Genomic DNA, 71,512 nt, shown 5'->3' on the forward strand with positions numbered 1-71,512 from the left:
TTGATTTCTTGGCCTATGATAAAAAGCCTTCTGTTTCCACCGCCAAACCTTTCAGGGGAGAATTTACAACAGTTTAGCACCATTTTTGAGTGAATTGGAGAATTTCAGATTTTTGCTGAAGTTGTGACCCCGGGGCTTAGAAATTTTTTCCCCCACAGGTTAAGTTGTCGAGGGCTGATTTCATGTCCTATGAAAAAAAGCCTTCTGTTTCCACCGCCAAACCTTTCAGGGGAGAATTTACAACAGTTTAGCACCATTTTTGAGTGAATTGGAGAATTTCAGATTTTTGCTGACGTTGTGACCCCGGGGCTTAGAAATTTTTTTTTTCACAGGTTAAGTTGTCGAGGGTTGATTTCTTGGCCTATGAAAAAAAGACTTCTGTTTCCACCGCCAAACCTTTCAGGGGAGAATTTACAACAGTTTGGCACCATCTTTGAGTGAATTGGAGAATTTCAGATTTTTGCTGAAGTTGTGACCCCGGGGCTTAGAAATTTTTTTTTTCACAGGTTAAGTTGTCGAGGGCTGATTTCATGTCCTATGATAAAAAGCCTTCTGTTTCCACCGCCAAACCTTTCAGGGGAGAATTTGCAAGAGTTTAGCACCATTTTTGAGTGAATTGGAGAATTTCAGATTTTTGCTGACGTTGTGACCCCGGGGCTTAGAAATTTTTTTTTCCACAGGTTAAGTTGTCGAGGGTTGATTTCTTGGCCTATGATAAAAAGCCTTCTGTTTCCACCGCCAAACCTTTCAGGGGAGAATTTACAACAGTTTGGCACCATCTTTGAGTGAATTGGAGAATTTCAGATTTTTGCTGAAGTTGTGACCCCGGGGCTTAGAAATTTTTTTTTTCACAGGTTAAGTTGTCGAGGGCTGATTTCATGTCCTATGATAAAAAGCCTTCTGTTTCCACCGCCAAACCTTTCAGGGGAGAATTTGCAAAACTTTGGCACCATCTTTGAATGAATTGGAGAATTTCAGATTTTTGCTGAAGTTGTGACCCCGGGGCTTAGAATTTTTTTTTTCCACAGGTTAAGTTGTCGACGGCTGATTTCTTGGCCTATGATAAAAAGCCTTCTGTTTCCACCGCCAAACCTTTCAGGGGAGAATTTGCAAGAGTTTAGCACCATTTTTGAGTGAATTGGAGAATTTCAGATTTTTGCTGACATTGTGACCCCGGGGCTTAGAATTTTTTTTTTTCACAGGTTAAGTTGTCGAGGGTTGATTTCTTGGCCTATGATAAAAAGCCTTCTGTTTCCACCGCCAAACCTTTCAGGGGAGTATTTGCAAAACTTTGGCACCATTTTTGAGTAAATTGGAGAATTTCAGATTTTTGCTGAAGTTGTGACCCCGGGGCTTAGAAATATTTTTTTTAACAGGTTAAGTTGTCGAGGGTTGATTTCTTGGCCTATGATAAAAAGCCTTCTGTTTCCACCGCCAAACCTTTCAGGGTAGAATTTACAACAATTTAGCACCATTTTTGAGTAAATTGGAGAATTTCAGATTTTTGCTGAAGTGGTGACCCCACGGCCTAGAAATTTTTTTTTTCACAGGTTAAGTTGTCGAGGGTTGATTTCTTGGCCTATGATAAAAAGCCTTCTGTTTCCACCGCCAAACCTTTCAGGGGAGAATTTACAACAGTTTAGCACCATTTTTGAGTGAATTGGAGAATTTCAGATTTTTGCTGAAGTTGTGACCCCGGGGCTTAGAATTTTTTTTTTCCACAGGTTAAGTTGTCGAGAGTTGATTTCTTGGCCTATGATAAAAAGCCTTCTGTTTCCACCGCCAAACCTTTCAGGGGAGTATTTGCAAAACTTTGGCACCATCTTTGAGTGAATTGGAGAATTTCAGATTTTTGCTGAAGTTGTGACCCCGGGGCTTAGAAATATTTTTTTAACAGGTTAAGTTGTCGAGGGTTGATTTCTTGGCCTATGATAAAAAGCCTTCTGTTTCCACCGCCAAACCTTTCAGGGGAGAATTTACAACAGTTTAGCACCATTTTTGAGTGAATTGGAGAATTTCAGATTTTTGCTGAAGTTGTGACCCCGGGGCTTAGAAATATTTTTTTTAACAGGTTAAGTTGTCGAGGGTTGATTTCTTGGCCTATGATAAAAAGCCTTCTGTTTCCACCGCCAAACCTTTCAGGGGAGAATTTACAACAGTTTAGCACCATTTTTGAGTGAATTGGAGAATTTCAGATTTTTGCTGAAGTTGTGACCCCGGGGCTTAGAAATTTTTTCCCCCACAGGTTAAGTTGTCGAGGGCTGATTTCATGTCCTATGAAAAAAAGCCTTCTGTTTCCACCGCCAAACCTTTCAGGGGAGAATTTACAACAGTTTAGCACCATTTTTGAGTGAATTGGAGAATTTCAGATTTTTGCTGACGTTGTGACCCCGGGGCTTAGAAATTTTTTTTTTCACAGGTTAAGTTGTCGAGGGTTGATTTCTTGGCCTATGAAAAAAAGACTTCTGTTTCCACCGCCAAACCTTTCAGGGGAGAATTTACAACAGTTTGGCACCATCTTTGAGTGAATTGGAGAATTTCAGATTTTTGCTGAAGTTGTGACCCCGGGGCTTAGAAATTTTTTTTTTCACAGGTTAAGTTGTCGAGGGCTGATTTCATGTCCTATGATAAAAAGCCTTCTGTTTCCACCGCCAAACCTTTCAGGGGAGAATTTGCAAGAGTTTAGCACCATTTTTGAGTGAATTGGAGAATTTCAGATTTTTGCTGACGTTGTGACCCCGGGGCTTAGAAATTTTTTTTTCCACAGGTTAAGTTGTCGAGGGTTGATTTCTTGGCCTATGATAAAAAGCCTTCTGTTTCCACCGCCAAACCTTTCAGGGGAGAATTTACAACAGTTTGGCACCATCTTTGAGTGAATTGGAGAATTTCAGATTTTTGCTGAAGTTGTGACCCCGGGGCTTAGAAATTTTTTTTTTCACAGGTTAAGTTGTCGAGGGCTGATTTCATGTCCTATGATAAAAAGCCTTCTGTTTCCACCGCCAAACCTTTCAGGGGAGAATTTGCAAAACTTTGGCACCATCTTTGAATGAATTGGAGAATTTCAGATTTTTGCTGAAGTTGTGACCCCGGGGCTTAGAATTTTTTTTTTCCACAGGTTAAGTTGTCGAGGGCTGATTTCTTGGCCTATGATAAAAAGCCTTCTGTTTCCACCGCCAAACCTTTCAGGGGAGAATTTGCAAGAGTTTAGCACCATTTTTGAGTGAATTGGAGAATTTCAGATTTTTGCTGACATTGTGACCCCGGGGCTTAGAATTTTTTTTTTTCACAGGTTAAGTTGTCGAGGGTTGATTTCTTGGCCTATGATAAAAAGCCTTCTGTTTCCACCGCCAAACCTTTCAGGGGAGTATTTGCAAAACTTTGGCACCATTTTTGAGTAAATTGGAGAATTTCAGATTTTTGCTGAAGTTGTGACCCCGGGGCTTAGAAATATTTTTTTTAACAGGTTAAGTTGTCGAGGGTTGATTTCTTGGCCTATGATAAAAAGCCTTCTGTTTCCACCGCCAAACCTTTCAGGGTAGAATTTACAACAATTTAGCACCATTTTTGAGTAAATTGGAGAATTTCAGATTTTTGCTGAAGTGGTGACCCCACGGCCTAGAAATTTTTTTTTTCACAGGTTAAGTTGTCGAGGGTTGATTTCTTGGCCTATGATAAAAAGCCTTCTGTTTCCACCGCCAAACCTTTCAGGGGAGAATTTACAACAGTTTAGCACCATTTTTGAGTGAATTGGAGAATTTCAGATTTTTGCTGAAGTTGTGACCCCGGGGCTTAGAAATATTTTTTTTCACAGGTTAAGTTGTCGAGGGTTGATTTCTTGGCCTATGATAGAAAGCCTTCTGTTTCCACCGCCAAACCTTTCAGGGGAGTATTTGCAAAACTTTGGCACCATTTTTGAGTAAATTGGAGAATTTCAGATTTTTGCTGAAGTTGTGACCCCGGGGCTTAGAAATATTTTTTTTAACAGGTTAAGTTGTCGAGGGTTGATTTCTTGGCCTATGGTAAAAAGCCTTCTGTTTCCACCGCCAAACCTTTCAGGGGAGAATTTACAACAGTTTAGCACCATTTTTGAGTAAATTGGAGAATTTCAGATTTTTGCTGAAGTGGTGACCCCGGGGCCTAGAAATTTTTTTTTTCACAGGTTAAGTTGTCGAGGGTTGATTTCTTGGCCTATGATAAAAAGCCTTCTGTTTCCACCGCCAAACCTTTCAGGGGAGAATTTACAACAGTTTAGCACCATTTTTGAGTGAATTGGAGAATTTCAGATTTTTGCTGAAGTTGTGACCCCGGGGCTTAGAATTTTTTTTCCCCACAGGTTAAGTTGTCGAGGGCTGATTTCATGTCCTATGAAAAAAAGCCTTCTGTTTCCACCGCCAAACCTTTCAGGGGAGAATTTACAACAGTTTAGCACCATTTTTGAGTGAATTGGAGAATTTCAGATTTTTGCTGACGTTGTGACCCCGGGGCTTAGAAATTTTTTTTTCCACAGTTTAAGTTGTCGAGGGTTGATTTCTTGGCCTATGATAAAAAGCCTTCTGTTTCCACCGCCAAACCTTTCAGGGGAGAATTTACAACAGTTTGGCACCATCTTTGAGTGAATTGGAGAATTTCAGATTTTTGCTGAAGTTGTGACCCCGGGGCTTAGAAATTTTTTTTTTCACAGGTTAAGTTGTCGAGGGCTGATTTCATGTCCTATGATAAAAAGCCTTCTGTTTCCACCGCCAAACCTTTCAGGGGAGAATTTGCAAAACTTTGGCACCATCTTTGAGTGAATTGGAGAATTTCAGATTTTTGCTGAAGTTGTGACCCCGGGGCTTAGAATTTTTTTTTTTTCCACAGGTTAAGTTGTCGAGGGCTGATTTCTTGGCCTATGATAAAAAGCCTTCTGTTTCCACCGCCAAACCTTTCAGGGGAGTATTTGCAAAACTTTGGCACCATTTTTGAGTAAATTGGAGAATTTCATATTTTTGCTGACGTTGTGACCCCGGGGCTTAGAATTTTTTTTTTTCACAGGTTAAGTTGTCGAGAGTTGATTTCTTGGCCTATGATAAAAAGCCTTCTGTTTCCACCGCCAAACGTTTCAGGGGAGAATTTGCAACAGTTTAGCACCATTTTTGAGTGAATTGGAGAATTTCAGATTTTTGCTGAAGTTGTGACCCCGGGGCTTAGAAATATTTTTTTTCACAGGTTAAGTTGTCGAGGGTTGATTTCTTGGCCTATGATAAAAAGCCTTCTGTTTCCACCGCCAAACCTTTCAGGGGAGTATTTGCAAAACTTTGGCACCATTTTTGAGTAAATTGGAGAATTTCAGATTTTTGCTGAAGTTGTGACCCCGGGGCTTAGAAATATTTTTTTTAACAGGTTAAGTTGTCGAGGGTTGATTTCTTGGCCTATGATAAAAAGCCTTCTGTTTCCACCGCCAAACCTTTCAGGGGAGAATTTACAACAGTTTAGCACCATTTTTGAGTAAATTGGAGAATTTCAGATTTTTGCTGAAGTGGTGACCCCGGGGCCTAGAAATTTTTTTTTTCACAGGTTAAGTTGTCGAGGGTTGATTTCTTGGCCTATGATAAAAAGCCTTCTGTTTCCACCGCCAAACCTTTCAGGGGAGAATTTACAACAGTTTAGCACCATTTTTGAGTGAATTGGAGAATTTCAGATTTTTGCTGAAGTTGTGACCCCGGGGCTTAGAATTTTTTTTCCCCACAGGTTAAGTTGTCGAGGGCTGATTTCATGTCCTATGAAAAAAAGCCTTCTGTTTCCACCGCCAAACCTTTCAGGGGAGAATTTACAACAGTTTAGCACCATTTTTGAGTGAATTGTTGAATTTCAGATTTTTGCTGACGTTGTGACCCCGGGGCTTAGAAATTTTTTTTTCCACAGTTTACGTTGTCGAGGGTTGATTTCTTGGCCTATGATAAAAAGCCTTCTGTTTCCACCGCCAAACCTTTCAGGGGAGAATTTACAACAGTTTGGCACCATCTTTGAGTGAATTGGAGAATTTCAGATTTTTGCTGAAGTTGTGACCCCGGGGCTTAGAAATTTTTTTTTTCACAGGTTAAGTTGTCAAGGGCTGATTTCATGTCCTATGATAAAAAGCCTTCTGTTTCCACCGCCAAACCTTTCAGGGGAGAATTTGCAAGAGTTTAGCACTATTTTTGAGTGAATTGGAGAATTTCAGATTTTTGCTGACGTTGTGACCCCGGGGCTTAGAATTTTTTTTTTTCACAGGTTAAGTTGTCGAGAGTTGATTTCTTGGCCTATGATAAAAAGCCTTCTGTTTCCACCGCCAAACCTTGCAGGGAAGTATTTGCAAAACTTTGGCACCATCTTTGAGTGAATTGGAGAATTTCAGATTTTTGCTGAAGTTGTGACCCCGGGGCTTAGAAATATTTTTTTTTCACAGGTTAAGTTGTCGAGGGTTGATTTCTTGGCCTATGATAAAAAGCCTTCTGTTTCCACCGCCAAACCTTTCAGGGGAGTATTTGCAAAACTTTGGCACCATTTTTGAGTAAATTGGAGAATTTCAGATTTTTGCTGAAGTTGTGACCCCGGGGCTTAGAAATATTTTTTTTAACAGGTTAAGTTGTCGAGGGTTGATTTCTTGGCCTATGATAAAAAGCCTTCTGTTTCCACCGTCAAACCTTTCAGGGGAGAATTTACAACAATTTAGCACCATTTTTGAGTAAATTGGAGAATTTCAGATTTTTGCTGAAGTGGTGACCCCGGGGCCTAGAAATTTTTTTTTTTCACAGGTTAAGTTGTCGAGGGTTGATTTCTTGGCCTATGATAAAAAGCCTTCTGTTTCCACCGCCAAACCTTTCAGGGGAGAATTTACAACAGTTTAGCACCATTTTTGAGTGAATTGGAGAATTTCAGATTTTTGCTGAAGTTGTGACCCGGGGCTTAGAATTTTTTTTCCCCACAGGTTAAGTTGTCGAGGGCTGATTTCATGTCCTATGAAAAAAAGCCTTCTGTTCCCACCGCCAAACCTTTCAGGGGAGAATTTACAACAGTTTAGCACCATTTTTGAGTGAATTGGAGAATTTCAGATTTTTGCTGACGTTGTGACCCCGGGGCTTAGAATTTTTTTTTTTCACAGGTTAAGTTGTCGAGGGTTGATTTCTTGGCCTATGATAAAAAGCCTTCTGTTTCCACCGCCAAACCTTTCAGGGGAGAATTTACAACAGTTTGGCACCATCTTTGAGTGAATTGGAGAATTTCAGATTTTTGCTGAAGTTGTGACCCCGGGGCTTAGAAATTTTTTTTTTCACATGTTAAGTTGTCGAAGGTTGATTTCTTGGCCTATGATAAAAAGCCTTCTGTTTCCACCGCCAAACCTTTCAGGGGAGAATTTACAACAGTTTAGCACCATTTTTGAGTAAATTGGAGAATTTCAGATTTTTGCTGAAGTGGTGACCCCGGGGCCTAGAAATTTTTTTTTTCACAGGTTAAGTTGTCGAGGGTTGATTTCTTGGCCTATGATAAAAAGCCTTCTGTTTCCACCGCCAAACCTTTCAGGGGAGAATTTACAACAGTTTAGCACCATTTTTGAGTGAATTGGAGAATTTCAGATTTTTGCTGAAGTTGTGACCCCGGGGCTTAGAATTTTTTTCCCCCACAGGTTAAGTTGTCGAGGGCTGATTTCATGTCCTATGAAAAAAAGCCTTCTGTTTCCACCGCCAAACCTTTCAGGGGAGAATTTACAACAGTTAGCACCATTTTTGAGTGAATTGGAGAATTTCAGATTTTTGCTGAAGTTGTGACCCCGGGGCTTAGAAATATTTTTTTTCACAGGTTAAGTTGTCGAGGGTTGATTTCTTGGCCTATGATAAAAAGCCTTCTGTTTCCACCACCCAACCTTTCAAGGGAGTATTTGCAAAACTTTGGCACCATCTTTGAGTGAATTGGAGAATTTCAGATTTTTGCTGAAGTTGTGACCCCGGGGCTTAGAAATTTTTTTTTTCACAGGTTAAGTTGTCGAGGGCTGTTTTCATGTCCTATGATAAAAAGCCTTCTGTTTCCACCGCCAAACCTTTCAGGGGAGAATTTGCAAAACTTTGGCACCATCTTTGAGTGAATTGGAGAATTTCAGATTTTTGCTGAAGTTGTGACCCCGGGGCTTAGAATTTTTTTTTTCCACAGGTTAAGTTGTCAAGGGCTGATTTCTTGGCCTATGATAAAAAGCCTTCTGTTTCCACCGCCAAACCTTTCAGGGGAGAATTTGCAAGAGTTTAGCACCATTTTTGAGTGAATTGGAGAATTTCAGATTTTTGCTGACGTTGTGACCCCGGGGCTTAGAATTTTTTTTTTTCACAGGTTAAGTTGTCGAGAGTTGATTTCTTGGCCTATGATAAAAAGCTTTCTGTTTCCACCGCCAAACGTTTCAGGGGAGAATTTGCAACAGTTTAGCACCATTTTTGAGTGAATTGGAGAATTTCAGATTTTAGCTGAAGTTGTGACCCCGGGGCTTAGAAATATTTTTTTTCACAGGTTAAGTTGTCGAGGGTTGATTTCTTGGCCTATGATAAAAAGCCTTCTGTTTCCACCGCCAAACCTTTCAGGGGAGAATTTACAACAGTTTAGCACCATTTTTGAGTGAATTGGAGAATTTCAGATTTTTGCTGACGTTGTGACCCCGGGGCTTAGAATTTTTTTTTTTCACAGGTTAAGTTGTCGAGGGTTGATTTCTTGGCCTATGATAAAAAGCCTTCTGTTTCCACCGCCAAACCTTTCAGGGGAGAATTTACAACAGTTTGGCACCATCTTTGAGTGAATTGGAGAATTTCAGATTTTTGCTGAAGTTGTGACCCCGGGGCTTAGAAATTTTTTTTTCACAGGTTAAGTTGTCGAGGGTTGATTTCTTGGCCTATGATAAAAAGCCTTCTGTTTCCACCGCCAAACCTTTCAGGGGAGAATTTACAACAGTTTAGCACCATTTTTGAGTAAATTGGAGAATTTCAGATTTTTACTGAAGTGGTGACCCCGGGGCCTAGAAATTTTTTTTCCCACAGGTTAAGTTGTCGAGTGCTGATTTCATGTCCTATGAAAAAAAGCCTTCTGTTTCCACCGCCAAACCTTTCAGGGGAGAATTTACAACAGTTTAGCACCATTTTTGAGTGAATTGGAGAATTTCAGATTTTTGCTGACGTTGTGACCCCGGGGCTTAGAAATTTTTTTTTTCACAGGTTAAGTTGTCGAGGGTTGATTTCTTGGCCTATGATAAAAAGCCTTCTGTTTCCACCGCCAAACCTTTCAGGGGAGAATTTACAACAGTTTGGCACCATCTTTGAGTGAATTGGAGAATTTCAGATTTTTGCTGAAGTTGTGACCCCGGGGCTTAGAATTTTTTTTTTTCACAGATTAAGTTGTCGAGGGCTGATTTCATGTCCTATGATAAAAAGCCTTCTGTTTCCACCGCCAAACCTTTCAGGGGAGAATTTGCAAGAGTTTAGCACCATTTTTGAGTGAATTGGAGAATTTCAGATTTTTGCTGACGTTGTGACCCCGGGGCTTAGAATTTTTTTTTTTCACAGGTAAAGTTGTCGAGAGTTGATTTCTTGGCCTATGATAAAAAGCCTTCTGTTTCCACCGCCAAACCTTTCAGGGGAGAATTTGCAACAGTTTAGCACCATTTTTGAGTGAATTGGAGAATTTCAGATTTTTGCTGAAGTTGTGACCCCGGGGCTTAGAAATATTTTTTTTCACAGGTTAAGTTGTCGAGGGTTGATTTCTTGGCCTATGATAAAAAGCCTTCTGTTTCCACCGCCAAACCTTTCAGGGGAGTATTTGCAAAACTTTGGCACCATTTTTGAGTAAATTGGAGAATTTCAGATTTTTGCTGAAGTTGTGACCCCGGGGCTTAGAAATATTTTTTTTAACAGGTTAAGTTGTCGAGGGTTGATTTCTTGGCCTATGATAAAAAGCCTTCTGTTTCCACCGCCAAACCTTTCAGGGGAGAATTTACAACAATTTAGCACCATTTTTGAGTAAATTGGAGAATTTCAGATTTTTGCTGAAGTGGTGACCCCGGGGCCTAGAAATTTTTTTTTTTCACAGGTTAAGTTGTCGAGGGTTGATTTCTTGGCCTATGATAAAAAGCCTTCTGTTTCCACCGCCAAACCTTTCAGGGGAGAATTTACAACAGTTTAGCACCATTTTTGAGTGAATTGGAGAATTTCAGATTTTTGCTGAAGTTGTGACCCCGGGGCTTAGAAATTTTTTTCCCCACAGGTTAAGTTGTCGAGGGCTGATTTCATGTCCTATGAAAAAAAGCCTTCTGTTCCCACCGCCAAACCTTTCAGGGGAGAATTTACAACAGTTTAGCACCATTTTTGAGTGAATTGGAGAATTTCAGATTTTTGCTGACGTTGTGACCCCGGGGCTTAGAATTTTTTTTTTTCACAGGTTAAGTTGTCGAGGGTTGATTTCTTGGCCTATGATAAAAAGCCTTCTGTTTCCACCGCCAAACCTTTCAGGGGAGAATTTACAACAGTTTGGCACCATCTTTGAGTGAATTGGAGAATTTCAGATTTTTGCTGAAGTTGTGACCCCGGGGCTTAGAAATTTTTTTTTTACAGGTTAAGTTGTCGAGGGTTGATTTCTTGGCCTATGATAAAAAGCCTTCTGTTTCCACCGCCAAACCTTTCAGGGGAGAATTTACAACAGTTTAGCACCATTTTTGAGTAAATTGGAGAATTTCAGATTTTTGCTGAAGTGGTGACCCCGGGGCCTAGAATTTTTTTTTCCCACAGGTTAAGTTGTCGAGTGCTGATTTCTTGGCCTATGATAAAAAGCCTTCTGTTTCCACCGCCAAACCTTTCAGGGGAGTATTTGCAAAACTTTGGCACCATCTTTGAGTGAATTTGAGAATTTCAGATTTTTGCTGAAGTTGTGACCCCGGGGCTTAGAAATTTTTTTTTTCACAGGTTAAGTTGTCGAGGGCTGTTTTCATGTCCTATGATAAAAAGCCTTCTGTTTCCACCGCCAAACCTTTCAGGGGAGAATTTGCAAAACTTTGGCACCATCTTTGAGTGAATTGGAGAATTTCAGATTTTTGCTGAAGTTGTGACCCCGGGGCTTAGAATTTTTTTTTTCCACAGGTTAAGTTGTCAAGGGCTGATTTCTTGGCCTATGATAAAAAGCCTTCTGTTTCCACCGCCAAACCTTTCAGGGGAGAATTTGCAAGAGTTTAGCACCATTTTTGAGTGAATTGGAGAATTTCAGATTTTTGCTGACGTTGTGACCCCGGGGCTTAGAATTTTTTTTTTTCACAGGTTAAGTTGTCGAGAGTTGATTTCTTGGCCTATGATAAAAAGCTTTCTGTTTCCACCGCCAAACGTTTCAGGGGAGAATTTGCAACAGTTTAGCACCATTTTTGAGTGAATTGGAGAATTTCAGATTTTAGCTGAAGTTGTGACCCCGGGGCTTAGAAATATTTTTTTTCACAGGTTAAGTTGTCGAGGGTTGATTTCTTGGCCTATGATAAAAAGCCTTCTGTTTCCACCGCCAAACCTTTCAGGGGAGAATTTACAACAGTTTAGCACCATTTTTGAGTGAATTGGAGAATTTCAGATTTTTGCTGACGTTGTGACCCCGGGGCTTAGAAATTTTTTTTTTCACAGGTTAAGTTGTCGAGGGTTGATTTCTTGGCCTATGATAAAAAGCCTTCTGTTTCCACCGCCAAACCTTTCAGGGGAGAATTTACAACAGTTTGGCACCATCTTTGAGTGAATTGGAGAATTTCAGATTTTTGCTGAAGTTGTGACCCCGGGGCTTAGAAATTTTTTTTTCACAGGTTAAGTTGTCGAGGGTTGATTTCTTGGCCTATGATAAAAAGCCTTCTGTTTCCACCGCCAAACCTTTCAGGGGAGAATTTACAACAGTTTAGCACCATTTTTGAGTAAATTGGAGAATTTCAGATTTTTGCTGAAGTGGTGACCCCGGGGCCTAGAATTTTTTTTTCCCACAGGTTAAGTTGTCGAGTGCTGATTTCATGTCCTATGAAAAAAAGCCTTCTGTTTCCACCGCCAAACCTTTCAGGGGAGAATTTACAACAGTTTAGCACCATTTTTGAGTGAATTGGAGAATTTCAGATTTTTGCTGACGTTGTGACCCCGGGGCTTAGAAATTTTTTTTTTCACAGGTTAAGTTGTCGAGGGTTGATTTCTTGGCCTATGATAAAAAGCCTTCTGTTTCCACCGCCAAACCTTTCAGGGGAGAATTTACAACAGTTTGGCACCATCTTTGAGTGAATTGGAGAATTTCAGATTTTTGCTGAAGTTGTGACCCCGGGGCTTAGAATTTTTTTTTTTCACAGATTAAGTTGTCGAGGGCTGATTTCATGTCCTATGATAAAAAGCCTTCTGTTTCCACCGCCAAACCTTTCAGGGGAGAATTTACAACAGTTTAGCACCATTTTTGAGTGAATTGGAGAATTTCAGATTTTTGCTGAAGTTGTGACCCCGGGGCTTAGAAATTTTTTTTTTCACAGGTTAAGTTGTCGAGGGCTGATTTCATGTCCTATGATAAAAAGCCTTCTGTTTCCACCGCCAAACCTTTCAGGGGAGTATTTGGAAAACTTTGGCACCATCTTTGAGTGAATTGGAGAATTTCAGATTTTTGCTGAAGTTGTGACCCCGGGGCTTAAAAATTTTTTTTTTCACAGGTTAAGTTGTCGAGGGCTGATTTCATGCCCTATGATAAAAAGCCGTCTGTTTCCACCGCCAAACCTTTCCGGGAAGAATTTGCAACAGTTTAGCACCATTTTTGAGTGAATTGGAGAATTTCAGATTTTTGCTGAAGTTGTGACCCCGGGGCTTAGAAATTATTTTTTTCACAGATTAAGTTGTCAAGGGCTGATTTCATGTCCTATGATAAAAAGCCATCTGTTTCCACCGCCAAACCTTTCAGGGGAGTATTTGGAAAACTTTGGCACCATCTTTGAGTGAATTGGAGAATTTCAGATTTTTGATGAAGTTGTGACCCCGGGGCTTAGAATTTTTTTTTTTCACAAATTAAGTTGTCGAGGGCTGATTTCATGTCCTATGATAAAAAGCCTTCTGTTTCCACCGCCAAACCTTTCAGGGGAGAATTTACAACAGTTTAGCACCATTTTTGAGTGAATTGGAGAATTTCAGATTTTTGCTGAAGTTGTGACCCCGGGGCTTAGAAATTTTTTTTTTCACAGGTTAAGTTGTCGAAGGCTGATTTCATGCCCTATGATAAAAAGCCGTCTGTTTCCACCGCCAAACCTTTCCGGGAAGAATTTGCAACAGTTTAGCACCATTTTTGAGTGAATTGGAGAATTTCAGATTTTTGCTGAACTTGTGACCCCGGGGCTTAGGAATGTTTTTTTCCACAGATTAAGTTGTCGAGGGCTGATTTCATGTCCTATGATAAAAAGCCATCTGTTTCCACCGCCAAACCTTTCAGGGAAGTATTTGCAACAGTTTAGCACCATTTTTGAGTGAATTGGAGAATTTCAGATTTTTGCTGAAGTTGTGACCCCGGGGCTTAGAATTTTTTTTTTCCACAGGTTAAGTTGTCGAGGGCTGATTTCATGTCCTATGATAAAAAGCCTTCTGTTTCCACCGCCAAACCTTTCAGGGGAGAATTTGCAAAACTTTGGCACCATCTTTGAGTGAATTGGAGAATTTCAGATTTTTGCTGAAGTTGTGACCCCGGGGCTTAGAATTTTTTTTTTCACAGGTTAAGTTGTCGATGGCTGATTTCATGTCCTATGATAAAAAGCCTTCTGTTTCCACCGCCAAACCTTTCAGGGGAGAATTTGCAACAGTTTAGCACCATTTTTGAGTGAATTGGAGAATTTCAGATTTTTGCTGAAGTTGTGACCCCGGGGCTTAGAATTTTTTTTTTTCACAGGTTAAGTTGTCGAGGGCTGATTTCATGTCCTATGATAAAAAGCCTTCTGTTTCCACCGCCAAACCTTTCAGGGGAGAATTTGCAAAACTTTGGCACCATCTTTGAGTGAATTGGAGAATTTCAGATTTTTGCTGAAGTTGTGACCCAGGGGCTTAGAATTTTTTTTTTTCACAGGTTAAGTAGTCGAGGGCTGATTTCATGTCCTATGATAAAAAGCCTTCTGTTTCCACCGCCAAACCTTTCAGGGGAGTATTTGGAAAACTTTGGCACCATCTTTGAGTGAATTGGAGAATTTCAGATTTTTGCTGAAGTTGTGACCCCGGAGCTTAGAAATTTTTTTTTTTTCACAGATTAAGTTGTCGAGGGCTGATTTCATGTCCTATGATAAAAAACCTTCTGTTTCCATCGCCAAACCTTTCCGGGAAGAATTTGCAACAGTTTAGCACCATTTTTGAGTGAATTGGAGAATTTCAGATTTTTGCTGAAGTTGTGACCCCGGGGCTTAGAAATTTTTTTTTTCACAGATTAAGTTGTCGAGGGCTGATTTCATGTCCTATGATAAAAAACCTTCTGTTTCCACCGCCAAACCTTTCAGGGGAGAATTTACAACAGTTTACCACCATTTTTGAGTGAATTGGAGAATTTCAGATTTTTGCTGAAGTTGTGACCCCGGGGCTTAGAAATTTTTTTTTTCACAGGTTAAGTTGTCGAGGGCTGATTTCATGCCCTATGATAAAAAGCCGTCTGTTTCCACCGCGAAACCTTTCCGGGAAGAATTTGCAACAGTTTAGCACCATTTTTGAGTGAATTGGAGAATTTCAGATTTTTGCTGAAATTGTGACCCCGGGGCTTAGAAATTTTTTTTTCACAGGTTAAGTTGTCGAGGGCTGATTTCATGCCCTATGATAAAAAGCCGTCTGTTTCCACCGCCAAACCTTTCCGGGAAGAATTTGCAACAGTTTAGCACCATCTTTGAGTGAATTGGAGAATTTCAGATTTTTGCTGAAGTTGTGACCCCGGGGCTTAGAATTTTTTTTTTCCACAGGTTAAGTTGTCGAGGGTTGATTTCTTCGCCTATGACAAAAAGCCTTTGGTTTCCACCGCCAAACCTTTCAGGGGAGAATTTGCAACAGTTTACCACCATTTTTGAGTGAATTGGAGAATTTCAGATTTTTGCTGACGTTGTGACCCCGGGGCTTAGAATTTTTTTTTTTCACAGGTTAAGTTGTCGAGGGCTGATTTCATGTCCTATGATAAAAAGCCTTCTGTTTCCACCGCCAAACCTTTCAGGGGAGAATTTGCAAAACTTTGGCACCATCTTTGAGTGAATTGGAGAATTTCAGATTTTTGCTGAAGTTGTGACCCCGGGGCTTAGAATTTTTTTTTTTCACAGGTTAAGTAGTCGAGGGCTGATTTCATGTCCTATGATAAAAAGCCTTCTGTTTCCACCGCCAAACCTTTCAGGGGAGTATTTGGAAAACTTTGGCACCATCTTTGAGTGAATTGGAGAATTTCAGATTTTTGCTGAAGTTGTGACCCCGGAGCTTAGAAATTTTTTTTTTTTCACAGATTAAGTTGTCGAGGGCTGATTTCATGTCCTATGATAAAAAACCTTCTGTTTCCACCGCCAAACCTTTCCGGGAAGAATTTGCAACAGTTTAGCACCATTTTTGAGTGAATTGGAGAATTTCAGATTTTTGCTGAAGTTGTGACCCCGGGGCTTAGAAATTTTTTTTTTCACAGATTAAGTTGTCGAGGGCTGATTTCATGTCCTATGATAAAAAACCTTCTGTTTCCACCGCCAAACCTTTCAGGGGAGAATTTACAACAGTTTACCACCATTTTTGAGTGAATTGGAGAATTTCAGATTTTTGCTGAAGTTGTGACCCCGGGGCTTAGAAATTTTTTTTTTTCACAGGTTAAGTTGTCGAGGGCTGATTTCATGCCCTATGATAAAAAGCCGTCTGTTTCCACCGCGAAACCTTTCCGGGAAGAATTTGCAACAGTTTAGCACCATTTTTGAGTGAATTGGAGAATTTCAGATTTTTGCTGAAATTGTGACCCCGGGGCTTAGAAATTTTTTTTTCACAGGTTAAGTTGTCGAGGGCTGATTTCATGCCCTATGATAAAAAGCCGTCTGTTTCCACCGCCAAACCTTTCCGGGAAGAATTTGCAACAGTTTAGCACCATCTTTGAGTGAATTGGAGAATTTCAGATTTTTGCTGAAGTTGTGACCCCGGGGCTTAGAATTTTTTTTTTCCACAGGTTAAGTTGTCGAGGGTTGATTTCTTCGCCTATGACAAAAAGCCTTTGGTTTCCACCGCCAAACCTTTCAGGGGAGAATTTGCAACAGTTTACCACCATTTTTGAGTGAATTGGAGAATTTCAGATTTTTGCTGAAGTTGTGACCCCGGGGCTTAAAAAATTTTTTTTTCACAGGTTAAGTTGTCGAGGGCTGATTTCATGCCCTATGATAAAAAGCCGTCTGTTTCCACCGCCAAACCTTTCCGGGAAGAATTTGCAACAGTTTAGCACCATTTTTGAGTGAATTGGAGAATTTCAGATTTTTGCTGAAGTTGTGACCCCGGGGCTTAGAAATTATTTTTTTCACAGATTAAGTTGTCAAGGGCTGATTTCATGTCCTATGATAAAAATCCATCTGTTTCCACCGCCAAACCTTTCCGGGGAGTATTTGGAAAACTTTGGCACCATCTTTGAGTGAATTGGAGAATTTCAGATTTTTGATGAAGTTGTGACCCCGGGGCATAGAATTTTTTTTTTTCACAGATTAAGTTGTCGAGGGCTGATTTCATGTCCTATGATAAAAAGCCTTCTGTTTCCACCGCCAAACCTTTCAGGGGAGAATTTACAACAGTTTAGCACCATTTTTGAGTGAATTGGAGAATTTCAGATTTTTGCTGAAGTTGTGACCCCGGGGCTTAGAAATTTTTTTTTTCACAGGTTAAGTTGTCGAAGGCTGATTTCATGCCCTATGATAAAAAGCCGTCTGTTTCCACCGCCAAAACTTTCCGGGAAGAATTTGCAACAGTTTAGCACCATTTTTGAGTGAATTGGAGAATTTCAGATTTTTGCTGAACTTGTGACCCCGGGGCTTAGGAATGTTTTTTTCCACAGATTAAGTTGTCGAGGGCTGATTTCATGTCCTATGATAAAAAGCCATCTGTTTCCACCGCCAAACCTTTCAGGGAAGTATTTGCAACAGTTTAGCACCATTTTTGAGTGAATTGGAGAATTTCAGATTTTTGCTGAAGTTGTGACCCCGGGGCTTAGAAATTTTTTTTTTCACAGGTTAAGTTGTCGAGGGCTGATTTCATGTCCTATGATAAAAAGCCTTCTGTTTCCACCGCCAAACCTTTCAGGGGAGTATTTGGAAAACTTTGGCACCATCTTTGAGTGAATTGGAGAATTTCAGATTTTTGATGAAGTTGTGACCCCGGGGCATAGAATTTTTTTTTTTCACAGATTAAGTTGTCGAGGGCTGATTTCATGTCCTATGATAAAAAGCCTTCTGTTTCCACCGCCAAACCTTTCAGGGGAGAATTTGAAATGCGTTGGCACCATCTTTGAGTGAATTGGAGAATTTCAGATTTTTGCTGAAGTTGTGACCCCGGGGCTTAGAATTTTTTTTTTCACAGATTAAGTTGTCGAGGGCTGATTTCATGTCCTATGATAAAAAGCCTTCTGTTTCCACCGCCAAACCTTTCAGGGGAGAATTTACAACAGTTTAGCACCATTTTTGAGTGAATTGGAGAATTTCAGATTTTTGCTGAAGTTGTGACCCCGGGGCTTAGAAATTTTTTTTTTCACAGGTTAAGTTTTCGAGGGCTGATTTCATGTCCTATGATAAAAAGCCTTCTGTTTCCACCGCCAAACCTTTCAGGGGAGAATTTGCAAAACTTTGGCACCATCTTTGAGTGAATTGGAGAATTTCAGATTTTTGCTGAAGTTGTGACCCCGGGGCTTAGAATTTTTTTTTTCACAGGTTAAGTTGTCGATGGCTGATTTCATGCCCTATGATAAAAAGCCTTCTGTTTCCACCGCCAAACCTTTCAGGGGAGAATTTGAAATGCGTTGGCACCATCTTTGAGTGAATTGGAGAATTTCAGATTTTTGCTGAAGTTGTGACCCCGGGGCTTAGAATTTTTTTTTTTCACAGATTAAGTTGTCGAGGGCTGATTTCATGTCCTATGATAAAAAGCCTTCTGTTTCCACCGCCAAACCTTTCAGGGGAGAATTTAGAACAGTTTAGCACCATTTTTGAGTGAATTGGAGAATTTCAGATTTTTGCTGAAGTTGTGACCCCGGGGCTTAGAAATTTTTTTTTTCACAGGTTAAGTTGTCGAGGGCTGATTTCATGTCCTATGATAAAAAGCCTTCTGTTTCCACCGCCAAACCTTTCAGGGGAGTATTTGGAAAACTTTGGCACCATCTTTGAGTGAATTGGAGAATTTCAGATTTTTGCTGAAGTTGTGACCCTGGGGCTTAAAATTTTTTTTTTCACAGGTTAAGTTGTCGAGGGCTGATTTCATGCCCTATGATAAAAAGCTGTCTGTTTCCACCGCCAAACCTTTCCGGGAAGAATTTGCAACAGTTTAGCACCATTTTTGAGTGAATTGGAGAATTTCAGATTTTTGCTGAAGTTGTGACCCCGGGGCTTAGAAATTATTTTTTTCACAGATTAAGTTGTCGAGGGCTGATTTCATGTCCTATGATAAAAAGCCATGTGTTTCCACTGCTAAACCTTTCAGGGGAGTATTTGGAAAACTTTGGCACCATCTTTGAGTGAATTGGAGAATTTCAGATTTTTGATGAAGTTGTGACCCCGGGGCTTAGAATTTTTTTTTTTCACAGATTAAGTTGTCGAGGGCTGATTTCATGTCCTATGATAAAAAGCCTTCTGTTTCCACCGCCAAGCCTTTCAGGGGAGAATTTACAACAGTTTAGCACCATTTTTGAGTGAATTGGAGAATTTCAGATTTTTGCTGAAGTTGTGACCCCGGGGCTTAGAATTTTTTTTTTCACAGGTTAAGTTGTCGAAGGCTGATTTCATGCCCTATGATAAAAAGCCGTCTGTTTCCACTGCCAAACCTTTCCGGGAAGAATTTGCAACAGTTTAGCACCATTTTTGAGTGAATTGGATAATTTCAGATTTTTGCTGAACTTGTGACCCCGGGGCTTAGAAATTTTTTTTTTCACAGATTAAGTTGTCGAGGGCTGATTTCTTGTCCTATGATAAAAAGCCATCTGTTTCCACCGCCAAACCATTCAGGGGAGTATTTGCAACAGTTTAGCACCATTTTTGAGTGAATTGGAGAATTTCAGATTTTTGCTGAAGTTGTGACCCCGGGGCGTATAAATTTTTTTTTTCACAGGTTAAGTTGTTGAGGGCTGATTTCATGTCCTATGATAAAAAGCCTTCTGTTTCCACCGCCAAACCTTTCAGGGGAGAATTTGCAAAACTTTGGCACCATCTTTGAGTGAATTGGAGAATTTCAGATTTTTGCTGACGTTGTGACCCCGGGGCTTAGAAATATTTTTTTTCACAGGTTAAGTTGTCGAGGGTTGATTTCTTGGCCTATGATAAAAAGCCTTCTGTTTCCACCGCCAAACCTTTCAGGGGAGAATTTACAACAGTTTAGCACCATTTTTGAGTGAATTGGAGAATTTCAGATTTTTGCTGAAGTTGTGACCCCGGGGCTTAGAAATTTTTTTTTTTCACAGATTAAGTTGTCGAGGGCTGATTTCATGTCCTATGATAAAAAACCTTCTTTTTCCACCGCCAAACCTTTCCGGGAAGAATTTGCAACAGTTTAGCACCATTTTTGAGTGAATTGGAGAATTTCAGATTTTTGCTGAAGTTGTGACCCCGGGGCTTAGAAATTTTTTTTTTCACAGATTAAGTTGTCGAGGGCTGATTTCATGTCCTATGATAAAAAACCTTCTATTTCCACCGCCAAACCTTTCAGGGGAGAATTTGCAACAGTTTAGCACCATTTTTGAGTGAATTGGAGAATTTCAGATTTTTGCTGAAGTTGTGACCCCGGGGCTTAGAAATTTTTTTTTTCACAGGTTAAGTTGTCGAGGGCTGATTTCATGCCCTATGATAAAAAGCCGTCTGTTTCCACCGCCAAACCTTTCCGGGAAGAATTTGCAACAGTTTAGCACCATTTTTGAGTGAATTGGAGAATTTCAGATTTTTGCTGAAATTGTGAGCCCGGGGCTTAGAAATTTTTTTTTCACAGGTTAAGTTGTCGAGGGCTGATTTCATGCCCTATGATAAAAAGCCGTCTGTTTCCACCGCCAAACCTTTCCGGGAAGAATTTGCAACAGTTTAGCACCATCTTTGAGTGAATTGGAGAATTTCAGATTTTTGCTGAAGTTGTGACCCCGGGGCTTAGAATTTTTTTTTTCCACAGGTTAAGTTGTCGAGGGTTGATTTCTTCGCCTATGACAAAAAGCCTTTGGTTTCCACCGCCAAACCTTTCAGGGGAGAATTTGCAACAGTTTACCACCATTTTTGAGTGAATTGGAGAATTTCAGATTTTTGCTGACGTTGTGACCCCGGGGCTTAGAATTTTTTTTTTTCACAGGTTAAGTTGTCGAGGGCTGATTTCATGTCCTATGATAAAAAGCCTTCTGTTTCCACCGCCAAACCTTTCAGGGGAGTATTTGGAAAACTTTGGCACCATCTTTGAGTGAATTGGAGAATTTCAGATTTTTGCTGAAGTTGTGACCCCGGGGCTTAGAAATTTTTTTTTTCACAGGTTAAATAGTCGAGGGCTGATTTCATGTCCTATGATAAAAAGCCTTCTGTTTCCACCGCCAAACCTTTCCGGGAAGAATTTGCAACAGTTTAGCACCATTTTTGAGTGAATTGGAGAATTTCAGATTTTTGCTGAAGTTGTGACCCCGGGGCTTAGAATTTTTTTTTTTCACAGATTAAGTTGTCGAGGGCTGATTTCATGTCCTATGATAAAAAACCTTCTGTTTCCACCGCCAAACCTTTCAGGGGAGAATTTACAACCGTTTAGCACCATTTTTCAGTGAATTGGAGAATTTCAGATTTTTGCTGAAGTTGTGACCCCGGGGCTTAGAAATTCTTTTTTTCACAGGTTAAGTTGTCGAGGGCCGATTTCATGCCCTATGATAAAAAGCCGTCTGTTTCCACCGCCAAACCTGTCCGGGAAGAATTTGCAACAGTTTAGCACCATTTTTGAGTGAATTGGAGAATTTCAGATTTTTGCTGAAATTGTGACCCCAGGGCTTAGAAATTTTTTTTTTCACAGGTTAAGTTGTCGAGGGCTGATTTCATGCCCTATGATAAAAAGCCGTCTGTTTCCACCGCCAAACCTTTCCGGGAAGAATTTGCAACAGTTTAGCACCATTTTTGAGTGAATTGGAGAATTTCAGATTTTTGCTGAAATTGTGACCCCAGGGCTTAGAATTTTTTTTTTTCACAGGTTAAGTTGTCGAGGGCTGATTTCTTGGCCTATGACAAAAAGCCTTTGGTTTCCTCCGCCAAACCTTTCAGGGGAGAATTTGCAACAGTTTAGCACCATTTTTGAGTGAATTGGAGAGTTTCAGATTTTTGCTGAAATTGTGACCCCGGGGCTTAGAAATTTTTTTTTTCACAGATTAAGTTGTCGAGGGCTGATTTCATGTCCTATGATAAAAAGCCTTCTGTTTCCACCGCCAAACCTTTCAGGGGAGAATTTACAACAGTTTACCACCATTTTTGAGTGAATTGGAGAATTTCAGATTTTTGCTGAACTTGTGACCCCAAGGCTTAGAAATTTTTTTTTTCACAGGTTAAGTTGTCGAGGGCTGATTTAATCTCCTATGATAAAAAGCATTCTGTTTCCACCGCCAAACCTTTCAGGGGAGTATTTGCAAAACTTTGGCACGATCTTTGAGTGAATTGGAGAATTTCAGATTTTTGCTGAAGTTGTGACCCCGGGGCTTAGAAATTTTTTTTTTCACAGGTTAAGTTGTCGAGGGCTGATTTCATGTCCTATGATAAAAAGCCTTCTGTTTCCACCGCCAAACCTTTCAGGGGAGTATTTGGAAAACTTTGGCACCATCTTTGAGTGAATTGGAGAATTTCAGATTTTTGCTGAAGTTGTGACCCTGGGGCTTAGAATTTTTTTTTTTCACAGGTTAAGTTGTCGAGGGCTGATTTCATGCCCTATGATAAAAAGCCGTCTGTTTCCACCGCCAAACCTTTCCGGGAAGAATTTGCAACAGTTTAGCACCATTTTTGAGTGAATTGGAGAATTTCAGATTTTTGCTGAAGTTGTGACCCCGGGGCTTAGAAATTTTTTTTTTCACAGGTTAAGTTGTCGAGGGCTGATTTCATGCCCTATGATAAAAAGCCGTCTGTTTCCACCGCCAAACCTTTCCGGGAAGAATTTGCAACAGTTTAGCACCATTTTTGAGTGAATTGGAGAATTTCAGATTTTTGCTGAAATTGTGAGCCCGGGGCTTAGAAATTTTTTTTTCACAGGTTAAGTTGTCGAGGGCTGATTTCATGCCCTATGATAAAAAGCCGTCTGTTTCCACCGCCAAACCTTTCCGGGAAGAATTTGCAACAGTTTAGCACCATCTTTGAGTGAATTGGAGAATTTCAGATTTTTGCTGAAGTTGTGACCCCGGGGCTTAGAATTTTTTTTTTCCACAGGTTAAGTTGTCGAGGGTTGATTTCTTCGCCTATGACAAAAAGCCTTTGGTTTCCACCGCCAAACCTTTCAGGGGAGAATTTGCAACAGTTTACCACCATTTTTGAGTGAATTGGAGAATTTCAGATTTTTGCTGACGTTGTGACCCCGGGGCTTAGAATTTTTTTTTTTCACAGGTTAAGTTGTCGAGGGCTGATTTCATGTCCTATGATAAAAAGCCTTCTGTTTCCACCGCCAAACCTTTCAGGGGAGTATTTGGAAAACTTTGGCACCATCTTTGAGTGAATTGGAGAATTTCAGATTTTTGCTGAAGTTGTGACCCCGGGGCTTAGAAATTTTTTTTTTCACAGGTTAAATAGTCGAGGGCTGATTTCATGTCCTATGATAAAAAGCCTTCTGTTTCCACCGCCAAACCTTTCCGGGAAGAATTTGCAACAGTTTAGCACCATTTTTGAGTGAATTGGAGAATTTCAGATTTTTGCTGAAGTTGTGACCCCGGGGCTTAGAATTTTTTTTTTTCACAGATTAAGTTGTCGAGGGCTGATTTCATGTCCTATGATAAAAAACCTTCTGTTTCCACCGCCAAACCTTTCAGGGGAGAATTTACAACCGTTTAGCACCATTTTTCAGTGAATTGGAGAATTTCAGATTTTTGCTGAAGTTGTGACCCCGGGGCTTAGAAATTCTTTTTTTCACAGGTTAAGTTGTCGAGGGCCGATTTCATGCCCTATGATAAAAAGCCGTCTGTTTCCACCGCCAAACCTGTCCGGGAAGAATTTGCAACAGTTTAGCACCATTTTTGAGTGAATTGGAGAATTTCAGATTTTTGCTGAAATTGTGACCCCAGGGCTTAGAAATTTTTTTTTTCACAGGTTAAGTTGTCGAGGGCTGATTTCATGCCCTATGATAAAAAGCCGTCTGTTTCCACCGCCAAACCTTTCCGGGAAGAATTTGCAACAGTTTAGCACCATTTTTGAGTGAATTGGAGAATTTCAGATTTTTGCTGAAATTGTGACCCCAGGGCTTAGAATTTTTTTTTTTCACAGGTTAAGTTGTCGAGGGCTGATTTCTTGGCCTATGACAAAAAGCCTTTGGTTTCCTCCGCCAAACCTTTCAGGGGAGAATTTGCAACAGTTTAGCACCATTTTTGAGTGAATTGGAGAGTTTCAGATTTTTGCTGAAATTGTGACCCCGGGGCTTAGAAATTTTTTTTTTCACAGATTAAGTTGTCGAGGGCTGATTTCATGTCCTATGATAAAAAGCCTTCTGTTTCCACCGCCAAACCTTTCAGGGGAGAATTTACAACAGTTTACCACCATTTTTGAGTGAATTGGAGAATTTCAGATTTTTGCTGAACTTGTGACCCCAAGGCTTAGAAATTTTTTTTTTCACAGGTTAAGTTGTCGAGGGCTGATTTAATCTCCTATGATAAAAAGCATTCTGTTTCCACCGCCAAACCTTTCAGGGGAGTATTTGCAAAACTTTGGCACGATCTTTGAGTGAATTGGAGAATTTCAGATTTTTGCTGAAGTTGTGACCCCGGGGCTTAGAAATTTTTTTTTTCACAGGTTAAGTTGTCGAGGGCTGATTTCATGTCCTATGATAAAAAGCCTTCTGTTTCCACCGCCAAACCTTTCAGGGGAGTATTTGGAAAACTTTGGCACCATCTTTGAGTGAATTGGAGAATTTCAGATTTTTGCTGAAGTTGTGACCCTGGGGCTTAGAATTTTTTTTTTTCACAGGTTAAGTTGTCGAGGGCTGATTTCATGCCCTATGATAAAAAGCCGTCTGTTTCCACCGCCAAACCTTTCCGGGAAGAATTTGCAACAGTTTAGCACCATTTTTGAGTGAATTGGAGAATTTCAGATTTTTGCTGAAGTTGTGACCCCGGGGCTTAGAAATTATTTTTTTCACAGATTAAGTTGTCGAGGGCTGATTTCATGTCCTATGATAAAAAGCCATGTGTTTCCACTGCCAAACCTTTCAGGGGAGTATTTGGAAAACTTTGGCACCATCTTTGAGTGAATTGGAGAATTTCAGATTTTTGATGAAGTTGTGACCCCGGGGCTTAGAATTTTTTTTTCCCACAGATTAAGTTGTCGAGGGCTGATTTCATGTCCTATGATAAAAAGCCTTCTGTTTCCACCGCCAAGCCTTTCAGGGGAGAATTTACAACAGTTTAGCACCATTTTTGAGTGAATTGGAGAATTTCAGATTTTTGCTGAAGTTGTGACCCCGGGGCTTAGAATTTTTTTTTTCACAGGTTAAGTTGTCGAAGGCTGATTTCATGCCCTATGATAAAAAGCCGTCTGTTTCCACTGCCAAACCTTTCAGGGGAGTATTTGGAAAACTTTGGCACCATCTTTGAGTGAATTGGAGAATTTCAGATTTTTGCTGAAGTTGTGACCCCGGGGCTTAGAAATTTTTTTTTTCACAGGTTAAATAGTCGAGGGCTGATTTCATGTCCTATGATAAAAAGCCTTCTGTTTCCACCGCCAAACCTTTCCGGGAAGAATTTGCAACAGTTTAGCACCATTTTTGAGTGAATTGGAGAATTTCAGATTTTTGCTGAAGTTGTGACCCCGGGGCTTAGAATTTTTTTTTTTCACAGATTAAGTTGTCGAGGGCTGATTTCATGTCCTATGATAAAAAACCTTCTGTTTCCACCGCCAAACCTTTCAGGGGAGAATTTACAACAGTTTAGCACCATTTTTCAGTGAATTGGAGAATTTCAGATTTTTGCTGAAGTTGTGACCCCGGGGCTTAGAAATTCTTTTTTTCACAGGTTAAGTTGTCGAGGGCTGATTTCATGCCCTATGATAAAAAGCCGTCTGTTTCCACCGCCAAACCTGTCCGGGAAGAATTTGCAACAGTTTAGCACCATTTTTGAGTGAATTGGAGAATTTCAGATTTTTGCTGAAATTGTGACCCCAGGGCTTAGAAATTTTTTTTTTCACAGGTTAAGTTGTCGAGGGCTGATTTCATGCCCTATGATAAAAAGCCGTCTGTTTCCACCGCCAAACCTTTCCGGGAAGAATTTGCAACAGTTTAGCACCATTTTTGAGTGAATTGGAGAATTTCAGATTTTTGCTGAAATTGTGACCCCAGGGCTTAGAAATTTTTTTTTTCACAGGTTAAGTTGTCGAGGGCTGATTTCTTGGCCTATGACAAAAAGCCTTTGGTTTCCTCCGCCAAACCTTTCAGGGGAGAATTTGCAACAGTTTAGCACCATTATTGAGTGAATTGGAGAGTTTCAGATTTTTGCTGAAATTGTGACCCCGGGGCTTAGAAATTTTTTTTTTCACAGATTAAGTTGTCGAGGGCTGATTTCATGTCCTATGATAAAAAGCCTTCTGTTTCCACCGCCAAACCTTTCAGGGGAGAATTTACAACAGTTTACCACCATTTTTGAGTGAATTGGAGAATTTCAGATTTTTGCTGAACTTGTGACCCCAAGGCTTAGAAATTTTTTTTTTCACAGGTTAAGTTGTCGAGGGCTGATTTAATCTCCTATGATAAAAAGCCTTCTGTTTCCACCGCCAAACCTTTCAGGGGAGTATTTGGAAAACTTTGGCACGATCTTTGAGTGAATTGGAGAATTTCAGATTTTTGCTGAAGTTGTGACCCTGGGGCTTAAAATTTTTTTTTTTCACAGGTTAAGTTGTCGAGGGCTGATTTCATGTCCTATGATAAAAAGCCGTCTGTTTCCACCGCCAAACCTTTCCGGGAAGAATTTGCAACAGTTTAGCACCATTTTTGAGTGAATTGGAGAATTTCAGATTTTTGCTGAAGTTGTGACCCCGGGGCTTAGAAATTATTTTTTTCACAGATTAAGTTGTCGAGGGCTGATTTCATGTCCTATGATAAAAAGCCATGTGTTTCCACTGCCAAACCTTTCAGGGGAGTATTTGGAAAACTTTGGCACCATCTTTGAGTGAATTGGAGAATTTCAGATTTTTGATGAAGTTGTGACCCCGGGGCTTAGAATTTTTTTTCCCCACAGATTAAGTTGTCGAGGGCTGATTTCATGTCCTATGATAAAAAGCCTTCTGTTTCCACCGCCAAGCCTTTCAGGGGAGAATTTACAACAGTTTAGCACCATTTTTGAGTGAATTGGAGAATTTCAGATTTTTGCTGAAGTTGTGACCCCGGGGCTTAGAATTTTTTTTTTCACAGGTTAAGTTGTCGAAGGCTGATTTCATGCCCTATGATAAAAAGCCGTCTGTTTCCACTGCCAAACCTTTCCGGGAAGAATTTGCAACAGTTTAGCACCATTTTTGAGTGAATTGGATAATTTCAGATTTTTGCTGAACTTGTGACCGCGGGGCTTAGAAATTTTTTTTTTCACAGATTAAGTTGTCGAGGGCTGATTTCATGTCCTATGATAAAAAGCCATCTGTTTCCACCGCCAAACCATTCAGGGGAGTATTTGCAACAGTTTAGCACCATTTTTGAGTGAATTGGAGAATTTCAGATTTTTGCTGAAGTTGTGACCCCGGGGCTTATAAATTTTTTTTTTCACAGGTTAAGTTGTTGAGGGCTGATTTCATGTCCTATGATAAAAAGCCTTCTGTTTCCACCGCCAAACCTTTCAGGGGAGAATTTGCAAAACTTTGGCACCATCTTTGAGTGAATTGGAGAATTTCAGATTTTTGCTGAAGTTGTGACCCCGGGGCTTAGAATTTTTTTTTTTCACAGGTTAAGTAGTCGAGGGCTGATTTCATGTCCTATGATAAAAAGCCTTCTGTTTCCACCGCCAAACCTTTCAGGGGAGTATTTGGAAAACTTTGGCACCATCTTTGAGTGAATTGGAGAATTTCAGATTTTTGCTGAAGTTGTGACCCCGGGGCTTAGAAATTTTTTTTTTTCACAGATTAAGTTGTCGAGGGCTGATTTCATGTCCTATGATAAAAAACCTTCTGTTTCCACCGCCAAACCTTTCCGGGAAGAATTTGCAACAGTTTAGCACCATTTTTGAGTGAATTGGAGAATTTCAGATTTTTGCTGAAGTTGTGACCCCGGGGCTTAGAAATTTTTTTTTCACAGATTAAGTTGTCGAGGGTTGATTTCATGTCCTATGATAAAAAACCTTCTGTTTCCACCGCCAAACCTTTCAGGGGAGAATTTACAACAGTTTAGCACCATTTTTGAGTGAATTGGAGAATTTCAGATTTTTGCTGAAGTTGTGACCCCGGGGCTTAGAAATTTTTTTTTTCACAGGTTAAGTTGTCGAGGGCTGATTTCATGCCCTATGATAAAAAGCCGTCTGTTTCCACCGCCAAACCTTTCCGGGAAGAATTTGCAACAGTTTAGCACCATTTTTGAGTGAATTGGAGAATTTCAGATTTTTGCTGAAATTGTGACCCCGGGGCTTAGAAATTTTTTTTTCACAGGTTAAGTTGTCGAGGGCTGATTTCATGCCCTATGATAAAAAGCCGTCTGTTTCCACCGCCAAACCTTTCCGGGAAGAATTTGCAACAGTTTAGCACCATCTTTGAGTGAATTGGAGAATTTCAGATTTTTGCTGAAGTTGTGACCCCGGGGCTTAGAATTTTTTTTTTCCACAGGTTAAGTTGTCGAGGGTTGATTTCTTCGCCTATGACAAAAAGCCTTTGGTTTCCACCGCCAAACCTTTCAGGGGAGAATTTGCAACAGTTTACCACCATTTTTGAGTGAATTGGAGAATTTCAGATTTTTGCTGACGTTGTGACCCCGGGGCTTAGAATTTTTTTTTTTCACAGGTTAAGTTGTCGAGGGCTGATTTCATGTCCTATGATAAAAAGCCTTCTGTTTCCACCGCCAAACCTTTCAGGGGAGTATTTGGAAAACTTTGGCACCATCTTTGAGTGAATTGGAGAATTTCAGATTTTTGCTGAAGTTGTGACCCCGGGGCTTAGAAATTTTTTTTTTCACAGGTTAAGTAGTCGAGGGCTGATTTCATGTCCTATGATAAAAAGCCTTCTGTTTCCACCGCCAAACCTTTCCGGGATGAATTTGCAACAGTTTAGCACCATTTTTGAGTGAATTGGAGAATTTCAGATTTTTGCTGAAGTTGTGACCCCGGGGCTTAGAAATTTTTTTTTTCACAGATTAAGTTGTCGAGGGCTGATTTCATGTCCTATGATAAAAAACCTTCTGTTTCCACCGCCAAACCTTTCAGGGGAGAATTTACAACAGTTTAGCACCATTTTTCAGTGAATTGGAGAATTTCAGATTTTTGCTGAAGTTGTGACCCCGGGGCTTAGAAATTCTTTTTTTCACAGGTTAAGTTGTCGAGGGCTGATTTCATGCCCTATGATAAAAAGCCGTCTGTTTCCACCGCCAAACCTGTCCGGGAAGAATTTGCAACAGTTTAGCACCATTTTTGAGTGAATTGGAGAATTTCAGATTTTTGCTGAAATTGTGACCCCAGGGCTTAGAAATTTTTTTTTTCACAGGTTAAGTTGTCGAGGGCTGATTTCATGCCCTATGATAAAAAGCCGTCTGTTTCCACCGCCAAACCTTTCCGGGAAGAATTTGCAACAGTTTAGCACCATTTTTGAGTGAATTGGAGAATTTCAGATTTTTGCTGAAATTGTGACCCCAGGGCTTAGAAATTTTTTTTTCACAGGTTAAGTTGTCGAGGGCTGATTTCTTGGCCTATGACAAAAAGCCTTTGGTTTCCTCCGCCAAACCTTTCAGGGGAGAATTTGCAACAGTTTAGCACCATTTTTGAGTGAATTGGAGAGTTTCAGATTTTTGCTGAAATTGTGACCCCGGGGCTTAGAAATTTTTTTTTTCACAGATTAAGTTGTCGAGGGCTGATTTCATGTCCTATGATAAAAAGCCTTCTGTTTCCACCGCCAAGCCTTTCAGGGGAGAATTTACAACAGTTTAGCACCATTTTTGAGTGAATTGGAGAATTTCAGATTTTTGCTGAAGTTGTGACCCCGGGGCTTAGAATTTTTTTTTTCACAGGTTAAGTTGTCGAAGGCTGATTTCATGCCCTATGATAAAAAGCCGTCTGTTTCCACTGCCAAACCTTTCCGGGAAGAATTTGCAACAGTTTAGCACCATTTTTGAGTGAATTGGATAATTTCAGATTTTTGCTGAACTTGTGACCGCGGGGCTTAGAAATTTTTTTTTTCACAGATTAAGTTGTCGAGGGCTGATTTCATGTCCTATGATAAAAAGCCATCTGTTTCCACCGCCAAACCATTCAGGGGAGTATTTGCAACAGTTTAGCACCATTTTTGAGTGAATTGGAGAATTTCAGATTTTTGCTGAAGTTGTGACCCCGGGGCTTATAAATTTTTTTTTTCACAGGTTAAGTTGTTGAGGGCTGATTTCATGTCCTATGATAAAAAGCCTTCTGTTTCCACCGCCAAACCTTTCAGGGGAGAATTTGCAAAACTTTGGCACCATCTTTGAGTGAATTGGAGAATTTCAGATTTTTGCTGAAGTTGTGACCCCGGGGCTTAGAATTTTTTTTTTTCACAGGTTAAGTAGTCGAGGGCTGATTTCATGTCCTATGATAAAAAGCCTTCTGTTTCCACCGCCAAACCTTTCAGGGGAGTATTTGGAAAACTTTGGCACCATCTTTGAGTGAATTGGAGAATTTCAGATTTTTGCTGAAGTTGTGACCCCGGGGCTTAGAAATTTTTTTTTTTCACAGATTAAGTTGTCGAGGGCTGATTTCATGTCCTATGATAAAAAACCTTCTGTTTCCACCGCCAAACCTTTCCGGGAAGAATTTGCAACAGTTTAGCACCATTTTTGAGTGAATTGGAGAATTTCAGATTTTTGCTGAAGTTGTGACCCCGGGGCTTAGAAATTTTTTTTTCACAGATTAAGTTGTCGAGGGTTGATTTCATGTCCTATGATAAAAAACCTTCTGTTTCCACCGCCAAACCTTTCAGGGGAGAATTTACAACAGTTTAGCACCATTTTTGAGTGAATTGGAGAATTTCAGATTTTTGCTGAAGTTGTGACCCCGGGGCTTAGAAATTTTTTTTTTCACAGGTTAAGTTGTCGAGGGCTGATTTCATGCCCTATGATAAAAAGCCGTCTGTTTCCACCGCCAAACCTTTCCGGGAAGAATTTGCAACAGTTTAGCACCATTTTTGAGTGAATTGGAGAATTTCAGATTTTTGCTGAAATTGTGACCCCGGGGCTTAGAAATTTTTTTTTCACAGGTTAAGTTGTCGAGGGCTGATTTCATGCCCTATGATAAAAAGCCGTCTGTTTCCACCGCCAAACCTTTCCGGGAAGAATTTGCAACAGTTTAGCACCATCTTTGAGTGAATTGGAGAATTTCAGATTTTTGCTGAAGTTGTGACCCCGGGGCTTAGAATTTTTTTTTTCCACAGATTAAGTTGTCGAGGGTTGATTTCTTCGCCTATGACAAAAAGCCTTTGGTTTCCACCGCCAAACCTTTCAGGGGAGAATTTGCAACAGTTTACCACCATTTTTGAGTGAATTGGAGAATTTCAGATTTTTGCTGACGTTGTGACCCCGGGGCTTAGAATTTTTTTTTTTCACAGGTTAAGTTGTCGAGGGCTGATTTCATGTCCTATGATAAAAAGCCTTCTGTTTCCACCGCCAAACCTTTCAGGGGAGTATTTGGAAAACTTTGGCACCATCTTTGAGTGAATTGGAGAATTTCAGATTTTTGCTGAAGTTGTGACCCCGGGGCTTAGAAATTTTTTTTTTCACAGGTTAAGTAGTCGAGGGCTGATTTCATGTCCTATGATAAAAAGCCTTCTGTTTCCACCGCCAAACCTTTCCGGGATGAATTTGCAACAGTTTAGCACCATTTTTGAGTGAATTGGAGAATTTCAGATTTTTGCTGAAGTTGTGACCCCGGGGCTTAGAAATTTTTTTTTTCACAGGTTAAGTTGTCGAGGGCTGATTTCATGCCCTATGATAAAAAGCCGTCTGTTTCCACCGCCAAACCTGTCCGGGAAGAATTTGCAACAGTTTAGCACCATTTTTGAGTGAATTGGAGAATTTCAGATTTTTGCTGAAATTGTGACCCCAGGGCTTAGAAATTTTTTTTTTCACAGGTTAAGTTGTCGAGGGCTGATTTCATGCCCTATGATAAAAAGCCGTCTGTTTCCACCGCCAAACCTTTCCGGGAAGAATTTGCAACAGTTTAGCACCATTTTTGAGTGAATTGGAGAATTTCAGATTTTTGCTGAAATTGTGACCCCAGGGCTTAGAAATTTTTTTTTCACAGGTTAAGTTGTCGAGGGCTGATTTCTTGGCCTATGACAAAAAGCCTTTGGTTTCCTCCGCCAAACCTTTCAGGGGAGAATTTGCAACAGTTTAGCACCATTTTTGAGTGAATTGGAGAGTTTCAGATTTTTGCTGAAATTGTGACCCCGGGGCTTAGAAATTTTTTTTTTCACAGATTAAGTTGTCGAGGGCTGATTTCATGTCCTATGATAAAAAGCCTTCTGTTTCCACCGCCAACCCTTTCAGGGGAGAATTTACAACAGTTTACCACCATTTTTGAGTGAATTGGAGAATTTCAGATTTTTGCTGAACTTGTGACCCCAAGGCTTAGAAATTTTTTTTTTCACAGGTTAAGTTGTCGAGGGCTGATTTAATCTCCTATGATAAAAAGCATTCTGTTTCCACCGCCAAACCTTTCAGGGGAGTATTTGCAAAACTTTGGCACGATATTTGAGTGAATTGGAGAATTTCAGATTTTTGCTGAAGTTGTGACCCCGGGGCTTAGAAATTTTTTTTTTCACAGGTTAAGTTGTCGAGGGTTGATTTCTTGGCCTACGATAAAAAGCCTTCTGTTTCAACCGCCAAACCTTTCAGGGGAGAATTTACAACAGTTTACCACCATTTTTGAGTGAATTGGAGAATTTCAGATTTTTGCTGAAATTGTGACCCCGGGGCTTAGAATTTTTTTTTTTCACAGGTTATGTTGTCGAGGGCTGATTTCATGTCCTATGATAAAAAGCCTTCTGTTTCCACCGCCAAACCTATCAGGGAAGAATTTGCAACAGTTTAGCACCATTTTTGAGTGAATTGGAGAATTTCAGATATTTGCTGAAGTTGTGACCCCGGGGCTTAGAAATTTTTTTTTTCACAGGTTAAGTTGTCGAGGGTTGATTTCTTGGCCTATGATAATAAGCCGTCTGTTTCCACCGCCAAACCTTTCCGGGAAGAATTTGCAACAGTTTAGCACCATCTTTGAGTGAATTGGAGAATTTCAGATTTTTGCTGAAGTTGTGACCACGGGGCTTAGAAATTTTTTTTTTCACAGGTTAAGTTGTCGAGGGTTGATTTCTTGGCCTATGACAAAAAGCCTTTGGTTTCCTCCGCCAAACCTTTCAGGGGAGAATTTGCAACAGTTTAGCACCATTTTTGAGTGAATTGGAGAATTTCAGATTTTTGCTGAAATTGTGACCCCGGGGCTTAGAATTTTTTTTTTTTCACAGATTAAGTTGTCGAGGGCTGATTTCATGTCCTATGATAAAAAGCCTTCTGTTTCCACCGCCAAACCTTTCAGGGGAGAATTTACAACAGTTTACCACCATTTTTGAGTGAATTGGAGAATTTCAGATTTTTGCTGAACTTGTGACCCCGGGGCTTAGAAATTTTTTTTTTCACAGGTTAAGTTGTCGAGGGCTGATTTCATGTCCTATGATAAAAAGCCTTCTGTTTCCACCGCCAAACCTTTCAGGGGAGTATTTGGAAAACTTTGGCACCATTTTTGAGTGAATTGGAGAATTTCAGATTTTTGCTGAACTTGTGACCCCGGGGCTTAGAAATTTTTTTTTTCACAGGTTAAGTTGTCGAGGGCTGATTTCATGTCCTATGATAAAAAGCCTTCTGTTTCCACCGCCAAACCTTTCAGGGGAGTATTTGGAAAACTTTGGCACCATATTTGAGTGAATTGGAGAATTTCAGATTTTTGCTGAAGTTGTGACCCCGGGGCTTAGAAATTTTTTTTTTCACAGGTTAAGTTGTCGAGGGCTGATTTCATGCCCTATGATAAAAAGCCGTCTGTTTCCACCGCCAAACCTTTCTGGGAAGAATTTGGAACAGTTTAGCACCATTTTTGAGTGAATTGGAGAATTTCAGATTTTTGCTGAAGTTGTGACCCCGGGGCTTAGAAATTTTTTTTTCCACAGGTTTAGTTGTCGAGGGTTGATTTCTTGGCCTATGATAAAAAGCCTTCTGTTTCCACCGCCAAACCTTTCAGGGGAGAATTTGAAACAGTTTAGCACCATTTTTGAGTGCATTGGACAATTTCAGATTTTTGCTGAAGTTGTGACCCCGGGGCTTAGAAATTTTTTTTTTCACATGTTAAGTTGTCGAGGGCTGATTTCATGTCCTATGATAAAAAGCCTTCTGTTTCCACCACCAAACCTTTCAGGGGAGTATTTGCAATGCGTTGGCACCATCTTTGAGTGAATTGGAGAATTTCAGATTTTTGCTGAAGTTGTGACCCCGGGGCTTAGAAATTTTTTTTTTCACAGGTTAAGTTGTCGAGGGTTGATTTCTCGGCCTATGATAAAAAGCCTTCTGTTTCCACTGCCAAACCTTTCAGGGGAGAATTTGCAACAGTTTATCACCATTTTTGAGTGAATTGGAGAATTTCAGATTTTTGCTGAAGTTTTGACCCCGGGGCTTAGAAATTTTTTTTTTCACAGGTTAAGTTGTCGAGGGCTGATTTCATGTCCTATGATAAAAAGCCTTCTGTTTCCACCGCCAAACCTTTCAGGGGAGTATTTGAAAAACTTTGGCACCATCTTTGAGTGAATTGGAGAATTTCAGATTTTTGCTGAAGTTGTGACCCCGGGGCTTAGAAATTTTTTTTTTCACAGGTTAAGTTGTCGAGGGTTGATTTCTTGGCCTATGATAAAAAGCCTTCTGTTTCCACCGCCAAACCTTTCAGGGGAGAATTTGAAACAGTTTAGCACCATTTTTGAGTGAATTGGAGAATTTCAGATTTTTGCTGAAGTTGTGACCCCGGGGCTTAGAATTTTTTTTTTTCACAGGTTAAGTTGTCGAGGGCTGATTTCATGTCCTATGATAAAAAGCCTTCTGTTTCCACCGCCAAACCTTTCAGGGGAGTATTTGGAACAGTTTAGCACCATTTTTGAGTGAATTGGAGAATTTCAGATTTTTGCTGAAGTTGTGACCCCGGGGCTTAGAAATTTTTTTTTTCACAGATAAAGTTGTCGAGGGCTGATTTCATATCCTATGATAAAAAGCCTTCTGTTTCCACCGCCAAACCTTTCAGGGGAGAATTTACAACAGTTTACCACCATCTTTGAGTGAATTGGAGAATTTCAGATTTTTGCTGAAGTTGTGACCCCGGGGCTTAGAAATTTTTTTTTTCACAGGTTAAGTTGTCGAGGGCTGATTTCATGTCCTATGATAAAAAGCCTTCTGTTTCCACCGCCAAACCTTTCAGGGGAGAATTTGAAACAGTTTAGCACCATTTGTGAGTGCATTGGAGAATTTCATATTTTTGCTGAAGTTGTGACCCCGGGGCTTAGAATTTTTTTTTTCCACAGGTTAAGTTGTCGAGGGTTGATTTCTTGGCCTATGATAAAAAGCCTTCTGTTTCCACTGCCAAACCTTTCAGGGGAGAATTTGCAACAGTTTAGCACCATTTTTGAGTGAATTGGAGAATTTCAGATTTTTGCTGAAGTTGTGACCCCGGGGCTTAGAAATTTTTTTTTTCACAGGTTAAGTTGTCGAGGGCTGATTTCATGTCCTATGATAAAAAGCCTTCTGTTTCCACCGCCAAACCTTTCAGGGGAGAATTTGAAACAGTTTAGCACCATTTGTGAGTGCATTGGAGAATTTCATATTTTTGCTGAAGTTGTGACCCCGGGGCTTAGAATTTTTTTTTTCCACAGGTTAAGTTGTCGAGGGTTGATTTCTTGGCCAATGATAAAAAGCCTTCTGTTTCCACTGCCAAACCTTTCAGGGGAGAATTTGCAACAGTTTAGCACCATTTTTGAGTGAATTGGAGAATTTCAGATTTTTGCTGAAGTTGTGACCCCGGGGCTTAGAAATTTTTTTTTTCACAGGTTAAGTTGTCGAGGGTTGATTTCTTGGCCTATGATAAAAAGCCTTCTGTTTCCACCGCCAAACCTTTCAGGGGAGAATTTGAAACAGTTTAGCACCATTTTTGAGTGAATTGGAGAATTTCAGATTTTTGCTGAAGTTGTGACCCCGGGGCTTAAAAATTTTTTTTTTCACAGGTTAAGTTGTCGAGGGCTGATTTCATGTCCTATGATAAAAAGCCTTCTGTTTCCATCGCCAAACCTTTCAGGGGAGTATTTGGAACAGTTTAGCACCATTTTTGAGTGAATTGGAGAATTTCAGATTTTTGCTGAAGTTGTGACCCCGGGGCTTAGAAATTTTTTTTTTCACAGATAAAGTTGTCGAGGGCTGATTTCATGTCCTATGATAAAAAGCCTTCTGTTTCCACCGCCAAACCTTTCAGGGGAGAATTTACAACAGTTTACCACCATCTTAAAGTGAATTGGAGAATTTCAGATTTTTGCTGAAGTTGTGACCCCGGGGCTTAGAAATTTTTTTTTTCACAGGTTAAGTTGTCGAGGGCTGATTTCATGTCCTATGATAAAAAGCCTTCTGTTTCCACCGCCAAACCTTTCAGGGGAGAATTTGAAACAGTTTAGCACCATTTGTGAGTGCATTGGAGAATTTCATATTTTTGCTGAAGTTGTGACCCCGGGGCTTAGAATTTTTTTTTTCCACAGGTTAAGTTGTCGAGGGTTGATTTCTTGGCCTATGATAAAAAGCCTTCTGTTTCCACTGCCAAACCTTTCAGGGGAGAATTTGCAACAGTTTAGCACCATTTTTGAGTGAATTGGAGAATTTCAGATTTTTGCTGAAGTTGTGACCCCGGGGCTTAGAAATTTTTTTTTTCACAGGTTAAGTTGTCGAGGGCTGATTTCATGTCCTATGATAAAAAGCCGTCTGTTTCCACCGCCAAACATTTCAGGGGAGTATTTGAAAAACTTTGGCACCATCTTTGAGTGAATTGGAGAATTTCAGATTTTTGCTGAAGTTGTGACCCCGGGGCTTAGATATTTTTTTTTCACAGGTTAAGTTGTCGAGTGCTGATTTCATGTCCTATGATAAAAAGACTTCTGTTTCCACCGCCAAACCTTTCAGGGGAGTATTTGCAAAACTTTGGCACCATCTTTGAGTGAATTGGAGAATTTCAGATTTTTGCTGAAGTTGTGACCCCGGGGCTTAGAAATTTTTTTTTTCACAGGTTAAGTTGTCGAGGGCTGATTTCATGTCCTATGATAAAAAGCCTTCTGTTTCCACCGCCAAACCTTTCAGGGGAGAATTTGAAACAGTTTAGCACGATTTTTGAGTGCATTGGAGAATTTCATATTTTTGCTGAAGTTGTGACCCCGGGGCTTAGAAATTTTTTTCCCCACAAGTTAAGTTGTCGAGGGCTGCTTTCATGTCCTATGATAAAAAGCCTTCTGTTTCCACTGCCAAACCTTTCAGGGGAGAATTTGCAACAGTTTAGCACCATTTTTGAGTGAATTGGAGAATTTCAGATTTTTGCTGAAGTTGTGACCCCGGGGCTTAGAAATTTTTTTTTTCACAGGTTAAGTTGTCGAGGGTTGATTTCTTGGCCTATGATAAAAAGCCTTCTGTTTCCACCGCCAAACCTTTCAGGGGAGAATTTGAAACAGTTTAGCACCATTTTTGAGTGAATTGGAGAATTTCAGATTTTTGCTGAAGTTGTGACCCCGGGGCTTAGAAATTTTTTTTTTTCACAGGTTAAGTTGTCGAGGGCTGATTTCATGTCCTATGATAAAAAGCCTTCTGTTTCCATCGCCAAACCTTTCAGGGGAGTATTTGGAACAGTTTAGCACCATTTTTGAGTGAATTGGAGAATTTCAGATTTTTGCTGAAGTTGTGACCCCGGGGCTTAGAAATTTTTTTTTTCACAGATAAAGTTGTCGAGGGCTGATTTCATGTCCTATGATAAAAAGCCTTCTGTTTCCACCGCCAAACCTTTCAGGGGAGAATTTACAACAGTTTACCACCATCTTAAAGTGAATTGGAGAATTTCAGATTTTTGCTGAAGTTGTGACCCCGGGGCTTAGAAATTTTTTTTTTCACAGGTTAAGTTGTCGAGGGCTGATTTCATGTCCTATGATAAAAAGCCTTCTGTTTCCACCGCCAAACCTTTCAGGGGAGAATTTGAAACAGTTTAGCACCATTTGTGAGTGCATTGGAGAATTTCATATTTTTGCTGAAGTTGTGACCCCGGGGCTTAGAATTTTTTTTTTCCACAGGTTAAGTTGTCGAGGGTTGATTTCTTGGCCTATGATAAAAAGCCTTCTGTTTCCACTGCCAAACCTTTCAGGGGAGAATTTGCAACAGTTTAGCACCATTTTTGAGTGAATTGGAGAATTTCAGATTTTTGCTGAAGTTGTGACCCCGGGGCTTAGAAATTTTTTTTTTCACAGGTTAAGTTGTCGAGGGCTGATTTCATGTCCTATGATAAAAAGCCGTCTGTTTCCACCGCCAAACATTTCAGGGGAGTATTTGAAAAACTTTGGCACCATCTTTGAGTGAATTGGAGAATTTCAGATTTTTGCTGAAGTTGTGACCCCGGGGCTTAGATATTTTTTTTTCACAGGTTAAGTTGTCGAGTGCTGATTTCATGTCCTATGATAAAAAGACTTCTGTTTCCACCGCCAAACCTTTCAGGGGAGTATTTGCAAAACTTTGGCACCATCTTTGAGTGAATTAGAGAATATCAGATTTTTGCTGAAGTTCTGACCCCGGGGCTTAGAAATTTTTTTTTTCATAGGTTAAGATGTCGAGGGCTGATTTCATGTCCTATCATAAAAAGCCTTCTGTTTCCACCGCCAAACCTTTCAGGGGAGAATTTGCAAAACTTTGGCACCATCTTTGAGTGAATTGGAGAATATCAGATTTTTGCTGAAGTTGTGACCCCGGGGCTTGGAAATTTTTTTTTTCACAGATTAAGTTGTCGAGGGCTGATTTCATGTCCTATGATAAAAAACCTTCTGTTTCCACCGCCAAACCTTTCAGGGGAGAATTTGCAACAGTTTAGCACCATCTTTGAGTGAACTGGAGAATTTCAGATTTTTGCTGAAGTTGTGACCCCGGGGCTTAAAAATTTTTTTTTTTTCACAGGTTAAGTTGTCGAGGGTTGATTTCTTGGCCTATGACAAAAAGCCTTTGGTTTCCACTGCCAAACCTTTCAGGGGAGAATTTGCAACAGTTTAGCACCATTTTTGAGTGAATTGGAGAATTTCAGATTTTTGCTGAAATTGTGACCCCGGGGCTTAGAAATTTTTTTTTTCACAGGTTAAGTTGTCGAGGGCTGATTTCATGACCTATGATAAAAAGCCTTCTGTTTCCACCGCCAAACCTTTCAGGGGAGTATTTGGAAAACTTTGGCACCATCTTTGAGTGAATTGGAGAATTTCAGATTTTTGCTGAAGTTGTGACCCCGGGGCTTAGAATTTTTTTTTTCCCCACAGGTTAAGTTGTCGAGGGCTGATTTCATGTCCTATGATAAAAACCCTTCTGTTTCCACTGCCAAACCTTTCAGGGGAGAATTTGAAACAGTTTAGCACCATTTTTGAGTGCATTGGAGAATTTCAGATTTTTGATGAAGTAGTGATACCGGGGCTTAGAAATTTTTGTTTTCACAGGTTAAGTTGTCGAGGGCTGATTTCATGTCCTGTGATAAAAAGCCTTCTGTTTCCACCGCCAAACCTTTCAGGGGAGTATTTGCAAAACTTTGGCACCATCTTTGAGTGAATTAGAGAATTTCAGATTTTTGCTGAAGTTGTGACCCCGGGGCTTAGAAATTTTTTTTTTCACAGCTTAAGTTGTCGAGGATTGATTTCTTGGCCTATGATAAAAAGCCTTCTGTTTCCACCGCCAAACGTTTCCGGGAAGAATTTGCAAAACTTTCGCACCATCTTTGAGGGCATTGGAGAATTTCAGATTTTTGCTGAAATTGTGACCCCGGGGCTTAGAAATTTTTTTTTTCACAGGTTAAGTTGTCAAGGGCTGATTTCATGTCCTATGATAAAAAGCCTTCTGTTTCCACCGCCAAACCTTTCAGGGGAGTATTTGGAAAACTTTGGCACCATCTTTGAGTGAATTGGAGAATTTCAGATTTTTGCTGAAGTTGTGACCCCGGGGCTTAGAAATTTTTTTTTTCACAGATTAAGTTGTCGAGGGCTGATTTCATGTCCTATGATAAAAAGCCTTCTGTTTCCACCGTCAAACCTTTCAGGGGAGAATTTACAACAGTTTACCACCATTTTTGAGTGAATTGGAGAATTTCAGATTTTTGCTGAAGTTGTGACCCCGGGGCTTAGAAATTTTTTTTTTTCACAGATTAAGTTGTCGAGGTCTGATTTCATGCCCTATGATAAAAAGCCATCTGTTTCCACCACCAAACCTTTCCGGGAAGAATTTGCAACAGTTTAGCACCATTTTTGAGTGAATTGGAGAATTTCAGATTTTTGCTTAAATTGTGACCCCGGGGCTTAGAATTTTTTTTTTCCACAGGTTAAGTTGTCGAGGGCTGATTTCATGTCCTATGATAAAAAGCCTTCTGTTTCCTCCGCCAAACCTTTCAGGGGAGTATTTGCAAAACTTTGGCACCATCTTTGAGTGAATTGGAGAATTTCAGATTTTTGCTGAAGTTGTGACCCCGGGGCTTAGAATTTTTTTTTTTCACAGGTTAAGTTGTCGAGGGCTGATTTCATGTCCTATGATAAAAAGCCTTCTGTTTCCACCGCCAAACCTTTCAGGGGAGAATTTGAAACAGTTTAGCACCATTTTTGAGTGCATTGGAGAATTTCATATTTTTGCTGAAGTTGTGACCCCGGGGCTTAGAAATTTTTTTTCCCACAGGTTAAGTTGTCGAGGGTTGATTTCTTGGCCTATGATAAAAAGCCTTCTGTTTCCACCGCCAAACCTTTCAGGGGAGAATTTGAAACAGTTTAGCACCATTTTTGAGTGAATTGGAGAATTTCAGATTTTTGCTGAAGTTGTGACCCCGGGGCTTAGAAATTTTTTTTTCACAGGTTAAGTTGTCGAGGGCTGATTTCATGTCCTTTGATAAAAAGACTTCTGTTTCCACCGCCAAACCTTTCAGGGGAGTATTTGCAAAACTTTGACACCATCTTTGAGTGAATTAGAGAATATCAGATTTTTGCTGAAGTTCTGACCCCGGGGCTTAGAAATTTTTTTTCCCACAGGTTAAGTTGTCGAGGGCTGATTTCATGTCCTATGATAAAAAGCCTTCTGTTTCCACCGCCAAACCTTTCAGGGGAGAATTTGCAAAACTTTGGCACCATCTTTGAGTGAACTGTAGAATTTCAGATTTTTGCTGAAGTTGTGACCCCGGGGCTTAGAAATTTTTTTTTTCACAGGTTAAGTAGTCGAGGGCTGATTTCATGTCCTATGATAAAAAGCCTTCTGTTTCCACCGCCAAACCTTTCAGGGGAGTATTTGGAAAACTTTGGCACCATCTTTGAGTGAATTGGAGAATTTCAGATTTTTGCTGAAGTTGTGACCCCAGGGCTTAGAAATTTTTTTTTTCACAGATTAAGTTGTCAAGGGCTAATTTCATGTCCTAAGATAAAAAACCTTCTGTTTCCACCGCCAAACCTTTCAGGGGAGTATTTGGAAAACTTTGGCACCATCTTTGAGTGAATTGGAGAATTTCAGATTTTTGCTGAAGTTGTGACCCCGGGGCTTAGAAATTTTTTTTTTCACAGATTAAGTTGTCGAGGGCTGATTTCATGTCCTACGATAAAAAACCTTCTGTTTCCACCGCCAAACCTTTCAGGGGAGAATTTACAACAGTTTACCACCATTTTTGAGTGAATTGGAGAATTTCAGATTTTTGCTGAAGTTGTGACCACGGGGCTTAGAAATTTTTTTTTTCACAGGTTAAGTTGTCGAGGGCTGATTTCATGCCCTATGATAAAAAGCCGTCTGTTTCCACCGCCAAACCTTTCCGGGAAGAATTTGCAACAGTTTAGCACCATCTTTGAGTGAATTGGAGAATTTCAGATTTTTGCTGAAGTTGTGACCCCGGGGCTTAGAAATTTTTTTTTTCACAGGTTAAGTTGTCGAGGGTTGATTTCTTGGCCTATGACAAAAAGCCTTTGGTTTCCACCGCCAAACCTTTCAGGGGAGAATTTGCAACAGTTTAGCACCATTTTTGAGTGCATTGGACAATTTCAGATTTTTGCTGAAATTGTGACCCCGGGGCTTAGAAATTTTTTTTTTCACAGGTTAAGTAGTCGAGGGCTGATTTCATGTCCTATGATAAAAAGCCTTCTGTTTCCACCGCCAAACCTTTCAGGGGAGTATTTGGAAAACTTTGGCACCATCTTTGAGTGAATTGGAGAATTTCAGATTTTTGCTGAAGTTGTGACCCCAGGGCTTAGAAATTTTTTTTTCCACAGATTAAGTTGTCGAGGGCTAATTTCATGTCCTATGATAAAAAACCTTCTGTTTCCACCGCCAAACCTTTCAGGGGAGTATTTGGAAAACTTTGGCACCATCTTTGAGTGAATTGGAGAATTTCAGATTTTTGCTGAAGTTGTGACCCCGGGGCTTAGAAATTTTTTTTTTCACAGATTAAGTTGTCGAGGGCTGATTTCATGTCCTATGATGAAAAACCTTCTGTTTCCACCGCCAAACCTTTCAGGGGAGAATTTACAACAGTTTACCACCATTTTTGAGTGAATTGGAGAATTTCAGATTTTTGCTGAAGTTGTGACCACGGGGCTTAGAAATTTTTTTTTTCACAGGTTAAGTTGTTGAGGGCTGATTTCATGCCCTATGATAAAAAGCCGTCTGTTTCCACCGCCAAACCTTTCCGGGAAGAATTTGCAACAGTTTAGCACCATCTTTGAGTGAATTGGAGAATTTCAGATTTTTGCTGAAGTTGTGACCCCGGGGCTTAGAAATTTTTTTTTTCACAGGTTAAGTTGTCGAGGGTTGATTTCTTGGCCTATGACAAAAAGCCTTTGGTTTCCACCGCCAAACCTTTCAGGGGAGAATTTGCAACAGTTTAGCACCATTTTTGAGTGCATTGGACAATTTCAGATTTTTGCTGAAATTGTGACCCCGGGGCTTAGAAATTTTTTTTTTCACAGGTTAAGTTGTCGAGGGCTGATTTCATGTCCTATGAGAAAAAGCCTTCTGTTTCCACCGCCAAACCTTTCAGGGGAGTATTTGCAAAACTTTGGCACCATCTTTGAGTGAATTGGAGAATTTCAGATTTTTGCTGAAGTTGTGACCCCGGGGCTTAGAAATTTTTTTTTTCACAGGTTAAGTTGTCGAGGGCTGATTTCATGTCCTATGATAAAAAGCCTTCTGTTTCCACCGCCAAACCTTTCAGGGGAGTATTTGCAAAACTTTGGCACCATCTTTGAGTGAATTGGAGAATTTCAGATTTTTGCTGAAGTAGTGACCCCGGGGCTTAGAAATTTTTTTTTTCACAGGTTAAGTTGTCGAGGGTTGATTTCTTGGCCTATGATAAAAAGCCTTCTGTTTCCACCGCCAAACCTTTCAGGGGAGTATTTGCAAAACTTTGGCACCATCTTTGAGTGAATTGGAGAATTTCAGATTTTTGCTGAAGTAGTGACCCCAGGGCTTAGAAGTTTTTTTTTTCACAGGTTAAGTTGTCGAGGGTTGATTTCTTGGCCTATGATAAACAGCCTTCTGTTTCCACCGCCAAACCTTTCAGGGGAGTATTTGCAAAACTTTGGCACCATCTTTGAGTGAATTGGAGAATTTCAGATTTTTGCTGAAGTTGTGACCCCGGGGCTTAGAAATTTTTTTTTTCACAGGTTAAGTTGTCGAGGGTTGATTTCTTGGCCTATGATAAAAAGCCTTCTGTTTCCACCGCCAAACCTTTCAGGGGAGAATTTGCAACAGTTTAGCACCATCTTTGAGTGAATTGGAGAATTTCAGATTTTTGCTGAAGTAGTGACCCCGGGGCTTAGAAATTTTTTTTTTCACAGGTTAAGTTGTCGAGGGTTGATTTCTTGGCCTATGATAAAAAGCCTTCTGTTTCCACCGCCAAACATTTCAGGGGAGTATTTGCAAAACTTTGGCACCATCTTTGAGTGAATTGGAGAATTTCAGATTTTTGCTGAAGTTGTGACCCCGGGGCTTAGAAATTTTTTTTTTCACAGGTTAAGTTGTCGAGGGTTGATTTCTTGGCCTATGATAAACAGCCTTCTGTTTCCACCGCCAAACCTTTCAGGGGAGTATTTGCAAAACTTTGGCACCATCTTTGAGTGAATTGGAGAATTTCAGATTTTTGCTGAAGTTGTGACCCCGGGGCTTAGAAATTTTTTTTTTCACAGGTTAAGTTGTCGAGGGCTGATTTCATCTCCTATGATAAAAAGCCTTCTGTTTCCACCGCCAAACCTTTCAGGGGAGTATTTGCAAAACTTTGGCACCATCTTTGAGTGAATTGGAGAATTTCAGATTTTTGCTGAAGTAGTGACCCCGGGGCTTAGAAATTTTTTTTTTCACAGGTTAAGTTGTCGAGGGTTGATTTCTTGGCCTATGATAAACAGCCTTCTGTTTCCACCGCCAAACCTTTCAGGGGAGTATTTGCAAAACTTTGGCACCATCTTTGAGTGAATTGGAGAATTTCAGATTTTTGCTGAAGTTGTGACCCCGGGGCTTAGAAATTTTTTTTTTCACAGGTTAAGTTGTCGAGGGTTGATTTCTTGGCCTATGATAAAAAGCCTTCTGTTTCCATCGCCAAACCTTTCAGGGGAGAATTTGCAACAGTTTAGCACCATCTTTGAGTGAATTGGAGAATTTCAGATTTTTGCTGAAGTAGTGACCCCGGGGCATAGAAATTTTTTTTTTCACAGGTTAAGTTGTCGAGGGTTGATTTCTTGGCCTATGATAAACAGCCTTCTGTTTCCACCGCCAAACATTTCAGGGGAGTATTTGCAAAACTTTGGCACCATCTTTGAGTGAATTGGAGAATTTCAGATTTTTGCTGAAGTTGTGACCCCGGGGCTTAGAAATTTTTTTTTTCACAGGTTAAGTTGTCGAGGGTTGATTTCTTGGCCTATGATAAACAGCCTTCTGTTTCCACCGCCAAACCTTTCAGGGGAGTATTTGCAAAACTTTGGCACCATCTTTGAGTGAATTGGAGAATTTCAGATTTTTGCTGAAGTTGTGACCCCGGGGCTTAGAAATTTTTTTTTTCACAGGTTAAGTTGTCGAGGGTTGATTTCTTGGCCTATGATAAAAAGCCTTCTGTTTCCATCGCCAAACCTTTCAGGGGAGAATTTGCAACAGTTTAGCACCATCTTTGAGTGAATTGGAGAATTTCAGATTTTTGCTGAAGTAGTGACCCCGGGGCTTAGAAATTTTTTTTTTCACAGGTTAAGTTGTCGAGGGTTGATTTCTTGGCCTATGATAAACAGCCTTCTGTTTCCACCGCCAAACATTTCAGGGGAGTATTTGCAAAACTTTGGCACCATCTTTGAGTGAATTGGAGAATTTCAGATTTTTGCTGAAGTTGTGACCCCGGGGCTTAGAAATTTTTTTTTTCACAGGTTAAGTTGTCGAGGGTTGATTTCTTGGCCTATGATAAACAGCCTTCTGTTTCCACCGCCAAACCTTTCAGGGGAGTATTTGCAAAACTTTGGCACCATCTTTGAGTGAATTGGAGAATTTCAGATTTTTGCTGAAGTTGTGACCCCGGGGCTTAGAAATTTTTTTTTTCACAGGTTAAGTTGTCGAGGGTTGATTTCTTGGCCTATGATAAAAAGCTTTCTGTTTCCACTGCCAAACCTTTCAGGGGAGAATTTGCAACAATTTAGCACCATCTTTGAGTGAATTGGAGAATTTCAGATTTTTGCTGAAGTAGTGACCCCGGGGCTTAGAAATTTTTTTTTTCACAAGTTAAGTTGTCGAGGGTTGATTTCTTGGCCTATGATAAACAGCCTTCTGTTTCCACCGCCAAACCTTTCAGGGGAGAATTTACAACAGTTTAGCACCATTTTTGAGTGAATTGGAGAATTTCAGATTTTTGCTGAAGTAGTGACCCCGGGGCTTAGAAATTTTTTTTTTCACAGGTTAAGTTGTCGAGGGTTGATTTCTTGGCCTATGATAAAAAGCCTTCTGTTTCCACCGCCAAACATTTCAGGGGAGTATTTGCAAAACTTTGGCACCATCTTTGAGTGAATTGGAGAATTTCAGATTTTTGCTGAAGTTGTGACCCCGGGGCTTAGAAATTTTTTTTTTCACAGGTTAAGTTGTCGAGGGTTGATTTCTTGGCCTATGATAAAAAGCCTTCTGTTTCCACCGCCAAACCTTTCAGGGGAGTATTTGGAAAACTTTGGCACCATCTTTGAGTGAATTGGAGAATTTCAGATTTTTGCTGAAGTTGTGACCCCGGGGCTTAGAATTTTTTTTTTTCACAGATTACGTTGTCGAGGGCTGATTTCATGTCCTATGATAAAAAGCCTTCGGTTTCCACCGCCAAACCTTTCAGGGGAGAATTTACAACAGATTACCACCATTTTTGAGTGAATTGGAGAATTTTAGATTTTTGCTGAGATTGTGACCCCGGGGCTTAGAAATTTTTTTTTTCACAGGTTAAGTTGTCGAGGGTTGATTTCTTGGCCTATAATAAAAAGCCTTCTGTTTCCACCGCCAAACCTTTCAGGGGAGAATTTGCAACAGTTTAGCACCATTTTTGAGTGAATTGGAGAATTTCAGATTTTTGCTGAAGTTGTGACCCCGGGGGCTTAGAAATTTTTTTTTTCACAGGTTAAGTTGTGGAGGGCTGATTTCATGTCCTATGATAAAAAGCCTTCTGTTTCCACCGCCAAACATTTCAGGGGAGTATTTGCAAAACTTTGGCACCATCTTTGAGTGAATTGGAGAATTTCAGATTTTTGCTGAAGTAGTGACCCCGGGGCTTAGAAATTTTTTTTTTCACAGGTTAAGTTGTCGAGGGTTGATTTCTTGGCCTATGATAAAAAGCCGTCTGTTTCCACCGCCAAACCTTTCCGGGGAGTATTTGGAAAACTTTGGCACCATCTTTGAGTGAATTGGAGAATTTCAGATTTTTGCTGAAGTTGTGACCCCGGGGCTTAGAAATTTTTTTTTCCACAGTTTAAGTTGTCGAGGGTTGATTTCTTGGCCTATGATAAAAAGCCGTCTGTTTCCACCGCCAAACCTTTCAGGGGAGTATTTGGAAAACTTTGGCACCATCTTTGAGTGAATTGGAGAATTTCAGATTTTTGCTGAAGTTGTGACCCCGGGGCTTAGAAATTTTTTTTTCCACAGATTAAGTTGTCGAGGGCTGATTTCATGTCCTGTGATAAAAAGCCTTCTGTTTCCACCGCCAAACCTTTCAGGGGAGAATTTACAACAGTTTAGCTCCATTTTTGAGTGAATTGGAGAATTTCAGATTTTTGCTGAAATTGTGACCCCGGGGCTTAGAAATTTTTTTTTCCACAGATAAAGTTGTCGAGGGTTGATTTCAAGTCCTATGATAAAAAGCCTTCGGTTTCCACCGCCAAACCTTTCAGGGGAGAATTTACAACAGTTTACCACCATTTTTGAGTGAATTGGAGAATTTCAGATTTTTGCTAAAATTGTGACCCCGGGGCTTAGAAATTTTTTTTTCCACAGGTTAAGTTGTCGAGGGTTGATTTCTTGGCCTATAATAAAAAGCCTTATGTTTCCACCGCCAAACCTTTCAGGGGAGTATTTGGAAAAGTTTAGCACCATTTTTGAGTGAATTGGAGAATTTCAGATTTTTGCTGAAGTTGTGACCCCGGGGGCTTAGAATTTTTTTTTTTTTCCACAGGTTAAGTTGTGGAGGGCTGATTTCATGTCCTATGATAAAAAGCCTTCTGTTTCCACCGCCAAACCTTTCCGGGGAGTATTTGGAAAACTTTGGCACCATCTTTGAGTGAATTGGAGAATTTCAGATTTTTGCTGAAGTAGTGACCCCGGGGCTTAGAAATTTTTTTTTTCACAGTTTAAGTTGTCGAGGGTTGATTTCTTGGCCTATGATAAAAAGCCTTCTGTTTCTACCGCCAAACATTTCAGGGGAGTATTTGCAAAACTTTGGCACCATCTTTGAGTGAATTGGAGAATTTCAGATTTTTGCTGAAGTAGTGACCCCGGGGCTTAGAAATTTTTTTTTCCACAGATTAAGTTGTCGAGGGTTGATTTCTTGGCCTATGATAAACAGCCTTCTGTTTCCACCGCCAAACCTTTCAGGGGAGAATTTACAACAGTTTACCACCATTTTTGAGTGAATTGGAGAATTTCAGATTTTTGCTGAAATTGTGACCCCGGGGCTTAGAAATTTTTTTTTCCACAGATAAAGTTGTCGAGGGTTGATTTCTTGGCCTATGATAAAAATCCTTCTGTTTCCACCGCCAAACCTTTCCGGGAAGAATTTGCAAAACTTTGGCACCATCTTTGAGTGAATTGGAGAATTTCAGATTTTTGCTGAAGTTGTGACCCCGGGGCTTAGAAATTTGTTTTTTCACAGGTTAAGTTGTCGAGGGTTGATTTCTTGGCCTATGATAAAAAGCCTTCTGTTTCCACCGCCAAACCTTTCCGGGAAGAATTTGCAAAACTTTGGCACCATCTTTTAGTGAATTGGAGAATTTCAGATTTTTGCTGAAGTTGTGACCCCGGGGCTTAGAATTTTTTTTTTTTACAGATTAAGTTGTCGAGGGATGATTTCATGTCCTATGATAAAAAGCCTTCTGTTTCCACCGCCAAACCTTTCAGGGGAGAATTTACAAAAGTTTACCACCATTTTTGAGTGAATTGGAGAATTTCAGATTTTTGCTGAAATTGTGACCCCGGGGCTTAGAATTTTTTTTTTTCACAGATTAAGTTGTCGAGGGCTGATTTCATGTCCTATGATAAAAAGCCTTCTGTTTCCACCGCCAAACCTTTCAGGGGAGAATTTGCAACAGTTTAGCACCATTTTTGAGTGAATTGGAGAATTTCAGATTTTTGCTGAAGTTGTGACCCCGGGGCTTAGAAATTTTTTTTTTCACAGGTTAAGTTGTCGAGGGCTGATTTCATGTCCTATGATAAAAAGCCTTCTGTTTCAACCGCCAAACATTTCAGGGGAGTATTTGCAAAACTTTGGCACCATCTTTGAGTGAATTGGAGAATTTCAGATTTTTGCTGAAGTAGTGACCCCGGGGCTTAGAAATTTTTTTTCCCACAGATTAAGTTGTCGAGGGCTGATTTCATGTCCTATGATAAAAAGCCTTCTGTTTCCACAGCCAAACCTTTCAGGGGAGAATTTGCAACAGTTTAGCACCATTTTTGAGTGAATTGGAGAATTTCAGATTTTTGCTGAAGTTGTGACCCCGGGGCTTAGAAATTTTTTTTTTCACAGGTTAAGTTGTCGAGGGCTGATTTCATGTCCTATGATAAAAAGCCTTCTGTTTCAACCGCCAAACATTTCAGGGGAGTATTTGCAAAACTTTGGCACCATCTTTGAGTGAATTGGAGAATTTCAGATTTTTGCTGAAGTAGTGACCCCGGGGCTTAGAAATTTTTTTCCCCACAGATTAAGTTGTCGAGGGCTGATTTCATGTCCTATGATAAAAAGCCTTCTGTTTCCACTGCCAAACCTTTCAGGGGAGAATTTGCAACAGTTTAGCACCATTTTTGAGTGAATTGGAGAATTTCAGATTTTTGCTGAAGTTGTGACCCCGGGGCTTAGAAATTTTTTTTTTCACAGGTTAAGTTGTCGAGGGCTGATTTCATGTCCTATGATAAAAAGCCTTCTGTTTCTACCGCCAAACATTTCAGGGGAGTATTTGGAAAACTTTGGCACCATCTTTGAGTGAATTGGAGAATTTCAGATTTTTGCTGAAGTAGTGACCCCGGGGCTTAGAAATTTTTTTTCCCACAGATTAAGTTGTCGAGGGTTGATTTCTTGGCCTATGATAAACAGCCTTCTGTTTCCACCGCCAAACCTTTCAGGGGAGAATTTACAACAGTTTACCACCATTTTTGAGTGAATTGGAGAATTTCAGATTTTTGCTGAAATTGTGACCCCGGGGCTTAGAAATATTTTTTTTCACAGGTTAAGTTGTCGAGGGTTGATTTCTTGGCCTATGATAAAAAGCCTTCTGTTTCCACCGCCAAACCTTTCCGGGAAGAATTTGCAAAACTTTGGCACCATCTTTGAGTGAATTGGAGAATTTCAGATTTTTGCTGAAGTTGTGACCCCGGGGCTTAGAAATTTTTTTTTTCACAGGTTAAGTTGTCGAGGGTTGATTTCTTGGCCTATGACAAAAAGCCTTTGGTTTCCACCGCCAAACCTTTCAGGGGAGAATTTGCAACAGTTTAGCACCATTTTTGAGTGAATTGGAGAATTTCAGATTTTTGCTGAAATTGTGACCCCGGGGCTTAGAAATTTTTTTTTTCCACAGGTTAATTTGTCGAGGGCTGATTTCATGACCTATGATAAAAAGCCTTCTGTTTCCACCGCCAAACCTTTCAGGGGAGTATTTGGAAAACTTTGGCACCATCTTTGAGTGAATTGGAGAATTTCAGATTTTTGCTGAAGTTGTGACCCCGGGGCTTAGAAATTTTTTTTTTCACAGGCTAAGTTGTCGAGGGCTGATTTCATGTCCTATGATAAAAAGCCTTCTGTTTCCACCGCCAAACCTTTCCGGGGAGAATTTACAACAGTTTACCAACATTTTTCAGTGAATTGGAGAATTTCAGATTTTTGCTGAAATTGTGACCCCGGGGCTTAGAAATTTTTTTTTCCACAGGTTAAGTTGTCAAGGGTTGATTTCTTGGCCTATGACAAATAGCCTTTGGTTTCCACCGCCAAACCTTTCAGGGGAGAATTTGCAACAGTTTAGCACCATTTTTGAGTGAATTGGAGAATTTCAGATTTTTGCTGAAATTGTGACCCCGGGGCTTAGAATTTTTTTTTTCACAGGTTAAGTTGTCGAGGGCTGATTTCATGACCTATGATAAAAAGCCTTCTGTTTCCACCACCAAACCTTTCAGGGGAGTATTTGGAAAACTTTGGCACCATCTTTGACTGAATTGGAGAATTTCAGATTTTTGCTGAAGTTGTGACCCCGGCCGGGGCTTAGAAAAAAATTTTTTCACACGTTACGTCTTCGAAGGCTGATTTCATGTCCTGTGATAAAAAGCCTTCTATTTCCACCGCCAAACCTTTCAGGGGAGTATTTGGAAAACTTTGGCACCATCTTTGAGTGAATTGGAGAATTTCAGATTTTTGCTGAAGTTGTGACCCCGGGGCTTAGAAATTTTTTTTTTTCACAGATTAAGTTGTCGAGGGCTGATTTCATGTCCTATGATAAAAAGCCTTCTATTTCCACCGCCAAACCTTTCAGGGGAGAATTTACAACAGTTTTGCACCATTTTTGAGTAAATTGGAGAATTTCAGATTTTTGCTGAAATTGTGACCCCGGGGCTTAGAAATTTTTTTTTTCCACAGGTTAAGTTGTCAAGGGTTGATTTCTTGGCCTATGACAAATAGCCTTTGGTTTCCACCGCCAAACCTTTCAGGGGAGAATTTGCAACAGTTTAGCACCATTTTTGAGTGAATTGGAGAATTTCAGATTTTTGCTGAAATTGTGACCCCGGGGCTTAGAATTTTTTTTTTCACAGGTTAAGTTGTCGAGGGCTGATTTCATGACCTATGATAAAAAGCCTTCTGTTTCCACCACCAAACCTTTCAGGGGAGTATTTGGAAAACTTTGGCACCATCTTTGACTGAATTGGAGAATTTCAGATTTTTGCTGAAGTTGTGACCCCGGCCGGGGCTTAGAAAAAATTTTTTTCACACGTTACGTCTTCGAAGGCTGATTTCATGTCCTGTGATAAAAAGCCTTCTATTTCCACCGCCAAACCTTTCAGGGGAGTATTTGGAAAACTTTGGCACCATCTTTGAGTGAATTGGAGAATTTCAGATTTTTGCTGAAGTTGTGACCCCGGGGCTTAGAATTTTTTTTTTCACAGGTTAAGTTGTCGAGGGTTGATTTCTTGGCCTATGATAAAAAGCCTTCTGTTTCCACCGCCAAACCTTTCAGGGGAGTATTTGGAAAACTTTGGCACCATCTTTGAGTGAATTGGAGAATTTCAGATTTTTGCTGAAGTTGTGACCCCGGGGCTTAGAAATTTTTTTTTTCACAGGCTAAGTTGTCGAGGGCTGATTTCATGTCCTATGATAAAAAGCCTTCTGTTTCCACCGCCAAACCTTTCCGGGGAGAATTTACAACAGTTTACCAACATTTTTCAGTGAATTGGAGAATTTCAGATTTTTGCTGAAATTGTGACCCCGGGGCTTAGAAATTTTTTTTTCCACAGGTTAAGTTGTCAAGGGTTGATTTCTTGGCCTATGACAAATAGCCTTTGGTTTCCACCGCCAAACCTTTCAGGGGAGAATTTGCAACAGTTTAGCACCATTTTTGAGTGAATTGGAGAATTTCAGATTTTTGCTGAAATTGTGACCCCGGGGCTTAGAATTTTTTTTTTCACAGGTTAAGTTGTCGAGGGCTGATTTCATGACCTATGATAAAAAGCCTTCTGTTTCCACCACCAAACCTTTCAGGGGAGTATTTGGAAAACTTTGGCACCATCTTTGACTGAATTGGAGAATTTCAGATTTTTGCTGAAGTTGTGACCCCGGCCGGGGCTTAGAAAAATTTTTTTTCACACGTTACGTCTTCGAAGGCTGATTTCATGTCCTGTGATAAAAAGCCTTCTATTTCCACCGCCAAACCTTTCAGGGGAGTATTTGGAAAACTTTGGCACCATCTTTGAGTGAATTGGAGAATTTCAGATTTTTGCTGAAGTTGTGACCCCGGGGCTTAGAAATTTTTTTTTTTCACAGATTAAGTTGTCGAGGGCTGATTTCATGTCCTATGATAAAAAGCCTTCTATTTCCACCGCCAAACCTTTCAGGGGAGAATTTACAACAGTTTTGCACCATTTTTGAGTAAATTGGAGAATTTCAGATTTTTGCTGAAGTTGTGACCCCGGGGCTTAGAAATTTTTTTTTTCACAGGTTAAGTTGTCGAGGGCTGATTTCATGCCCTATGATAAAAAGCCGTCTGTTTCCACCGCCAAACCTTTCCGGGAAGAATTTGCAACAGTTTAGCACCATCTTTGAGTGAATTGGAGAATTTCAGATTTTTGCTGAAGTTGTGACCCCGGGGCTTAGAAATTTTTTTTTTCACAGGTTAAGTTGTCAAGGGTTGATTTCTTGGCCTATGACAAAAAGCCTTTGGTTTCCACCGCCAAACCTTTCAGGGGAGAATTTGCAACAGTTTAGCACCATTTTTGAGTGAATTGGAGAATTTCAGATTTTTCCTGAAATTGTGACCCCGGGGCTTAGAAATTTTTTTTTTCACAGGTTAAGTTGTCGAGGGCTGATTTCATGAACTATGATAAAAAGCCTTCTGTTTCCACCGCCAAACCTTTCAGGGGAGTATTTGCAAAACTTTGGCACCATCTTTGAGTGAATTGGAGAATTTCAGATTTTTGCTGAAGTTGTGACCCCGGGGCTTAGAAATTTTTTTTTTCACAGGTTAAGTTGTCGAGGGTTGATTTCTTGGCCTATGATAAACAGCCTTCTGTTTCCACCGCCAAACCTTTCAGGGGAGAATTTACAACAGTTTAGCACGATTTTTGAGTGAATTGGAGAATTTCAGATTTTTGCTGAAGTTGTGACCCCGGGGCTTAGAAATTTTTTTTTTCACAGGTTAAGTTGTCGAGGGTTGATTTCTTGGCCTATGACAAAAAGCCTTTGGTTTCCACCGCCAAACCTTTCAGGGGAGAATTTGCAACAGTTTAGCACCATTTTTGAGTGAATTGGAGAATTTCAGATTTTTGCTGAAATTGTGACCCCGGGGCTTAGAAATTCTTTTTTTCCACAGGTTAATTTGTCGAGGGCTGATTTCATGACCTATGATAAAAAGCCTTCTGTTTCCACCGCCAAACATTTCAGGGGAGTATTTGCAAAACTTTGGCACCATCTTTGAGTGAATTGGAGAATTTCAGATTTTTGCTGAAGTAGTGACCCCGGGGCTTAGAAATTTTTTTTTTCACAGGTTAAGTTGTCGAGGGTTGATTTCTTGGCCTATGATAAAAAGCCGTCTGTTTCCACCGCCAAACCTTTCCGGGGAGTATTTGGAAAACTTTGGCACCATCTTTGAGTGAATTGGAGAATTTCAGATTTTTGCTGAAATTGTGACCCCGGGGCTTAGAATTTTTTTTTTCCACAGACTAAGTTGTCAAGGGTTGATTTCTTGGCCTATGATAAAAAGCCTTCTGTTTCCACCGCCAAACCTTTCCGGGAAGAATTTGCAAAACTTTGGCACCATTTTTGAGTGAATTGGAGAATTTCAGATTTTTGCTGAAGTTGTGACCCCGGGGCTTAGAAATTTTTTTTTTCACAGGTTAAGTTGTCGAGGGTTGATTTCTTGGCCTATGATAAAAAGCCTTCTGTTTCCCCGCCAAACCTTTCCGGGAAGAATTTGCAAAACTTTGGCACCATCTTTGAGTGAATTGGAGAATTTCAGATTTTTGCTGAAGTTGTGACCCCGGGGCTTAGAATTTTTTTTTTCACAGATTAAGTTGTCGAGGGATGATTTCATGTCCTATGATAAAAAGCCTTCTGTTTCCACCGCCAAACCTTTCAGGGGAGAATTTACAACAGTTTACCACCATTTTTGAGTGAATTGGAGAATTTCAGATTTTTGCTGAAATTGTGACCCCTGGGCTTAGAAATTTTTTTTTTCACAGATTAATTTGTCGAGGGCTGATTTCATGTCCTATGGTAAAAAGCCTTCTGTTTCCACCGCCAAACCTTTCAGGGGAGAATTTAAAACAGTTTAGCACCATTTTTGAGTGAATTGGAGAATTTCAGATTTTTGCTGAAGTTGTGACCCCGGGGCTTAGAAATTTTTTTTTTCACAGGTTAAGTTGTCGAGGGCTGATTTCATGTCCTATGATAAAAAGCCTTCTGTTTCCACCGCCAAACCTTTCAGGGGAGTATTTGGAAAACTTTGGCACCATCTTTGAGTGAATTGGAGAATTTCAGATTTTTGCTGAAGTTGTGACCCCGGGGCTTAGAATTTTTTTTTTTCACAGATTAAGTTGTCGAGGGCTGATTTCATGTCCTATGATAAAAAACCTTCTGTTTCCACCGCCAAACCTTTCAGGGGAGAATTTACAACAGTTTACCACCATTTTTGAGTGAATTGGAGAATTTCAGATTTTTGCTGAAATTGTGACTCCGGGGCTTAGAAATTTTTTTTTCCACAGGTTAAGTTGTCAAGGGTTGATTTCTTGGCCTATGACAAATAGCCTTTGGTTTCCACCGCCAAACCTTTCAGGGGAGAATTTGCAACAGTTTAGCACCATTTTTGAGTGAATTGGAGAATTTCAGATTTTTGCTGAAATTGTGACCCCGGGGCTTAGAAATTTTTTTTTTCACAGGTTAAGTTGTCGAGGGCTGATTTCATGAACTATGATAAAAAGCCTTCTGTTTCCACCGCCAAACCTTTCAGGGGAGTATTTGCAAAACTTTGGCACCATCTTTGAGTGAATTGGAGAATTTCAGATTTTTGCTGAAGTTGTGACCCCGGGGCTTAGAAATTTTTTTTTTCACAGGTTAAGTTGTCGAGGGTTGATTTCTTGGCCTATGATAAACAGCCTTCTGTTTCCACCGCCAAACCTTTCAGGGGAGAATTTACAACAGTTTAGCACGATTTTTGAGTGAATTGGAGAATTTCAGATTTTTGCTGAAGTTGTGACCCCGGGGCTTAGAAATTTTTTTTTTCACAGGTTAAGTTGTCGAGGGTTGATTTCTTGGCCTATGACAAAAAGCCTTTGGTTTCCACCGCCAAACCTTTCAGGGGAGAATTTGCAACAGTTTAGCACCATTTTTGAGTGAATTGGAGAATTTCAGATTTTTGCTGAAATTGTGACCCCGGGGCTTAGAAATTTTTTTTTTCCACAGGTTAATTTGTCGAGGGCTGATTTCATGACCTATGATAAAAAGCCTTCTGTTTCCACCGCCAAACATTTCAGGGGAGTATTTGCAAAACTTTGGCACCATCTTTGAGTGAATTGGAGAATTTCAGATTTTTGCTGAAGTAGTGACCCCGGGGCTTAGAAATTTTTTTTTTCACAGGTTAAGTTGTCGAGGGTTGATTTCTTGGCCTATGATAAAAAGCCGTCTGTTTCCACCGCCAAACCTTTCCGGGGAGTATTTGGAAAACTTTGGCACCATCTTTGAGTGAATTGGAGAATTTCAGATTTTTGCTGAAATTGTGACCCCGGGTCTTAGAAATTTTTTTTTCCACAGACTAAGTTGTCGAGGGTTGATTTCTTGGCCTATGATAAAAAGCCTTCTGTTTCCACCGCCAAACCTTTCCGGGAAGAATTTGCAAAACTTTGGCACCATTTTTGAGTGAATTGGAGAATTTCAGATTTTTGCTGAAGTTGTGACCCCGGGGCTTAGAAATTTTTTTTTTCACAGGTTAAGTTGTCGAGGGTTGATTTCTTGGCCTATGATAAAAAGCCTTCTGTTTCCACCGCCAAACCTTTCCGGGAAGAATTTGCAAAACTTTGGCACCATCTTTGAGTGAATTGGAGAATTTCAGATTTTTGCTGAAGTTGTGACCCCGGGGCTTAGAATTTTTTTTTTCACAGATTAAGTTGTCGAGGGATGATTTCATGTCCTATGATAAAAAGCCTTCTGTTTCCACCGCCAAACCTTTCAGGGGAGAATTTACAACAGTTTACCACCATTTTTGAGTGAATTGGAGAATTTCAGATTTTTGCTGAAATTGTGACCCCTGGGCTTAGAAATTTTTTTTTTCACAGATTAATTTGTCGAGGGCTGATTTCATGTCCTATGGTAAAAAGCCTTCTGTTTCCACCGCCAAACCTTTCAGGGGAGAATTTAAAACAGTTTAGCACCATTTTTGAGTGAATTGGAGAATTTCAGATTTTTGCTGAAGTTGTGACCCCGGGGCTTAGAAATTTTTTTTTTCACAGGTTAAGTTGTCGAGGGCTGATTTCATGTCCTATGATAAAAAGCCTTCTGTTTCCACCGCCAAACCTTTCAGGGGAGTATTTGGAAAACTTTGGCACCATCTTTGAGTGAATTGGAGAATTTCAGATTTTTGCTGAAGTTGTGACCCCGGGGCTTAGAAATTTTTTTTTTCACAGGTTAAGTTGTCGAGGGTTGATTTCTTGGCCTATGATAAACAGCCTTCTGTTTCCACCGCCAAACCTTTCAGGGGAGAATTTACAACAGTTTAGCACGATTTTTGAGTGAATTGGAGAATTTCAGATTTTTGCTGAAGTTGTGACCCCGGGGCTTAGAAATTTTTTTTTTCACAGGTTAAGTTGTCGAGGGTTGATTTCTTGGCCTATGACAAAAAGCCTTTGGTTTCCACCGCCAAACCTTTCAGGGGAGAATTTGCAACAGTTTAGCACCATTTTTGAGTGAATTGGAGAATTTCAGATTTTTGCTGAAATTGTGACCCCGGGGCTTAGAAATTTTTTTTTTCCACAGGTTAATTTGTCGAGGGCTGATTTCATGACCTATGATAAAAAGCCTTCTGTTTCCACCGCCAAACATTTCAGGGGAGTATTTGCAAAACTTTGGCACCATCTTTGAGTGAATTGGAGAATTTCAGATTTTTGCTGAAGTAGTGACCCCGGGGCTTAGAAATTTTTTTTTTCACAGGTTAAGTTGTCGAGGGTTGATTTCTTGGCCTATGATAAAAAGCCGTCTGTTTCCACCGCCAAACCTTTCCGGGGAGTATTTGGAAAACTTTGGCTCCATCTTTGAGTGAATTGGAGAATTTCAGATTTTTGCTGAAATTGTGACCCCGGGTCTTAGAAATTTTTTTTTCCACAGACTAAGTTGTCGAGGGTTGATTTCTTGGCCTATGATAAAAAGCCTTCTGTTTCCACCGCCAAACCTTTCCGGGAAGAATTTGCAAAACTTTGGCACCATTTTTGAGTGAATTGGAGAATTTCAGATTTTTGCTGAAGTTGTGACCCCGGGGCTTAGAAATTTTTTTTTTCACAGGTTAAGTTGTCGAGGGTTGATTTCTTGGCCTATGATAAAAAGCCTTCTGTTTCCACCGCCAAACCTTTCCGGGAAGAATTTGCAAAACTTTGGCACCATCTTTGAGTGAATTGGAGAATTTCAGATTTTTGCTGAAGTTGTGACCCCGGGGCTTAGAATTTTTTTTTTCACAGATTAAGTTGTCGAGGGATGATTTCATGTCCTATGATAAAAAGCCTTCTGTTTCCACCGCCAAACCTTTCAGGGGAGAATTTACAACAGTTTACCACCATTTTTGAGTGAATTGGAGAATTTCAGATTTTTGCTGAAATTGTGACCCCTGGGCTTAGAAATTTTTTTTTTCACAGATTAATTTGTCGAGGGCTGATTTCATGTCCTATGGTAAAAAGCCTTCTGTTTCCACCGCCAAACCTTTCAGGGGAGAATTTAAAACAGTTTAGCACCATTTTTGAGTGAATTGGAGAATTTCAGATTTTTGCTGAAGTTGTGACCCCGGGGCTTAGAAATTTTTTTTTTCACAGGTTAAGTTGTCGAGGGCTGATTTCATGTCCTATGATAAAAAGCCTTCTGTTTCCACCGCCAAACCTTTCAGGGGAGTATTTGGAAAACTTTGGCACCATCTTTGAGTGAATTGGAGAATTTCAGATTTTTGCTGAAGTTGTGACCCCGGGGCTTAGAATTTTTTTTTTTCACAGATTAAGTTGTCGAGGGCTGATTTCATGTCCTATGATAAAAAACCTTCTGTTTCCACCGCCAAACCTTTCAGGGGAGAATTTACAACAGTTTACCACCATTTTTGAGTGAATTGGAGAATTTCAGATTTTTGCTGAAATTGTGACCCCGGGGCTTAGAAATTTTTTTTTCCACAGGTTAAGTTGTCAAGGGTTGATTTCTTGGCCTATGACAAATAGCCTTTGGTTTCCACCGCCAAACCTTTCAGGGGAGAATTTGCAACAGTTTAGCACCATTTTTGAGTGAATTGGAGAATTTCAGATTTTTGCTGAAATTGTGACCCCGGGGCTTAGAATTTTTTTTTTCACAGGTTAAGTTGTCGAGGGCTGATTTCATGACCTATGATAAAAAGCCTTCTGTTTCCACCGCCAAACCTTTCAGGGGAGTATTTGGAAAACTTTGGCACCATCTTTGACTGAATTGGAGAATTTCAGATTTTTGCTGAAGTTGTGACCCCGGCCGGGGCTTAGAAAAAAATTTTTTCACACGTTACGTCTTCGAAGGCTGATTTCATGTCCTGTGATAAAAAGCCTTCTATTTCCACCGCCAAACCTTTCAGGGGAGTATTTGGAAAACTTTGGCACCATCTTTGAGTGAATTGGAGAATTTCAGATTTTTGCTGAAGTTGTGACCCCGGGGCTTAGAAATTTTTTTTTTCACAGGTTAAGTTGTCGAGGGCTGATTTCATGTCCTATGATAAAAAGCCTTCTGTTTCCACCGCCAAACCTTTCAGGGGAGTATTTGGAAAACTTTGGCACCATCTTTGAGTGAATTGGAGAATTTCAGATTTTTGCTGAAGTTGTGACCCCGGGGCTTAGATATTTTTTTTTCACAGGTTAAGTTGTCGAGTGCTGATTTCATGTCCTATGACAAAAAGCCTTTGGTTTCCACCGCCAAACCTTTCAGGGGAGAATTTGCAACAGTTTAGCACCATTTTTGAGTGAATTGGAGAATTTCAGATTTTTGCTGAAATTGTGACCCCGGGGCTTAGAATTTTTTTTTTTCACAGGTTAAGTTGTCGAGGGCTGATTTCATGACCTATGATAAAAAGCCTTCTGTTTCCACCGCCAAACCTTTCAGGGGAGTATTTGCAAAACTTTGGCAACATCTTTGAGTGAATTGGAGAATTTCAGATTTTTGCTGAAGTTGTGACCCCGGGGCTTAGAAATTTTTTTTTTCACAAGTTATGTTGTCGAGGGTTGATTTCTTGGCCTATGACAAAAAGCCTTGGGTTTCCACCGCCAAACCTTTCAGGGGAGAATTTGCAACAGTTTAGCACCATTTTTGAGTGAATTGGAGAATTTCAGATTTTTGCTGAAATTGTGACCCCGGGGCTTAGAATTTTTTTTTTTCACAGGTTAATTTGTCGAGGGCTGATTTCATGACCTATGATAAAAAGCCTTCTGTTTCCACCGCCAAACCTTTCAGGGGAGTATTTGCAAAACTTTGGCACCATCTTTGAGTGAATTGGAGAATTTCAGATTTTTGCTGAAGTTGTGACCCCGGGGGCTTAGAATTTTTTTTTTTCACAGGTTAAGTTGTCGAGGGCTGATTTCATGTCCTATGATAAAAAGCCTTCTGTTTCCACCGCCAAACCTTTCAGGGGAGTATTTGCAAAACTTTGGCACCATCTTTGAGTGAATTGGAGAATTTCAGATTTTTGCTGAAGTAGTGACCCCGGGGCTTAGAAATTTTTTTTTTCACAGGTTAAGTTGTCGAGGGTTGATTTCTTGGCCTATGATAAACAGCCTTCTGTTTCCACCGACAAACCTTTCAGGGGAGAATTTACAACAGTTTAGCACCATTTTTGAGTGAATTGGAGAATTTCAGATTTTTGCTGAAATTGTGACCCCGGGGCTTAGAAATTTTTTTTTTCACAGGTTAAGTTGTCGAGGGTTGATTTCTTGGCCTATGATTAAAAGCCGTCTGTTTCCACCTCCAAACCTTTCAGGGGAGTATTTGGAAAACTTTGGCACCATCTTTGAGTGAATTGGAGAATTTCAGATTTTTGCTGAAGTTGTGACTCCGGGGCTTAGAAATTTTTTTTTTCGCAGATTAAGTTGTCGAGGGCTGATTTCATGCCCTATGATAAAAAGCCGTCTGTTTCCACCGCCAAACCTTTCCGGGAAGAATTTGCAACAGTTTAGCACCATTTTTGAGTGAATTGGAGAATTTCAGATTTTTGCTGAAATTGTGACCCCGGGGCTTAGAATTTTTTTTTTTCACAGGTTAAGTTGTCGAGGGTTGATTTCTTGGCCTATGATAAAAAGCCTTCTGTTTCCACCGCCAAACCTTTCAGGGGAGAATTTGAAACAGTTTAGCACCATTTTTGAGTGCATTGAACAATTTCAGATTTTTGCTGAAATTGTGACCCCGGGGCTTAGAAATTTTTTTTTTCACAGGTTAAGTTGTCGAGGGCTGATTTCATGTCCTATGATAAAAAGCCTTCTGTTTCCACCACCATACCTTTCAGGGGAGTATTTGCAATGTGTTGGCACCATCTTTGAGTGAATTGGAGAATTTCAGATTTTTGCTGAAGTTGTGACCCCGGGGCTTAGAAATTTTTTTTTTCACAGGTTAAGCTGTCGATGGTTGATTTCTTGGCCTATGATAAAAAGCCTTCTGTTTCCACTGCCAAACCTTTCAGGGGAGAATTTGCAACAGTTTAGCACCATTTTTGAGTGAATTGGAGAATTTCAGATTTTTGCTGAAGTTGTGACCCCGGGGCTTAGAAATTTTTTTTTCACAGGTTAAGTTGTCGAGGGCTGATTTCATGTCCTATGATAAAAAGCCGTCTGTTTCCACCGCCAAACCTTTCAGGGGAGTATTTGGAAAACTTTGGCACCATCTTTGAGTGAATTGGACAATTTCAGATTTTTGCTGAAATTGTGACCCCGGGGCTTAGAAATTTTTTTTTTCACAGGTTAAGTTGTCGAGGGCTGATTTCATGTCCTATGATAAAAAGCCTTCTGTTTCCACCACCAAACCTTTCAGGGGAGTATTTGCAATGCGTTGGCACCATCTTTGAGTGAATTGGAGAATTTCAGATTTTTGCTGAAGTTGTGACCCCGGGGCTTAGAAATTTTTTTTTTCACAGGTTAAGTTGTCGAGGGTTGATTTCTTGGCCTATGATAAAAAGCCTTCTGTTTCCACTGCCAAAATTTTCAGGGGAGAATTTGCAACAGTTTAGCACCATTTTTGAGTGAATTGGAGAATTTCAGATTTTTGCTGAAGTTGTGACCCCGGGGCTTAGAAATTTTTTTTTTCACAGGTTAAGTTGTCGAGGGCTGATTTCATGTCCTATGATAAAAAGCCTTCTGTTTCCACCGCCAAACCTTTCAGGGGAGTATTTGAAAAACTTTGGCACCATCTTTGAGTGAATTGGAGAATTTCAGATTTTTGCTGAAGTTGTGACCCCGGGGCTTAGAAATTTTTTTTTCACAGGTTAAGTTTTCGAGGGCTGATTTCATGTCCTATGATAAAAAGCTTTCTGTTTCCACCGCCAAACCTTTCAGGGGAGTATTTGGAAAACTTTGGCACCATCTTTGAGTGAATTGGAGAATTTCAGATTTTTGCTGAAGTTGTGACCCCGGGGCTTAGAAATTTTTTTTTTCACAGGTTAAGTTATCGAGGGTTGATTTCTTGGCCTATGATAAAAAGCCTTCTGTTTCCACTGCCAAACCTTTCAGGGGAGAATTTGCAACAGTTTACCACCATTTTTGAGTGAATTGGAGAATTTCAGATTTTTGCTGAAGTTGTGACCCCGGGGCTTAGAATTTTTTTTTTTCACAGGTTAAGTTGTCGAGGGCTGATTTCATGTCCTATGATAAAAAGCCTTCTGTTTCCACCGCCAAACCTTTCAGGGGAGAATTTGCAAAACTTTGGCACCATCTTTGAGTGAATTGGAGAATTTCAGATTTTTGCTGAAGTTGTGACCCCGGGGCTTAGAAATTTTTTTTTTCACAGGTTAAGTAGTCGAGGGCTGATTTCATGTCCTATGATAAAAAGCCTTCTGTTTCCACCGCCAAACCTTTCAGGGGAGTATTTGCAAAACTTTGGCACCATCTTTGAGTGAATTGGAGAATTTCAGATTTTTGCTGAAGTTGTGACCCCGGGGCTTAGAAATTTTTTTTTTCACAGGTTAAGTTGTCGAGGGTTTATTTCTTGGCCTATGATAAACAGCCTTCTGTTTCCACCGCCAAACCTTTCAGGGGAGAATTTACAACAGTTTAGCACCATTTTTGAGTGAATTGGAGAATTTCAGATTTTTGCTGAAATTGTGACCCCGGGGCTTAGAAATTTTTTTTTTCACAGGTTAAGTTGTCGAGGGTTGATTTCTTGGCCTATGATAAACAGCCTTCTGTTTCCACCGCCAAACATTTCAGGGGAGAATTTACAACAGTTTAGCACCATTTTTGAGTGAATTGGAGAATTTCAGATTTTTGCTGAAATTGTGACCCCGGGGCTTAGAATTTTTTTTTTTCACAGGTTAAGTTGTCGAGGGCTGATTTCATGTCCTATGATAAAAAGCCTTCTGTTTCCACCGCCAAACCTTTCAGGGGAGTATTTGCAAAACTTTGGCACCATCTTTGAGTGAATTGGAGAATTTCAGATTTTTGCTGAAGTAGTGACCCCGGGGCTTAGAAATTTTTTTTTTCACAGGTTAAGTTGTCGAGGGTTGATTTCTTGGCCTATGATAAACAGCCTTCTGTTTCCACCGACAAACCTTTCAGGGGAGAATTTACAACAGTTTAGCACCATTTTTGAGTGAATTGGAGAATTTCAGATTTTTGCTGAAATTGTGACCCCGGGGCTTAGAAATTTTTTTTTTCACAGGTTAAGTTGTCGAGGGTTGATTTCTTGGCCTATGATTAAAAGCCGTCTGTTTCCACCTCCAAACCTTTCAGGGGAGTATTTGGAAAACTTTGGCACCATCTTTGAGTGAATTGGAGAATTTCAGATTTTTGCTGAAGTTGTGACTCCGGGGCTTAGAAATTTTTTTTTTCGCAGATTAAGTTGTCGAGGGCTGATTTCATGCCCTATGATAAAAAGCCGTCTGTTTCCACCGCCAAACCTTTCCGGGAAGAATTTGCAACAGTTTAGCACCATTTTTGAGTGAATTGGAGAATTTCAGATTTTTGCTGAAATTGTGACCCCGGGGCTTAGAATTTTTTTTTTTCACAGGTTAAGTTGTCGAGGGTTGATTTCTTGGCCTATGATAAAAAGCCTTCTGTTTCCACCGCCAAACCTTTCAGGGGAGAATTTGAAACAGTTTAGCACCATTTTTGAGTGCATTGAACAATTTCAGATTTTTGCTGAAATTGTGACCCCGGGGCTTAGAAATTTTTTTTTTCACAGGTTAAGTTGTCGAGGGCTGATTTCATGTCCTATGATAAAAAGCCTTCTGTTTCCACCACCATACCTTTCAGGGGAGTATTTGCAATGTGTTGGCACCATCTTTGAGTGAATTGGAGAATTTCAGATTTTTGCTGAAGTTGTGACCCCGGGGCTTAGAAATTTTTTTTTTCACAGGTTAAGCTGTCGATGGTTGATTTCTTGGCCTATGATAAAAAGCCTTCTGTTTCCACTGCCAAACCTTTCAGGGGAGAATTTGCAACAGTTTAGCACCATTTTTGAGTGAATTGGAGAATTTCAGATTTTTGCTGAAGTTGTGACCCCGGGGCTTAGAAATTTTTTTTTCACAGGTTAAGTTGTCGAGGGCTGATTTCATGTCCTATGATAAAAAGCCGTCTGTTTCCACCGCCAAACCTTTCAGGGGAGTATTTGGAAAACTTTGGCACCATCTTTGAGTGAATTGGACAATTTCAGATTTTTGCTGAAATTGTGACCCCGGGGCTTAGAAATTTTTTTTTTCACAGGTTAAGTTGTCGAGGGCTGATTTCATGTCCTATGATAAAAAGCCTTCTGTTTCCACCACCAAACCTTTCAGGGGAGTATTTGCAATGCGTTGGCACCATCTTTGAGTGAATTGGAGAATTTCAGATTTTTGCTGAAGTTGTGACCCCGGGGCTTAGAAATTTTTTTTTTCACAGGTTAAGTTGTCGAGGGTTGATTTCTTGGCCTATGATAAAAAGCCTTCTGTTTCCACTGCCAAAATTTTCAGGGGAGAATTTGCAACAGTTTAGCACCATTTTTGAGTGAATTGGAGAATTTCAGATTTTTGCTGAAGTTGTGACCCCGGGGCTTAGAAATTTTTTTTTTCACAGGTTAAGTTGTCGAGGGCTGATTTCATGTCCTATGATAAAAAGCCTTCTGTTTCCACCGCCAAACCTTTCAGGGGAGTATTTGAAAAACTTTGGCACCATCTTTGAGTGAATTGGAGAATTTCAGATTTTTGCTGAAGTTGTGACCCCGGGGCTTAGAAATTTTTTTTTCACAGGTTAAGTTTTCGAGGGCTGATTTCATGTCCTATGATAAAAAGCTTTCTGTTTCCACCGCCAAACCTTTCAGGGGAGTATTTGGAAAACTTTGGCACCATCTTTGAGTGAATTGGAGAATTTCAGATTTTTGCTGAAGTTGTGACCCCGGGGCTTAGAAATTTTTTTTTTCACAGGTTAAGTTATCGAGGGTTGATTTCTTGGCCTATGATAAAAAGCCTTCTGTTTCCACTGCCAAACCTTTCAGGGGAGAATTTGCAACAGTTTACCACCATTTTTGAGTGAATTGGAGAATTTCAGATTTTTGCTGAAGTTGTGACCCCGGGGCTTAGAATTTTTTTTTTTCACAGGTTAAGTTGTCGAGGGCTGATTTCATGTCCTATGATAAAAAGCCTTCTGTTTCCACCGCCAAACCTTTCAGGGGAGAATTTGCAAAACTTTGGCACCATCTTTGAGTGAATTGGAGAATTTCAGATTTTTGCTGAAGTTGTGACCCCGGGGCTTAGAAATTTTTTTTTTCACAGGTTAAGTAGTCGAGGGCTGATTTCATGTCCTATGATAAAAAGCCTTCTGTTTCCACCGCCAAACCTTTCAGGGGAGTATTTGCAAAACTTTGGCACCATCTTTGAGTGAATTGGAGAATTTCAGATTTTTGCTGAAGTTGTGACCCCGGGGCTTAGAAATTTTTTTTTTCACAGGTTAAGTTGTCGAGGGTTTATTTCTTGGCCTATGATAAACAGCCTTCTGTTTCCACCGCCAAACCTTTCAGGGGAGAATTTACAACAGTTTAGCACCATTTTTGAGTGAATTGGAGAATTTCAGATTTTTGCTGAAATTGTGACCCCGGGGCTTAGAAATTTTTTTTTTCACAGGTTAAGTTGTCGAGGGTTGATTTCTTGGCCTATGATAAACAGCCTTCTGTTTCCACCGCCAAACATTTCAGGGGAGAATTTACAACAGTTTAGCACCATTTTTGAGTGAATTGGAGAATTTCAGATTTTTGCTGAAATTGTGACCCCGGGGCTTAGAAATTTTTTTTTTCACAGGTTAAGTTGTCGAGGGTTGATTTCTTGGCCTATGATAAAAAGCCGTCTGTTTCCACCGCCAAACCTTTCAGGGGAGTATTTGGGAAACTTTGGCACCATCTTTGAGTGAATTGGAGAATTTCAGATTTTTGCTGAAGTTGTGACCCCGGGGCTTAGAAATTTTTTTTTTCGCAGATTAAGTTGTCGAGTGCTGATTTCATGTCCTATGATAAAAAGCCTTCTGTTTCCACCGCCAAACCTTTCAGGGGAGAATTTACAACAGTTTACCACCATTTTTGAGTGAATTGGAGAATTTCAGATTTTTGCTGAAGTTGTGACCCCGGGGCTTAGAAAATTTTTTTTTTCACAGATTAAGTTGTCGAGGGCTTATTTCATGTCCTATGATAAAAAGCCTTCTGTTTCCACCGCCAAACCTTTCAGGGGAGAATTTACAACAGTTTAGCACCATTTTTGAGTGAATTGGAGAATTTCAGATTTTTGCTGAAGTTGTGACCCCGGGGCTTAGAAATTCTTTTTTTCACAGGTTAAGTTGCCGAGGGCCGATTTCATGTCCTATGATAAAAAGCCTTCTGTTTCCACCGCCAAACCATTCAGGGGAGTATTTGGAAAACTTTGGCACCATCTTTGAGTTAATTGGAGAATTTCAGATTTTTGCTGAAGTTGTGACCCCGGGGCTTAGAAATTTTTTTTTTTCGCAGATTAAGTTGTCGAGGGCTGATTTCATGCCCTATGATAAAAAGCCGTCTGTTTCCACCGCCAAACCTTTCCGGGAAGAATTTGCAACAGTTTAGCACCATTTTTGAGTCAATTGGAGAATTTCAGATTTTTGCTGAAATTGTGACCCCGGGGCTTAGAAATTTTTTTTTTCACAGGTTAAGTTGTCGAGGGCTGATTTCATGTCCTATGATAAAAAGCCTTCTGTTTCCACCGCCAAACCTTTCAGGGGAGAATTTGAAACAGTTTAGCACCATTTTTGAGTGCATTGGACAATTTCAGATTTTTGCTGAAATTGTGACCCCGGGGCTTAGAAATTTTTTTTTTCACAGGTTAAGTTGTCGAGGGCTGATTTCATGTCCTATGATAAAAAGCCTTCTGTTTCCACCACCAAACCTTTCAGGGGAGTATTTGCAATGCGTTGGCACCATCTTTGAGTGAATTGGAGAATTTCAGATTTTTGCTGAAGTTGTGACCCCTGGGCTTAGAAATTTTTTTTTTCACAGGTTAAGCTGTCGAGGTTTGATTTCTTGGCCTATGATAAAAAGCCTTCTGTTTCCACTGCCAAACCTTTCAGGGGAGAATTTGCAACAGTTTAGCACCATTTTTGAGTGAATTGGAGAATTTCAGATTTTTGCTGAAGTTGTGACCCCGGGGCTTAGAAATTTTTTTTTTCACAGGTTAAGTTGTCGAGGGCTGATTTCATGTCCTATGATAAAAAGCCTTCTGTTTCCACCGCCAAACCTTTCAGGGGAGTATTTGAAAAACTTTGGCACCATCTTTGAGTGAATTGGAGAATTTCAGATTTTTGCTGAAGTTGTGACCCCGGGGCTTAGAAATTTTTTTTTTCACAGGTTAAGTTGTCGAGGGTTTATTTCTTGGCCTATGATAAACAGCCTTCTGTTTCCACCGCCAAACCTTTCAGGGGAGAATTTACAACAGTTTAGCACCATTTTTGAGTGAATTGGAGAATTTCAGATTTTTGCTGAAATTGTGACCCCGGGGCTTAGAAATTTTTTTTTTCACAGGTTAAGTTGTCGAGGGTTGATTTCTTGGCCTATGATAAAAAGCCGTCTGTTTCCACCGCCAAACCTTTCAGGGGAGTATTTGGGAAACTTTGGCACCATCTTTGAGTGAATTGGAGAATTTCAGATTTTTGCTGAAGTTGTGACCCCGGGGCTTAGAAATTTTTTTTTTCGCAGATTAAGTTGTCGAGTGCTGATTTCATGTCCTATGATAAAAAGCCTTCTGTTTCCACCGCCAAACCTTTCAGGGGAGAATTTACAACAGTTTACCACCATTTTTGAGTGAATTGGAGAATTTCAGATTTTTGCTGAAGTTGTGACCCCGGGGCTTAGAAAATTTTTTTTTTCACAGATTAAGTTGTCGAGGGCTTATTTCATGTCCTATGATAAAAAGCCTTCTGTTTCCACCGCCAAACCTTTCAGGGGAGAATTTACAACAGTTTAGCACCATTTTTGAGTGAATTGGAGAATTTCAGATTTTTGCTGAAGTTGTGACCCCGGGGCTTAGAAATTCTTTTTTTCACAGGTTAAGTTGCCGAGGGCCGATTTCATGTCCTATGATAAAAAGCCTTCTGTTTCCACCGCCAAACCATTCAGGGGAGTATTTGGAAAACTTTGGCACCATCTTTGAGTTAATTGGAGAATTTCAGATTTTTGCTGAAGTTGTGACCCCGGGGCTTAGAAATTTTTTTTTTTCGCAGATTAAGTTGTCGAGGGCTGATTTCATGCCCTATGATAAAAAGCCGTCTGTTTCCACCGCCAAACCTTTCCGGGAAGAATTTGCAACAGTTTAGCACCATTTTTGAGTCAATTGGAGAATTTCAGATTTTTGCTGAAATTGTGACCCCGGGGCTTAGAAATTTTTTTTTTCACAGGTTAAGTTGTCGAGGGCTGATTTCATGTCCTATGATAAAAAGCCTTCTGTTTCCACCGCCAAACCTTTCAGGGGAGAATTTGAAACAGTTTAGCACCATTTTTGAGTGCATTGGACAATTTCAGATTTTTGCTGAAATTGTGACCCCGGGGCTTAGAAATTTTTTTTTTCACAGGTTAAGTTGTCGAGGGCTGATTTCATGTCCTATGATAAAAAGCCTTCTGTTTCCACCACCAAACCTTTCAGGGGAGTATTTGCAATGCGTTGGCACCATCTTTGAGTGAATTGGAGAATTTCAGATTTTTGCTGAAGTTGTGACCCCTGGGCTTAGAAATTTTTTTTTTCACAGGTTAAGCTGTCGAGGGTTGATTTCTTGGCCTATGATAAAAAGCCTTCTGTTTCCACTGCCAAACCTTTCAGGGGAGAATTTGCAACAGTTTAGCACCATTTTTGAGTGAATTGGAGAATTTCAGATTTTTGCTGAAGTTGTGACCCCGGGGCTTAGAAATTTTTTTTTTCACAGGTTAAGTTGTCGAGGGCTGATTTCATGTCCTATGATAAAAAGCCTTCTGTTTCCACCGCCAAACCTTTCAGGGGAGTATTTGAAAAACTTTGGCACCATCTTTGAGTGAATTGGAGAATTTCAGATTTTTGCTGAAGTTGTGACCCCGGGGCTTAGAAATTTTTTTTTTCACAGGTTAAGTTGTCGAGGGTTTATTTCTTGGCCTATGATAAACAGCCTTCTGTTTCCACCGCCAAACCTTTCAGGGGAGAATTTACAACAGTTTAGCACCATTTTTGAGTGAATTGGAGAATTTCAGATTTTTGCTGAAATTGTGACCCCGGGGCTTAGAATTTTTTTTTTTCACAGGTTAAGTTGTCGAGGGTTGATTTCTTGGCCTATGATAAAAAGCCGTCTGTTTCCACCGCCAAACCTTTCAGGGGAGTATTTGGAAAACTTTGGCACCATCTTTGAGTGAATTGGAGAATTTCAGATTTTTGCTGAAGTTGTGACCCCGGGGCTTAGAAAAATTTTTTTTCACAGATTAAGTTGTCGAGGGCTGATTTCATGTCCTATGATAAAAAGCCTTCTGTTTCCACCGCCAAACCTTTCAGGGGAGAATTTACAACAGTTTACCACCATTTTTGAGTGAATTGGAGAATTTCAGATTTTTGCTGAAGTTGTGACCCCGGGGCTTAGAAATTTTTTTTTTCACAGATTAAGTTGTCGAGGGCTTATTTCATGTCCTATGATAAAAAGCCTTCTGTTTCCACCGCCAAACCTTTCAGGGGAGAATTTGCAAAACTTTGGCACAATCTTTGAGTGAATTAGAGAATTTCAGATTTTTGCTGAAGTTGTGACCCCGGGGCTTAGAAATTTTTTTTTTTCACAGGTTAAGTAGTCGAGGGCTGATTTCATGTCCTATGATAAAAAGCCTTCTGTTTCCACCGCCAAACCTTTCAGGGGAGTATTTGGAAAACTTTGGCACCATCTTTGAGTGAATTGGAGAATTTCAGATTTTTGCTGAAGTTGTGACCCTGGGGCTTAGAATTTTTTTTTTCCACAGGTTAAGTTGTCGAGGGCTGATTTCATGTCCTATGATAAAAAGCCTTCTGTTTCCACCGCCAAACCTTTCAGGGGAGTATTTGCAAAACTTTGGCACCATCTTTGAGTGAATTGGAGAATTTCAGATTTTTGCTGAAGTAGTGACCCCGGGGCTTAGAAATTTTTTTTTTCACAGGTTAAGTTGTCGAGGGTTGATTTCTTGGCCTATGATAAACAGCCTTCTGTTTCCACCGCCAAACCTTTCAGGGGAGAATTTACAACAGTTTAGCACCATCTTTGAGTGAATTGGAGAATTTCAGATTTTTGCTGAAGTTGTGACCCCGGGGCTTAGAATTTTTTTTTTTTTCACAGGTTAAGTTGTCGAGGGTTGATTTCTTGGCCTATGATAAAAAGCCGTCTGTTTCCACCGCCAAACCTTTCAGGGGAGTATTTGGAAAACTTTGGCACGATCTTTGAGTGAATTGGAGAATTTCAGATTTTTGCTGAAGTTGTGACCCCGGGGCTTAGAAATTTTTTTTTTCACAGGTTAAGTTGTCGAGGGTTGATTTCTTGGCCTATGATAAAAAGCCTTCTGTTTCCACTGCCAAACCTTTCAGGGGAGAATTTGAAACAGTTTAGCACCATTTTTGAGTGCATTGGACAATTTCAGATTTTTGCTGAAATTGTGACCCCGGGGCTTAGAAATTTTTTTTTTCACAGATTAAGTTGTCGAGGGCTGATTTCATGTCCTATGATAAAAAGCCTTCTGTTTCCACCACCAAACCTTTCAGGGGAGTATTTGCAATGCGTTGGCACCATCTTTGAGTGAATTGGAGAATTTCAGATTTTTGCTGAAGTTGTGACCCCGGGGCTTAGAAATTTTTTTTTCACAGGTTAAGTTGTCGAGGGCTGATTTCATGTCCTATGATAAAAAGCCTTCTGTTTCCACTGCCAAACCTTTCAGGGGAGAATTTGCAACAGTTTAGCACCATTTTTGAGTGAATTGGAGAATTTCAGATTTTTGCTGAAGTTGTGACCCCGGGGCTTAGAAATTTTTTTTTTACAGGTTAAGTTGTCGAGGGCTGATTTCATGTCCTATGATAAAAAGCCTTCTCTTTCCACTGCCAAACCTTTCAGGGGAGAATTTGCAACAGTTTAGCACCATTTTTGAGTGAATTGGAGAATTTCAGATTTTTGCTGAAGTTGTGACCCCGGGGCTTAGAAATTTTTTTTTTCACAGGTTAAGTTGTCGAGGGCTGATTTCATGTCCTATGATAAAAAGCCTTCTGTTTCCACCGCCAAACCTTTCAGGGGAGTATTTGAAAAACTTTGGCACCATCTTTGAGTGAATTGGAGAATTTCAGATTTTTGCTGAAGTTGTGACCCCGGGGCTTAGAATTTTTTTTTTCACAGGT

This window comes from Podarcis liolepis, assembly GCF_965112155.1.
Source record: "Podarcis liolepis genome assembly, chromosome: 3".
Taxonomy (NCBI): domain Eukaryota; kingdom Metazoa; phylum Chordata; class Lepidosauria; order Squamata; family Lacertidae; genus Podarcis; species Podarcis liolepis.